We start from the raw sequence: 72,089 nt of genomic DNA on the forward strand, positions 1-72,089 counted from the left end.
GTGTGAGAGGGAATGTGTTACAGTAAGTGGGCTATGTGTGCCAGTGCGGTGTGAGTGGGTATGTGTGATAGTGAGGGGTGAATGGGTATGTGTGACTGTGTGAAGTGAGAAGGAATGTGTTATAGTAAGTGTGACAGTGCGGGGTGAGTGGGAATGTTACAATGATACTGACTGGGCAGGGGTCTTCCTGCCTGCTACAGTCAGGGGGGGGGGGGGGGGGGGGGTGAAGATGCTACCATCATTTTAAGAGTTCGCTAGGGCTGCACAAGGCTGATAACATAGGGCCTAATTCAGATCTGATCGCTGCTGTGCGTTTTTGCACATTGGGCGATCATATCCTAACTGCGCATGCATCTGAGCCGCAATGCGCACACGCGTCAGATGGCTACAACGGGCATTGGTGGTCAGCGACGGGATGGTGCGAAGGATCAATTCGCACCGGCGTACACAAGGTGATTGACAGGAAGAGGCCATTTGTGGGTGGCAACTGACCATTTACAGGGAGTGTCTGGAAAAACTCAGGCATTCCCAAGCATTTTGAGGGAGGGTGTCTGACATCAGCTCCGGCCCCGATCAGCAGGATTCAATTGCACTGTAAAAGTAAGTCCTGGGCTGCGCAGAGACTGCACAAACTAATTTTTAGCAGCTCTGCTACACATAGGAACGCACACTTGCACAGCGAAAATACACTCCACCTGTAGGCGGCGACTATTTGATCGCAGGCCAGCAAAAAATGCAGCCCAGCGATCAGATCTGAGGGGCTGATTCAGACCTGATCGCTGGGCTGCAAAGTTTGCTGTCCTGCATTCGGATAGTCGTCACCTCCAGGGGGAGTGTAAATTTGTCCTGCAAGTGTGCGATCCCATGTGCAGTCTTTCCGCAGCCCAGGACTTACTCCTACAGTGAGATGTGAAGAGGCTGATCAGGGCTGGAGCTGATGTCAGACACCCTCCCTGAAAACGCTTGGACACGCCTGCATTTTTTCAGACACTCCCAGTAAACGCTCAGTGACCGGCGATGCCCGTTGTTGTCCGACGCGTGTGTGTATTGTGCTGCATGCGCAGTTAGGACCTGATCCTTCGCTGTGCGAAAACGCACAGCAGCGAGCAGGTCTGAATCACCCCCTGAATTAGGCCCTTACAGTATGAAGCCTGTTCTAGTGAGATAACAGCCCAGCTCTGCAAGGTCCAGCACAGCAGACTCCCTTACAAAGGGGGTCATTCCGAGTTGTTCGCTCGCTGCTATTTTTAGCAGAATTGCTAATAGGCTAAAATCCGGCAGTTCTGCGCATACGTATGGGCCGCAGGGTGCACACGCTAAAAATTTCACACAAAACTATGCTATTTTACTCACGGCCGAACAAAGCTTTTCAGTCGCTCTGTTGATCGGAGAATGATTGACAGGAAGTGGGTGTTTCTGGGTGGTAACTGAGCGTTTTCCGGGAGTGTGCTAAAAAACGCAGGCGTGCCAGCAGAAAACGCAGGAGTGTCTGGAGAAACGGGGGAGTGGCTGGCTGGACGCTGGGCGTGTTTGTGACGTCAAACCAGGAACTAAACGGACTGAGGTGATCGCAATCTAGGAGTAGGTATGGAGCTACTCAGAAACTGCAAGGAAATACTTAATAGCAGAATTGCTAATGTTTCGTTAGCAATTCTGCTAAGCTAAGATACACTCCCAGAGGGCGGCGGCTTTGCATTTGCATTGCTGCTAAAAGTAGCCAGCGAGCGAACAACTCGGAATGACCACCAAAGTGCCAATAAATAATACAGGCAGCTCATTTGCAGTGTCCTGTATGTCCTGCTATTTTGTGATATTTTCAAATACCTCTCTGTTCTATTCAGCTGCCCCAGTGACACAGAAAGGGATAACTTCCCACTTTGCAGGCTAGTTTTTGCAGATGTGCACATGCGTAACACAGATTTATGCTTTCAGTTACACCAATGTGAAAAAGGTTAAAAAAAATAGAATCAGTTCTTTAAAAAAATTATCTTAAACTTTAATTGATTACAAAAAGTAATAAAACATTTTGAAACTGTACCCCATTCCCTATTAGCAAGTCCCACATCCCATTACTTATACAGCGCCAGCATATTCTATTTTGCATTACAATTGCCCTATTTTATTAAATACTGCAGTAATAGCTGTAGAGATCACACACAGACGCCTGAGAAATAATAACAAATAATGTAAGGGGCATAAATCTGGAAAGAAAATATAATGCTATGGTTGTTTGAGAAAGGGGGACCCAAATCGGTGTCTTGCTTAGGGCCTGTCGAGGTCTAAGGGGGTAATTCCGAGTTGATCGTAGCTGTGCTAAATTTAGCACAGCTACGATCATTCACACTGACATGCGGGGGGACGCCCAGCACAGGGCTAGTCCGCTCCGCATGTCAGTGCCGGCCCCCCTCCGCAGAAGTGCAAAGGCATCGCACAGCGACGATGCCTTTGCACTTCAAGAGTAGCTCCCGACCAGTGCAGCTTTAGCGTGCTGGTCGGGAGCTACTCGTCGCTCTCCGACCTGCAGCGGCTGCATGTGACGTCACGCAGCCGCTGCGCCCCCCACGGTCCGGCCACGCCTGCTTTGGCTGGACTGCTCCCCCTTCCCGCCCAGCTACCGCCTCTATCTCAGAGGCGATTGCTAGGCAACAACGGCTGCCATGCGCTGGCGCACTGCGGCGTCGGCGCATGCGCAGTTCTGACCCGATCGCTGCGCTGCGACAAACTGCAGCAAGCGATTGGGTCGGAATGACCCCCTAAATCTGCTTCTGGTTCATGTGCAAAAACCCAGGTCATTTATGTCACTGGAAAAACGGTATGAGGTTCAAATAGCAGTTTAGATGTGTTCATTATATTGCAATGTAATATGTGATGGGGTGGTCTTCTGTTTGCCGGCGGTCGGGCTCCCGGCGCTCAGTATACCGGCGCCGGGAGCCCGACAGCCGGAATACCGACAATTATTTTCCCTCGTGGGGGTCCACGACCCCCATAGAGGGAGAATAAAATAGTGTGGCGCGCGTAGCGCGCCACCGTGCCCGTAGCGTGGCGAGCGCAGCGAGCCCGCAAGGGGCTCATTTGCGCTCGCCAAGCTGTCGGTAAGCCGGCGGTCGGGCTCCCGGCGCCGGGATGCTGGTCGCCGGGAGCCCGACCGCCGGCCAGCCGTAGTGAACCCATGTGATTGGTACGTTTGGTGTCTGGTAATTATCGCAGGGAGTAGTGGGTGATGACGGCAGCATTGAACAATTACTGTATAATGGCATAATATATCATTATGTCATACTCTTCTACTGACCAAAATAGCCATTAAAAAGAGCAATAATTTAATTCCTCCCCCAGAAAATATAGAGTGACCACTTCCGGCAATGAGTAATGGATTACTTATCAGTTAATGTAGAATATATGACAAGAGGGTAATTAAATAAATGCAATTCATAGTTTCACTGTAATGTACTAGTGAACAATGTTGCTAATCCTCACCCCTGCTCAAAGGCATTTTAAGAGATGACTCAGTCAGGGACATAATGGTGGCAGTACTATATATTTCTAGCCTTGCCACCAGAGTGCAAAGAAAAGGGACTGTGCTATGCGGCCACACCCCTAGTGTAATGTAGCCACTCCCCCTAGTGTCATGTGGTCATGCCCCCTCATGACACGTGACCACGCCCATTTTTCAGTACACTCTGTACCACTGAGAAAATATTTCTACTTGCACCACTGGAAGTCACATCCAGTTCATACTTCCCCATTGTCCCACATTCAGCAGGACAGTTACATTTTCTAGGACTATCCTGCAAGCTGCAGTGTCCTGTGGTAGTGGGGGGAGCAGCGGGTGATAGATGCCATGCGCATGTACACATCTTGGAGTGGTGGGCATGCAAACGGGGTGCTGCTGTGGCCGTGTCAGATAAGCCCTCCAGTTATCTCCTCCCTCCTACTAACAGGATCGCCCAGCCATGACTACATCAAGGCAGTAGTCTTCCTGCATCCTGACCTCACAGGGCTCAGGACAGCCTGGCCACACTTCCCTCTGCTACACTGGCTTCTAACATGTGTGTCCACAGCCTGAGCTCCCTGCAGGACACAGGGGGCATGTGGTTGGAGGCAGGGCCGGGTTAAGCCTGGGGGTACCTGGGGCACTTAGGACAAGGGGGCACTGGTGGAGGGGCGTGGGGTGTATATTAGATTGTGTACACCTCTCAACATGACCCATTCCAGGAAGGACAAAATGCTCTCTACCTGGACTTCCCTTCTAATATATAATTGGCATCACATGTGTTGAACTACTTCATTGATAAAAAAAAAAGGTATTTCAACAAAAATGATTACAATTGTAAATTAAAAGGGAAGTCCAGGTAGAGAGCATGTTGTCCCTCCTGGAATGGGTCATGTTGGGATGTATGGATTGTGTATATTAAATATAAACCAATGGTGTATATTAGATTTAAACTAATAGTTTAATAAGGCCTGGGTACTGTTTATAGTTCCACCTAATAGAGAAACAACTATTTTATGTTTTCCTGTAGTGAAACAAAGACAACTTAAGCTTAAAATACACATAAAAAAATAAAATCCCTCTCACTTCCTCTTTCTGAAGACTGTCCTGTCTGCCCTTGAGGGCTGGCTGAGGCCTGGCATTACACACACCCTTGCTGGGTATGATGGCCATGTGTTTTTGTTGACTCTGACACTGTGCCACATTGTGATAGGCCATTAATGCCTTTTGCAGACAAATACCAGAGTCCACTGAACCCACAAATTCCCCATAAACGGCTGCAAATGGCCAGGCTCTCTTTTTCTCACCTGTTTCCTTACCTGGTCCTGGGAAGAAGCATTGATGTCAGCCACCTTTAGCTTGTTGCTGTGTAGGGTTAAACAGTGTTACCTGCAGGTCCACCAGCCCCTTACTGTATGCTGTGGACAGTGGTGCAAGTATACATTTTTTCTTAGTGGTACTGTGTTCGGGCAAAAAAATGGGCGTGGACATGTGTCATAAGGGGGTGTGGCCATGTGACACTAGGGGGAATGGTTAAATATTATGTGCATCCATGGCACAGACACTCCCTGTCCCTGCGGACTACAGAGACCAGGATAGCAGTAAGTGACACTGGTTTTACACACATATATATATATATATATATATACTGTATATATATATATATATATGTATATACTGTATATATATATATATGTATAGTATATATATATATATATATATATATATATATATATATATATAGGGTGAGGAGGGATGGATGGCACTCCAGCAATCGAATAAATACTCAGGAAACCAAGTCAATAGCCAACGTTTCGGAGCTGTCCTCCTTTATCAAGACTCTAAGTCTTGATAAAGGAGGACAGCTCCGAAACGTTGGCTATTGACTTGGTTTCCTGAGTATTTATTCGATTGCTGGAGTGCCATCCATCCCTCCTCACCCTGCATTACCTTAGGAAGGTCACCCAGACGTGTTGATTCCCAAGATTTTGGAGTGCCGGACATTTCTTTTGCATATATATATATATATATATATATATATATATATATATATACATACATGAAAATTATATATATTAGCTGTGTACGCGGCACTCATCCTGTTATGATGTGAATAATCATGATTGACTGGTGGTGCATTATCACCTTGCACTTATCATTGCTTTATCACTTCTTTATCCTTTCTCCAGGTTAATACATCTGCCCCAAATAAATCTTACTGCACCAGCAAGACTCGGGAGTACTGCCCTTAGAATTAGACACCGTCACTGTTTCTCTACCAATCTGCCTGCCCTGCAGCAAGGAGGGCTCTTCTGTATTGCTATCTGGTGACTGTGAAGGTTATAGCAGTACATTGAGCTCAATGTAATGTTTGGGGAACCTGCTAAATTTGATGAGTGATGTATTCTCCTCAGGACTGGTTCTAGACCTTGTGGCACCCAGAGCAAAAGTTTCCTTTGGCGCCCCCCTCCTGACAGGTAAAACAGGGTTAGTGCGCGCCAAAGGCGCCCGTGAAAAATAGGGCATGGCTTCATAGGGAAGAGGCGTGGCCACAATGATGCCCCCTGTAGTTATGCCCCCTGTAGTTGTGCCCCCAGTATTTGTTCTACCTGTAGTTGTGCCCCACTGTAGTTGTGCCCCCTTGTAGTTCTGTCCCCTAGTAGCACCACTTACAAACACAAAAAAAAACAATACTCACCAGCCCTGCTCCTACTTCCCAACCACTGCTGCCCGCTCCTCGGAACTATGGGAGAGACGTCGTGACGTCTCTCCCATAGTGCCGCACAGACACTACAGGTCAGCTCGCCCGGCTTGCCCTTGCCTAGATCCACTCCTGCTTCTCCTGGAAGTAGCTGTATAGAAGGGGATCCGGTCGTTAGGTCAACAGTAAGTAGGTCAACACTGTCTAGGTCGACCACTATTGTTCGACAGTAAGTAGGTCAACATGGTTTCTAGGTCGACATGTTCTAGGTCGACATGACAGTCGACATGATTTTTTCACATTTATTTTATTTTATTTTTTTCATTTTTTGAACTTTTTCATACTTTACGAACCACGTGGACTACAATTGGGAGCGGTAACTTGTGCCGAGCGCAGCAGTAGCGAAGCGAGGCAGCTTGCCCATGCGAGGGGACGCGGTGCACTAATTGGGGTTCCCGGTCACTGTACAGAAAAAACGACACAAAAAAGTCAAATACGTCATGTCGACCTTTTCTCATGTCGACCTAGTACATGTCGACCTATAGCTCCTGTCGACCTAGAAACCTTGTCGACCTACTTACTGTCGACCAATAGTTGCCGACCTAGACACTGTCAACCTAAATCTAATCTACCTAACATACCACACCCATATAGATGATGTGTTAACTGTGGTCATAAAAGGAAACACATGGTAAACAATTCTTGTGTATGCAGTGTCATTAAAATGATGTTCAATTGTTATTAAGAGGCCTAATATGTGCCAAGAAAACATTCTCCATACCACTGCACTTCCACTAGCCTGAATAGTTGACACAAGGCAAAATAGATCCGCAGATTTATGTTTTTTATGTATAATTCTGACCCTACTTTACAGATTGCAAAAGAAACTGAGATTATTCAAACAAGGCAATGTTTTTCAACTATTCAGCTGTTCTGTTTTGATGAGCCTGTGCCCTCTGTAGCCACACATTTATTTCTTACCTGACAGGATTGGAATGATGGGGTGATCCACTGTTTTAACCCATCCACTTATACCCCTTTCACACAGCCCAAAATTTCCTGGGTTAAAACACATGAACGCGCATCAAACCGGGAAATTTCTCAGTGTGAAAGGGTACAGGGACAAAATCCCGGGTTTTCTGTCCCCACATTTCAACCCTGCAATCGACCAGGGTTGGTCCCGGGATGTTCCCTGGAACCTGGACAGTGTGAATGGTGCAGGGACATGTCCCGCCTTCCCGGGTTGCCTCTGCTGATGCTGATTGGCTATTCAGGGCACTTCCTGGTCTTGTGTTTTTTCTGAGATGCCCATTCTCAGAAAATGCAGGGCCATACCGGGTTCAGTATGAAAGGTGAAGACCCGGGATGTCTCGGCTCCAAATGCTGGTATGAAAGGTGCCAACGCGGGAATGTCCCTGCATGAGCCCGTGGCAGTATTCCCGGGTTTTGCCCCTGCATTTCTGGTGTGAAAGGGGTATTAAGGTTAAATATGCTGTGCATCCAAGGATGCTATTCTGCTTATCACTGTTGTAATGCATGGTTATTTGAGGTCCCGTCACCTTTCTCTTATACCCCTTTGCCACTAGCTCAAAAAACAAAGGTAAATGCATGGGGGCACGCATTTACCCGTGTTTTTTGCTAGTGGAAAAGGGTCAACCCGGATCAAATGATCCGGGAGTCCTACCCGGGTAGTTTACCGGGTTGAACACAAGTGTGATCATGTGATCTCTCAGCGCCGCTCCTGCCGCGTCGCCAGCAGCGTCACCAACCCAGCAATATGCCGGGTTGGTGAGCGCAGTGGGAAAGGGGGCTGAGCACGTGCCGCTGCCAGGTAGCACACGTGTCAGGCTCCCGGCTGCGACCCGTGCTTAGAGCTGGAAAAGGGGTATTAGTTTGAACCAGTTTTGCTATTCTCCTCTTATCTCTCTCATTAACTGTGTACCCAGTACTTTCATACTGTTGCTGTATATGTATGCCACTGCAGACCACTGTACCTTATAAATAAAATGTAATAATAATTATTATTATTATTATTATTATTAAGCATTTTCTCTCCCAGAATTGATGCTTAGTGGATATTTTTTATGTGCCTGTAACTTCTAGTGTCTATTGTGCATGAAAACCCCTACAGACCATCAGTTCCTGAGTAGTTATCTGAAACGGGTGTGGTATGGAAGGTCGAACACACTTAGGTCGACAGTGTCTTGGTCGACCACTGTTGGTCGACAGTTACTAGGTCAACAGGGATTCTAGGTTGATAGGGTCTCTAGGTCGACAGGTCAAATGGTTGACATGAGTTTTTTAATGTTTTTTGGTGTCGTTTTCGCCGTACAGTGACTGGAAACCCCAATTAGTGCACCGTGTCCCCTAGCATTCGCTCGCCATGCTTCGGGTGAGGTGCCTCGCTCTGCTTACCGTTACTGATTACCGTTCCCAATCGTAGTCCACATGGATCATAGTATGAAAAAGTTCAAAATAAGAAAAATATGTGGAAAAAGTCATGTCGACATTCTGACCTGTCAACCTAGAACATGTCGACCTAGAGACCCTGTTGAGCTAGTTACTGTCGACCTAGAGACCGGATACCATCTGAAACTACCCTTTCTGACAGCAACAATGATTCAAATTCATGTGCATCACATATCTTCCCCATTCTGCTTGGTCTGTGCAACAGCTGGGCCTCTTTACCACATCTGCATTGTGCATTGATGTTTCTGCCACACGATTGTCTGATTAGATGTATGTATGCAGTAAAAAGCAGCTGTATAGGTGTATAGGTGTAAACATACCACTGAGTGTGTATGTTTAAACAAAAATGGTATGCAGTAATGATATATGTAATTTGTTGTCAGTAAAGCGGAGTTACTAAATTATGATGGGTTAATACAGCAGGTGAGTGTCTACATAGCCTGCAGCTTTGCAGCTTCGCTGCTGCTCTTGTTTTATGTTTTCCACATGGCTGAGAAACGCTGCAAACCAAAGACAGGATTGCATGGGTTAATTCTGCCCCTGGGAGAATTCCTTACTGATGTGAATTCCTCCTGTGCTCCTGTACTCCTCCCTGTCCAGTGACATAATCTTAGGGATTACTTAACTATTTCCTTGCTGTGTTCACATATAATGACAGCTAATTATAATGACAAAGACTTATGAAAAAAAAAGATGTTTTTGTTTTGCTATGGGGAGAGCTTACTTTAGCAGATACAGTATAACCACACTGTGTGTTTTGCTACATTTTGCATTTACCTATTAATTCCACTCCAATCTACAGTGGTAGTGGCCATGTATCTTTTAAATAGCAAAATACCTGCTGAATTTGTGTTCTGCTTTTAATTTGTTTAGATTGCCACTGGCTTTAGACCAAAGGGAAGGGTGCACTGAGCAACAGATGTTTAGAATAGTATACACATGACTTATGCATATGCAAACGGTTGAGTGTTATTTGTCAGTTTACGTCAATATTATCTATATATGTGTCTTTTGTACTTTCTGTTTTTACACTATTTTAAATGTATTCCCTTTCTGTATTTGATTTGATGTTTTCTTTTTGTTTTTGGAAAAGTTAATAGAAATGCATAAGCATGCATCCAATCCTATTTTACAGAATCGTGATATATGTGTTTCTATAGTTACAAAAATAAGTATACAATAGCATATGAAAAAATAAATGTTCTACATTACATTTAGTTCACCAAAAATTGTCTTGTTTTAGTTTTGATTCAGTAATATTGTGGTTTGCACTAAGCTAAAATGCCAGGGAATCATACAGAATGTATATGTATGTGATAGTACTAAGTTGCCATCAACAGCATTGAAAACTCAACAATGGAACAACAACAACAACAACAACAACAACAACAACAAAAAAGAGAAAATATATTAATTGATATTATATTTCTCTGGCATACCAAAAGGGATTTTCTGTTACAGAATGTCTATACACCTGTAATAAAGCTAAATAAATAAATAATTTATTGTGCAATTGTTCATGTGTTTAATTGCTTTGTGGAATTATTATGTTGCCATTATTATTTGTAGGCATTTATTTATAAATTCAAATATACTATTTATGGTAACCAGAGAAAAACCCCAGTGTCATAAATGTCATAAAGAAAGGTATCATTTCGAATAAACTTTGAACAGTTGTCATGCAATAGTGATCTCAGTCACCACGATGGGAGGACACACAGATTAATAGTGCACTATTTTTGTTATCAGGTATTATGTACATGCCATGTGAATAAAAACATACAAACTGCATAGGTAGGCATTATTCATAGTGTTTGTGACTTTGTTGTAGATTAATGCACAAATACATTCTTTTTACGTTAAACAAAACATTATATTAGTCTATTGCTACCACAAAATGAATATACAGTTGCATCCTAAAAGTATTCACAGCACTTCACTTTTTCCACATTTTGTTATGTTACAGACTTATTCCAAAATGGAAAAAAATCATTTTTTCCCTCCAAATTCTAAATACAATACCCCATAATGGCAACAAATTTATGTATTATTGCAAAGTTATTAAAAATACAAAACTAAGAAATCACATGTACATAAGTATTCACAGCCTTTGCTCAATACTTTGTTGATACACCTTTGGCAGCAATTACAGCCTCAAGTCTTTTTGAATATGATGCCACAAGCTTGGCACACCTATCTTTGGGCAGTTTCGCCAATTTCTCTTTGCAGCACCTCTCAAGCTCCATAAGGTTGGATGGGAAGCGTCGGTACCAAGCCATTTTCAAATCTCTCCAGAGATGTTCAATCAGATTCAAGTCTGGGCTCTGGCTGGGCCACTCAAGGACATTCACAGAGTTGTCCTGAAGCCACTCCTTTGATATCTTGGCTGTGTGCTTAGGGTCATTGTCCTGCTGAAAGATGAACCGTCACCCCAGTCTGAGGTCAAGAGCGCTCTGGAGCAGGTTTTCATCCAGGATGTCTCTGCACATTGCTGCATTCATTTTTCCCTCTATCCTGACTAGTCTCCCAGTTCCTGCCACTAAAAAACATCCCCACAGCATGATGCTGCCATCACCATGCTTCACTGTAGGGATGGTATTGGCCTGGTGATGAGCAGTGCCTTGTTATCCTCCAAACATGACGCCTGGCATTCATGCCAAAAAGTTCAATCTTTGTCTCATCAGACCAGAGAATTTTGTTTCTCATGGTCTGAGAGTCCTTCAGCTGCATTTTAGCAAACTCCAGGTGTGCTGCCTGCCATGCGCTTTTTACTAAGGAGCGGCTTCCGTCTATACTTATGTACATGTGATTTCTTAGTTTTTTTTATTTTTAATAAATTTGCAAAAATCTCAAAAACACTTTTTTCACGTTGCCATTATGGGGTATTGTGTGTAGAATTTTGAGGGGAAAAAAATAATTTATTCCGTTTTTAATAAGACTATAACATAATAAATTGTGGAAAAAGTGAAGCGCTGTGAATACTTTCCAGATGCACTGTATATGCAGCCAATCTTAGGATTGTATATTTATTATCTGTTACATAAATGGGCAAAAGTATTAACAAGTTAACAACTAAGGGGGTATCCACATACCCAGGTCAATGACATTAAATGTAGGAGTCCCCCAGGGTTGTGTCTTAAGTCCTTTTTTATATTCTATGTATACTTTCGATTGTACGTTTCATTCAGATTTAAATTTTATGGTAAAATTTGCGGATGACGCTACACTTGTGGGGTTGATTATTAAAGGAGAGAAGGACAGTTACAGGGAGGAAGTAAAGCAACTAGTTGAATGGGGAGAGCATAATAACCTGCTGCTGAACAATAAGAAAACAAAGGAAGTTGTGATCGACTTTAGAAAGTCTAGGAAAGCCCATTGTACATCCGCTTTTCATCAATGGTGAGGAAATGGAAAGGGTTTCAGGAATAAAGTTTTTAGGAATTCATTTCTACTGCTGCGTGATTGAGAGTCTGTTGACATATGCAAATACTAAATGTGCTGATCGTAGAACATTGGGTAGGGTACATAAATCTGCTGAGAGAATTATTGGTTTATCCCTGCCTGAATTGGAGGAGATATTTAATAAAAGGAGTGTGGCTAATAGGCCCTACACACTGGCCGACAATCCCCAAAGATATGAACGATCTTGTTCATTATTGAACGCGATACCGTTCATATCTAGGAGTGTGGAGTCACCAGCGATGAACGATGCGTGGCCCCTCGCTCGTTCATCGCTAGTCCCCCGTCGGCTGTGCATCTAGGCCAATATGGACGATCTCGTCCATATTTGCCTGCACTTCTATGGAGCCGGGTGACGGGGGGGAGTGAAGAAACTTCACTCCCCCCGTCACTGCCTCCCCGCCGCCGGGTCGCCAGTCGGCCGTATCCGCCGTCGGGCAGCTCGGCGGCGGATCTTTAAATGTGTAGGGCACTTAAGGTTAACAAGATAATTAGGGATTGTAGTCACCCTTGTTACTCAATTTTTTCTCTCTTGCCCTCTGGGAAGCATTATAGGTGTCTTGGTTGCCATACTAACAGGATGAGAAACAGTTTTTTCCCTTCCATAATTGTTGGTTTGAATTCTCATTTGTCTATCGAAGCATAAGTGTACTGTATTGTAATTTCACTTCTGCATTTTCTGTTTTTAGTGACAATAAACTATCTTATCTTATGACCACGGGCTCACAGAGGGCTATCCTATTAGCACAGATGCGGTGCACTCCTCCACCCGATGCCAGCACTTATCGCAGATTATGCTTTGGGTGCCTCAGCACAATCCGCGATAAGTGGGCTACCGGAGCCCCACTAACACATGGGATCGGGATTTATCCCCAATCCCATGTGTTATCGCGCGATCGCACATCCATTTTTGGCCGATGAAAATGGGCTATATAAGGATACCGTGATAATGACATATCGGTCATTAATCACAATATCAGGCATTTTTAGCAGCCAGAAACGGATTGGGGCTAATTGGATACCCATGTAAGACAAACAAAACAAATAACTTACTTTCCAGAGACTGCTTTTTTTCAATGCATCATGATTGTGGGGGAATTAGTACATATGCATGCCTGCTATCGTTACTTTGCAGCATACATGGTTATCAATTTCTGTGCAGCCTTAATGTACTATATACACAACATGCTCTGCTCTAGTGGTTTTCCATGGGACGCCAATCCTTAAATACCACCAACAGGTCATGTTTTCAGGATTTCACTACGTGGAAACAGATGGTTACAGTAATCCCGTTTAAAGCCACTACACAAAAAGTTCTATTCCTGATTTTCCCACTTCTAACAACAGTAATTTGGACTAATTTACTTAATGAGATTGCTCTTTTTAAAAATCGATCAATGAATTAATTTAGCCAAGGTTAATTGAGTAGAAAATAATTGGAATATCTAAAGTAGGATGTTTAGAACAAGGTTGAAATGGGTCATGTTAGAGGGTTAGCTGCAACATAAAATATTGCACATTTTCATACACACCTGACTCATTTTTATAGTATGATGTACTTTCTCCTTTTTCCACTTACAGTACTTGCCAACTGCAGTCACCTGTTGTGAATTTGTTAATGAGGCTTTTCACTAGAGAAATTAGAATACAGATGGTAAAAACAGACACCAACTAATTGCTTTGTGAAAAATATCAGATTGGCAGCTCTACACAGGGCAGAGGCGTTTCTAGAGAGGATGAGGCCTGTGTGCCGGCTCCATCTGGGCCCCCTCCTCTCTAGCTGGCAGCGATGCATTTCTGGGTACAGCACTGTCCCAGAATCTACAGCGCATGCGCAGATCGCCGGGGAAATGACGCCGCAACATTTTCCCAGTGATTTCCGCAGCACTGCTGCTGCGCCGCGGGACTCCGAAGGGTAAGTATTTCAAAATTATGGATGCAGGGTGTGCAGTGTGGGCCCCCCTGGATTCTGGGGGCCCGTGTGCAATGCATACACTGCACCCATTATAAATACACCAGTGACACAGTGGCATAACCAGCACATTGCGGGCCCCATAGCAACATACTGAAGGGGCCCATTTCCTAATACTTCTTGAGAGACATCTCTCCTCATCATTTATTAGTTTTACACCCCATAACAGTGACGAGTTCATTTTCTGAAACCCATACTAGTGCCCTAGTTTATTTTGAACATAGGCGTGCACAGGTGACGACATGGGGTGCCGCTCCGAGACTTCACCCCACCATCGGGTAACGGAATACCTCCTCCAAGTCCTTGCTCCTTACTCTTAGACATAGACTATTCACCTGGGCCGCCAGGAGACCAACACTGGAATCCCAACAGCTGGCATTCAACCAATGGACGGAATACCAACACCTGCCCGTAATTGCCACTCGGTTGGTGGGTCCACACCACCAATTGAGTGTGAATAGAAGTGGTGGAAAGCCCATTAGGGAACTCGCTGACATTGTTCCGGCAGACGGGATGCTGCTGTCAGTATATTGACAGCCGGCATCCTCTGCTGGTGTTAAATACCAGATCTTTAACACTGTAGGGCTGCCAGTACACATTATGCCACACAGTATCCCCAATTCACAATATGACATACAAGGTCTCCAGTCCATATTATGTCACATCACAGTGCCCTAGTTCATACTGTGCCACATCAGAGTGCCCTCCATTTCAAATTGTGTCATGGTATAGTGCCCCGGTCAGGGGCATTTTAAGAGAGGAGGGGACCCGCGTGCAGCCTCCATACTCTCCGGCAACTTGTAGACTATGGCATAATGTCAGAGTCTACTATGCATGCGCAGGTCTCTGGTAACATGGTGCCCCGGGGACATCTCCAGTGCACATGCACAAATCACTCTGAAATGGACCATTTTCCTAGTGATTTGTGCCGCCGCGGGACTCTGGAGGTGTAAGTATACTATACGGGTGCAGTGTGCATGGCGTGCCCCCCCGCCCCGGACTTAAGGACCCGTGTGCACCGCACACACTGCATCCCATTATAGAAACTCCCGTGGCCCCTGTTCATATTATGCCACACTATAGAGTCTCCATTTTATACGGTGCCTCATTAAAGTGCCCCAGTTCTTATTATGAGCAGTACAAATTATGACGCATAACAGTGCCCCTTACCATTATAACATACACTACATACACTACACACTCCTCTCACTGAAAGTGTAATGTCACACTCTTCAGACTGGGCAATCAATCAGATCCAATATGAACCAGAAAAAACAACGTGTAAATCAATCATAAATTTTAAATAGACAAATGTATCACATGGTGATCTAAAGAGCAAAATATTTATTGATAAAATATACTTTAGCTGGGTGACAACAAGTCATCTCAAGCAAAAAGTAAGTGTATATAAAACATGTATATAGTAATAGTGATACAGTGCATATAATCTGTTAAAACATCAACAGGTGCAGAATAAATGTTGCATAAAATTATTACATCCCCTTCAATGGTCATAACATGTGGGCTCACCAACTGAGGTCCTGTACATATTTGATGTCCGCTGTGAATGCGGTATTTGGACAGGGACCATAGGTAACAGTCCAACAGATGTATATAGTTACTGGTCCTGAGGTATTTTTCAAGGGAAGGCCCGTTTAGCGTCAATCCTGAGAGATGGCAACGGATGTAGGCGCATTTAATGAAGTCCCTTTAACCTTCGGTGCTTGGACAGTGAAGGTATTTAAAGTATATATGAGAGCATGATACATAGAGGCAGGTAAGGAAATAAAAGGGGGATAAGGAAAGAGAAAAGAGAGGGGGAGAGTGTCAGTATCCAGAGCCTTACCTCCTGTGCGGTCTCCCGGGGGTTGCCATCCTAGTGGTTGGCGTGGCTGCGATGGCGGGGAGCTGCTTGCAGCGGGTCCTTGGGCGCGTGTGCGGCTTCCAGAGGTCGGGGGCCGGGGTCTGGTTAGCCAGGAGCTGCAGTGGGTAGTCGCTGCATCGGAGCCCTCTGGCAGTGACTCTGTTTCAGGAAGTCGGGGCTGGAGCTGGGTTAGCTAAAGTTCTGCAGCTGAGAATGTCCCCAGTGCTTGGGGCGGCCATGTTGGAGACCAGAGATCTGCCAATTGAATTCACACTCTGCTTCCAGCCAATCCGGTGCAGTCTTCCCTTATAAAAAGGAGCTGGCTCAGGGAGAGAGTGCCAGTGCTTCAAGTTACTTTCCTGTGAAAGGTGCTCCAGCTCTGTGCTCCCAGGCTGCTCCAGGTTCCCCGGTTTCGGTTGCTATCATCAGTCCGTGACCTAGCCACAGTCTACCAGTCACAAGTCATTCTTTCAGATCTTCAAAACCCAGCCTCCTTCAGCCTTGTCTACTAATCATAAACCACAGTTTTTCAGTTCCTCAAATACCGGTTATCTTCAGCTCCATTACCCAAATCATTTAATCATTGACTCCAGTTATTTTCCTGTGTCTTTCAATTCCTCAAGTATCGGTGTACAGTTGTTAAAGATACAGATAATGATTAAAGATACAGTTAACCTCCTACAGAGTCCTCACTCTTTCTTCTGCTCACCAGCCAACTCTACACCTACTAGGCCTCCACCTCATGAGGAAGAATTACATTCAACCACCTCGTTTACTTCCGACACAGTCAGCTGTCCTCCCAGCCCAAGCTCGGTTGTTGGAACCTCAATCTTCGCTGAGCGTGGCAAAGAGGAAGCAACAGACTGTCAAAAGATATACGAGAAGAGTACAAGTATATGAGTATTCAAGAAAAGATTCTGACTGACGATCTTCCTGATGCTTCTGTAGGATGAGGCTCTGTTCCCTGCACCCTGCTGGCCACCGAACAATTAAACCACAATTAAATCTCTGTACCACTATTCCCGGGAACTATGGCACATACCCTGAATCGGGTATAATCCCGGTAAATTTGAGATATAGAGCATCCCTACCCTAACCCTCATACTAGAAGCCTAACCTAAACCTAAACCTCATCCTAAAAGTAATCCCGTTACCCTATCCCTAATATCCTAAACCTTGACCCTATCCCAATACTAACTCCATACCTCATCCTACACCTAATACCTTAAACCAGCCCTAATATCCTATCCCTAATACCCTATTCCCTACACAAAACTGTTAAAAATAACCCTAATACACTATCCTTAATACCCTGGCCCAATCCCCTAAACCAGTAGTTTGCATACTGTGGGTCCTGACCCCAAAGTGGGTCGCGGCCATCTCAGCATGGGGTCCCAACTCCATGTTGCTGACCATCAGGCTGATGACTTCTATGATCTCTCAGCCTTTGATCCAAGGAACACTGGTGTATTTATAATTGTTTTTTTTTAAATACTTACCGCTCCAGAGTCCTGCGTTGGCAGCAGTGGTGCTACAGAAATCACTGGGAAAATGGTGCAGCAACCATTTTTCCGGCATTTTGCACATGCACAGTAGGAAAATCACTGGAAAAATGTCCGCCACGCCATTATCCCAGAGACCTGCGCTTGCGCACTAGACTCTAGGACAGCGCTAGGGTCACCTAGTGACCCTAGTGCACAGAGTCCTCAGCACTGCCAGCTAGAGAGGAGGAGCCTCAGATGGAGTCTGCACATGAGCCTCCTACTCTCTTGAAACGCCTCTGCTAAGGGGTCTGAAAAATCAGTTGAATTGTCTGTTACTTCAGACTCCTTGGATCACTGGCTTAGAGATCCAAGGAGTCATCAGGCAGCTCTGCCACCACCCCAGTACTCTGCCTCTCCTGTCCCACCCAGAAGCCACTGCTGTCACCATCTGTCTGTACTCCTGGCTCCCTTAGCTACATGCAGATATCCATAGGGCGCACATGGCTGGCAGCAGGGACACACTTAGGTCCTGGGGATAACGAGTTGTAAGAAACTTGCAGATGAAACAGGTAGCCAGCAGCCGACCGCCGTCAGATTCGCAGGACTCTGAGTCTGTGAATAACTTCTTGTAAGTGCAGTATGGGGAAAGGGGTGGGGGGTTCATCCAGGAGCTCCACAGGGGGCTCCGGGAAGCAGCAGCAGGGGAGCATGAGGGGGATGAAGGGGAGCACTGAGCACATACTTTATGAGATGTGTCTGTTGGTGGGGAGAAATGGGAGCACACAGTCCAGGACGTGGCAGGGCAAACAGGGTAAAACTCATTAATTAAACACCTACTGCTTCTCCCTAGTCACCCTTTGTCACCCACTACCTCCCTCTGCCATCCCCCTATCACCCCCTGCCATCCTCCATTACCCACTGCCATCCCTTTATCAACTTATGCCTCCCCATATCACCTTCTGCCTCTCCATGGTCAACCTCTCCTATCCCCCTTTCACCCACTGCCTCTCCCTAGTCACTATCTGCCTCTTCCTAGTCGACATCAGCCTCTCCCTAGTCACCCTCTGTCTCTCTGCCATCACCCTCTCACCCACTGCCTCTCTTTAGTCACCCACTGCCTCTCCCTGCCACCCTCTGCATCTCCCTGCCAGGCACTGCCTCAACTTCTCTCCCACTGCCTCTCCCTGTCATTCACTGCCTCTCCCTGCCACCCTCTGTCTCCCCATAACACTCTGCTACCCACTGCCTCTAACTAGTCACCCACTGCCTTCTCCCATCACCCACTACCTCCGCATGTCACCCAGTGCCTCCCCCTGTCACCCACTACCTCCCCAAACGCAGCAAGCCAATGAGCCCAAGTGACTTTGTTGCGCTCGCCCCCCGCCAGCAATCTAAACCTCGGGATCACAAACGCCGGTCACCCATACCCACCCCATTTACAGTATAGTGTATACACAACATAGGGCCTAATTCAGACCTGATCGCTGCTGTGCATTTTCGCACAGCAGCCGATCAGGTCTGAACTGCGCATGCGCCACTGCCGCAGTGCACCGGAGCATGCCAGACAGCTGATGGCCATCTCAGCCCTGTGATCGCCTCTGCCTGATTGACAGGCAGAAGCGGTCACTGGGCGGGAGGGGCGGGCTGCGGTGGATGCGTGATGTCACACGCAGCCGCGGCAACCCGGACAGTGATGGGTAGCTCCCTGCCAGCGCACAGGAGCTGCGATGGTAGGGAACTACTCCTCAGGTACAAAAGCATCACCGCCATGTGATGCATTTGTTCCTGTGCAGCGGGGGTAGGGCCTGACATGCGGGACAGACTAGCCCTGTGCTGGGCATCCCCCCGCATGTCTGAGTAACTGATCGTAGTTGTGCAAAATTTTGCACGGCTACGATCAGGTCTGAATTAGGCCCATAGTGTTTTCAGTCCAGTCACTAAAAGCCTTGTAATTTAAGACTGATGGAAAAGTTGAGTTATTCCTCAAAGGGCTGGGAAGAGTGACGATAAAACCTATGCGAACAAAAATCCCAAACAGACAGTGAGAATTTAATAGTGGGGAATGATTTCGCACAAGTGGATCAACTTAAAGGTGAGGACCATAATAAACTACAGTATATGGGAGTATACTTGAAAGATATCTGCTGCAAGGGAGGTCCATACACTATGAGGCGGTAGGGAGTGCCACAATATGCATTGTACTAAATGTGTAGCATAATAGTATTTGGGCAAATCAAGTATTCCCACACACACCTCAGAATTCTCATTTTCACCTGGGGCTTCGTGTCAGCCCAAATAAAGCCAATAACAGTCCGTAGAAGATTCTTTAAGATTTTCAGTGGGATACAGAACAGGCAAAGTATGCCAGAGATAAAGCAGCCTTGGGACAATATTCATCATAATAGCTACAGTTCGACCAAACTAGGAAATAATCATCTTTTTAAAGAGTGTAAGATCAGTGTGAATTTCTGCTAATAAATGAGGGAAGTTGGCGGCATGTATAAAAAGGCCAGGCCACTCTATCAAAAGCTTTTTCAGCATCTAGGGCCACCACCAGGGGTGAGAAGGCACAAGAGTGGATTAAGCCTTGGGGGAGGGGGAGGGGGGGCCGGGCACTTAAGACAGGGGGACTCAGGGGAAGGGGGGATGTATGTTAGATTGCATACACCCCCTTTCAGGTAGAGAGCATTTTGTCCCTCCTGGATTGGTTCATATTGGGAGTTATGGATTGTGTATATTAAATGTAAACCAATGGTGTATATTAGATTTAAATTAATAGTTTAATAATGCCTGGGTACTGTGTGTAGCTCCATCTAATTGAGAGGCAACTATTTTATAAAGTTTGTTTGTAGTGAACAAACACAACGTAAACAACCTTAAAATACACATATAATAAAATAAAGTCTATAATTTATCTTGTCACATGCAAGAATAGGTGCAACCTCTATACTACTTACAGACTGGCACTGGACTCAGGAGGACTCTTTGTGTGTCTCAAAACCCAAATGTTCTCATTAGATAACCAGTTACACAGGACCCAGACCACCCAGTTGGGGAGCAGGTGACACTGGGATCACTGGGTGTCACTTACAGCTTGTTTCCCGCTCCTATCACTCCTCTGGTCAAGAAGCTCATGAAACCTGATACTCCTGTGTCTCTGCCTGCACTGCATATATTGTCCTTCTCGCATTCTGGCAACTTGGTTCGGCTACTGCACAAGAGGGAGAACTAGAGATGTCAGTGTGCTTCAACTAAGGGGGGCCCTGACAGAAGGGGGCCTGGTGTACAGTATCTCCTGCCCCGACCCTCTTATTCTGACTATGGAAGAGCACTATACATCAGGTCATTGAATATTGGGCCTAATTCAGACCTGATCGTAGCAGCAAATTTGTTAGCTGATGGGCAAAACCATGTACACTGCAGGTGTGGCAGATATAACATTTGCAGAGAGAGTTAGATTTGGGTGGGTTATATTGTTTCTGTGCAGGGTAAATACCAGTTGCTTTATTTTTACACTGCAATTTAGATTTCAGTTTGAACACACCCCACCCAAATCTAACTCTCTCTGCACATGTTATACCTGCCCCCCCCCCCCCCCTGCAGTGCACATGGTTGTGCCCATCTGCTAACAAATTTGCTGCTACGATCAGATCCGAATTAGGCCCACTGTCCGCAGCTTGTCTATTTGGTAAGGAATTGTTTTGGGGGGCTATTTATTAAAAAGCTCTCTTTGAGATGGCTTAATTAGGACTCTCTCAATGAAGAGGTTGGCAGGAAAACGATTGCCTACAATGTTTAAATAATGGGCAAATGGTTATTTCTGCATGATTTTATAGTGGAAATAAAAAGGTTGCACACAATTGTAAGTCATACTTGCTTTCTCTCCTGGAATTTCCGGGAGACTCGTGAATCTGGGGACAACACTCTAACATCCTGTCCACATCTCCAGTGAAGTTGGTGGGGGGCCACAGTAATACCATTGGCAGTGTCATGCTCCTGACTCTGCAAACTGGATCTCCAGATACAAAATATAGGTAATTATGAGGTAGGTAGTTATAAATACTTACTGTATCTGTCATCGCACATTTCAAATGTGTTCTGAGATTTCCTACTGAATTTATGGTGGTAGAATGAAGTCATTCATATAAGGGCTAATACACAAATTTACCAGGCTCTGGATCTGTAGGATCCTTTTGGAGTGATCTCAATTAGCCCCAATCATCCCACCCCCCCCAAAAAAAATGATGGTCATTATTGGGCTATTCAATTAAAGTCAAATTTTTGGGGGGAGCAAAATGTAACTTTTCATACAATTACACATGGAATCTGGGAAAAGTATCCGGACCCGTGTGTTATCGCCGTCTCTGGGGGCTGCTTATCGAGGATGCCTGAGGCACCCGAACCATAATCCCCAATAAATACCGGGTATCAGTGCTAATTGAATAGCCCCTGGCAAATCAATTAGCTGCAGTAAATTACTGCAGCTAATTAAATACCCCCATTTAGCTTTTCTTCTTCTGCTTATTCTTCTACTTGTTCTTCTTCATCATCTTAATATTATTATTATTATTATTATTATTATTATTATTATTCAGCTCAGTTGGATTTAATTGAATTTGTTTGGAAAAACATAATATTTATGGCCAAAGTAGGACATGTGCAAAGGTCAATCAAATCTTGTTGTCTGGTGTAAAGGTTTTGAGTGAAGTAGGATGCAGTAGGTTGGATAATAACACCTGTCTGCTGCTTCCAGTGTCTCCCCAGGCAGAAAATGCATGGGCTCTGTAGTCCTGCAAGTCCCTAATGCACACTCTCCATGGATGCATAGCGTTGGAGTGTGAAGGCTTGCAAAACAATTATGCAGATTATGTGTTTTCTACTCTACTCTATTTTCCTCCAGAATGCCCAAAACAAGTGTGTGCACACCTAACCTAACATTGCCAATAATAACACTTGTGAAAGGTTTGAGGTGCAAATTTGGTGCAAAGTAATCTTGTCTTATTTATAGTAAATGTCTTAATTATTCCAAATACTAGAGTCATGGTTCCTGTTTGCAGCTTTCTAATAAGTGAATGCTCTTGTCACAAACGCATTGTGCCTTCTTTTATCCAGAAGTGCCTGAGAACCTGACTGTCTTCCCAGTGTGATTATTCTCTGCTTGGTTTTGGAATTACCAGGCTGAATTAATTCAATTAAGTTAAAATAAATGAACAACTGATGTTAGTTGCAAATGATAGATAGATAGATAGATAGATAGATAGATAGATAGATAGATAGATAGATAGATAGATTGATAGATAGATAGATAGATAGATAGATAGATAGATAGATAGATAGATAGATAGATAGATAGATAGATAGATAGATAGAATAGTCCGGGACAGACACTCATTTCAGCAGTCAGGCTGCTAGTGGTGAGGTGGCAATGTCTGTTTTCTGCTTCTACATATAGAAAAAATGCATTCTTTTCTTAGCTGTCATGCTTCAAAAATTAAAGACACATCTCTACCCTGGACAGCTTCCAGCCACGAAGAAATCACAGGGAGGGCCAAGGAAATGCTCATGCAACGTGTCTGCGTGGATGTGTGGGGCTGGACTGAGCTTGACTTGGATGAGATTTCTGGGCAGTACTGTGGTTCTAATTACACTTTATACTATCACACAATAGTTATAGCAGGGAGCACCATCCCCCAAATTCAACGTGTCAGAGAGAGGGGGTGAAAGAGTTTTCATCTATCTGTCTATCTATCTACTCTATCTGTCTATCTATCTTTCTTTCTATCTATCTATCTATCTATCTATCTACCTATTCTTTATGTTCTAAATTCTAAGAAATGCAAATCTTTTTTTCTCTCCATCTCTTTCTCTCTCCCGCTCTCTCTATGTATGTGTGTGTGTGTGTGTGTGTGTGTGTGTGTGTGTGTGTGTATGTATGTATATATATATATATACAATCTTATCTACTATCTCCATATATTTGCCATAGTGCATCTGTATGACCCTGCACCAGCAGTCACCACCTCTGAGGTGGCAGTAAACATCACAGCAGTAGGCAGCAATATGTAATAATGCCTCACTACAGGTGATAGGTGATAACAAATGATGCATCTAAAAGCAATTAGCTGTTCCTACATTTCAGGGACATTCCAAAATAAAAAAAAACTTGTTTTTGCAAGTGTTTGTCCCTAACAATGTATCTTTGATTTATGTTTTATTTACTGACTGACTGCACAGTAGTATGAGGAGTAGTAGTAGTAGTAGTAGTAGTAGTAGTAGTAGTAGTAGTAGTAGTAGTAGTAGTAGTAGTAGTTGATGTTATTATTATTAATAAATTTTATTTATAAGGCGCCACAAGTGTTTTGCAGCACCGTACATACGACACATTAGCACAATACAGGGCACACAGAACTTAACATTACAGAAAAACTAAAACAGAGCACAGGTACAATTAGCACCACAGTTCTCGGTACACACTACAGATGAGATGTAAGGAAGCAAAGGAGTAATCAGGGGGCGGGCAGCCATTGGAAGAGATGAACAGTCACAAGCAAGAGGAAATGCAGGTATAGACAGTCATTGAGTGGGAGAGAGCTGTAATTAAAGTGCAAGAGAAGAGGGCTGTGAGAACAGGAGGTCTTACAATCTAGTAGTAGCAGTAGTAGTCAGGGCCAAACTGACCATCTTGCACTTTAAATGCCTGAAGGGCTGATAGCCTGTTGGCTCAACCTGGCCACAAAGGACTAGGTGATCTGCGCAGCCTCCCAACTTGCTGTTCACCCACCCGGCTGTCAGTAGCCAGTATACAGTTAGATGGAATACAGCATGCCCCCTTCCCATACATGCACGCCACACAAGGACATGCCAGGGCTGCTTCATGGTTCCATTCAATCCCTGGTAGTAGTAGTAGTAGTAGTAGTAGTAGATGTAGTATCAGTAGTAGTATCAGCAGTAGTAGTAGTAGTAGTAGTCGTAGCATTAGCAATAACAGTAGTAGTCATAGTAGCAGCACTAGCAGTAGTGGTAGTAGTAGTAGTAGTAGTAGTAGTAGTAGTAGTAGTACCAGTAGTAGAAGCAGCAGTATAGCAGTAGTAGAAGTAGTAGTAATATCTGTTGCTGTAGTAGTAGTAGTAGTAGTAGTAGTAGTAGTAGTAGTAGTAGTAGTGGTGGTGGTAGTAGTAGTAGTAGTAGTAGTAGTAGTAGTAGTAGTAGTAGTAGTAGTAGCAGTCATAGTAGTAGATGTAAGGGAGTAGTTAATATGCAATAAAATTAGGATCATGGTTGTGATCAGGTTACGTTTGGGGGAGCAGCTCCCCAATGTCTGTCTAGACATGCCTGATGAGCATGTTTCTGGGCAGATTGCCCTGCAATTTTATTTTTAAGCATCACTTAAATGATAAAATAAAATAGAAACTATGGAACTGTGAGGGAAACTGAGGGCCACAGAAAAGGGCCAGTTACATCAGACACCATTTATACATGTACTTTGCTGGACTGTTTCCCACAAATTTCTCAACGGAATGAACCTTGAGTAAATGGAATAAATGTTGTTAAAGGTATTACTCTAACTTATATTAAGTAATTCAATATAAATTATTTCAATGATGAAGTAGGTGGGAAAATGGTAGTAGATTTCTATATCCCAATTATTTCAATGATGAAGTAGGTGGGAAAATGGTAGTAGATTTCTATATCCCAAGTCCAATGTGTTATATTACCGAGTATGGATATGTGGCTTCCAGTACAGATTCATTACAAGACATTCACAAAATGCTAAATGTCTTTTGCTAAATATGCCACATGCCTGTAAATGTATGGTGGAGCTGCTTCCACTGGTATCCCCTTACACTATGCAAACAGGAACCCACATAGATGCACCTGATGTGTAGTGTTGATAGCCGTGGAATACAATGTTGGGTACACCACCACCACAGCCTTCCCTCCTGTAATGATATTTGTATATCTTGGTGTCCATCCTTACTGCTCATGGACTTTATTATGTCATTATGTTCCCAAATAACAAGGTGGTATAATGCAGCAGGAATTGCCCAATTGATCCTTCCACTGTGACCAGCTCTACCATTGGGTCCTATTTTGTAAAGATGTGAATTCAGCAGGCCTCCCACAGTTGTTGAGGAAAGATGAGAAACAGTTACTAAAGTGCTGTAAGATAAACAGTAACAACAACCAATGGGACAGCTGACTAGGAACAGTCCCACAATGCAATGCACCTTTATATTATCTTTAGTTGACCACAACATACAGTACAATTATGGTAACAACTTTTTCAGTATACTGTACAATCACATAAAGTGTATATCAATGAAAAAACGCATGTAGACAGTATAACGTGAATGCAAATAAATAAGATGCTGATAATTCTGCTCTTGGATTTTCCCATAAATATGAAAAAAAAAAGCTTACAATCTGTACTGGAATAATTCTGAAGTTGCTGTGGTAGCTGCACACATGCCAGGTGTTTAGTTTAAACCTGATGGAGTTTATAAGTGGCTCAGTGGTTGGGCAAAGGCACCTGGCCAATAGAAGGTAGAAATTCAAAAACGTATCTGTCTGTAGCGACTTCCAAGAGCCCATGATGTAGAGATCAAACGTCCATTTTATATCTAATTTTGCCTCACCAGGGGGGATCATGGAATGACTGCATAAACTACAAGGTGCCTTCTAGATGAGTGCAATGTGACAATAAGTCATTTACTAACAAAGTGCAAATGTGCAATAACCCAACAGTACCAACCCAGATATTGGGGTCGATCATATTATCCGAGAAGGGTGCGATGTGCCATTGCCGAGGTGTTTTAACAACGGCAACAGCATCTGACCTCACACCCTTCGCAGACTGGTTTATGCCCGAACTCGCACAAAAGTGCTCGGAGCCCTATAATATATTATTGACATGAAATAAAGAAAAATTATACTTAAATCAATGATGGGACAAAGAGCTTTGGCACCCAAGAAAAGTGGTCAACTTGCATCCATTCCTCTAGGCCTCCACATGGCATATTTGCATGGCAATACTGTGGCGCTTGACTTATGTGGACCTGTTATCTTTAAATGACTATAAAAAGCAATATGCCAATCCCTTGTACTGGTCATGGCTACATTTATAAGCGGAGGTAAAAATTTACTTAATTTTCTACAAATAGTTATTACTTTTCACATGAAACCAAATTATCAGCGTATTTATTAATACAAGTGGAATATGATATCTCTGAACACTGCAGAAAGCACTAATGGTGTTATATAGTAATAATTGTGGAACTTTGTCTTTCAGATATATGCAAACAATTCTATTATTCCATTATCATTCAACAAGTCATTTTGTCATGATATTGACCACTAAGGACCGCCTTTTAGATTAAAATATAAAGTTATTTGTGCATGAGTATACACATCAGCAAATGTAATGCTGCAAATAAAAGTTTAAACTTTTCATTTTTTTTTACAGATTTACAAAAATACCCTGTGCCAAAATATCTCCATTAATTCCATATCATTGTCCTGACTTAAAGATGGTTCATTCACCAGCCACTATACTCTTCTTTGCCTGCTAAACATATATTGTTAGGTATAATTACTGCCTGTAGAAATGAAATGACATATTTCATATATCATTGTGGAGCTTCCAACGTGGCTTCGCTTAAACAGAAACAAATGTGGATTTTTGCCAAAAAAAAAAAAAAAGACGTTCAAGGGAAAGAAAGAAAGAAAGAAAGAAAGAAAGAAAGAAAGAAAGAAAGAAAGAAAGAAAGAAAGAAAGAATGATTTCCTATAGTCTATAGAATAAAAAGGTTATTTTAGTTTTATTGCTAACATCTTGGGGAAACTTCAATATATTTAAATTTTGCAGTAAATTATTCATGTCTTATATGATGCACGTTACCTGATCATTTCTGTTTCATGTAGCCAATAAAGTACATCATTTTAGACTTTTGTAATAACCTTTTTATATATATATATATATATATATATATATATATATATATATATATATATAATGATGTGCCTACTGTCTAGTATACTATGGTGTGACTTTATACTACAGTGCACCTATGACTTTATGCTACAGTGCACCTTAACATCATATTTATACTGTATCATATATTATCACCTCCTGTTTAAGAAATTCCAGTTGATCCTATATTCCTGAAATGGAAATGCTACTTAACATAAATGAAATGGGTAAAAAGTAAACCTGTGCATAAAGCACTTTTGCTTATTATACAGTAGAAAAGAACGTTCAAATCTTCTTTTAAGTTGCAGAAGTTTTGCTCCGCCACTATTCCCTTCATAAAAGTAATGTCCCAGGTAACCAATTCTCAAATAAAACGTTTTTTTTTTGTGTGTAGATATTAAGTTTAATTTGAATGAAAATGACTCTCCTGCTTGCTGTCTACACACCACAGCTCTAAATGCTATAGTCCTATTCTGCACAGGGAGGGGCTGGCTTTGTTTGAAGTGTTTTTTTTTCCTTATGAGTCTGTGTATGAGATTTGGTATTGGTTAAAGGGCTGGACCAGTGTTCCAACCTTAAAAAAAAAAAAAAAAAAAGGATAGAGAGAGCAGAATCCTTGGACCCCACCTCTCTAAGTAGTGGATAGATATAAAAGGGGACCCTTTCCAGCAGGGACACAGTAGGAAGTTTCTGCTGGGGTCTGCACTGGAACTATACCACTAAATCTACCCCTGTATGACTAGGACCTAAGAATTCTTGACAGGACCACAGAGAGTCTACATGTCTAATATCTAGACATGTTCAGCTTTGTGGATACAAGATTACTGCTGGTAATAGCAGCAACGATCCTAGCAGCAAAATGTCAAGGAGAAGAAGACTGTGAGTACTTCTATTATTTTTCTATTGTCAGCCAGGTCTTATCATGTATTGGTCAGTAACCCATGCTAGTTGCACCAAGTGGCTACCTGCAGCTTACATGCATGCATCTCCAACCGCCTAATTGTTTTCTACCTCCCTTCAATTGTCTTCATCTTTTTTTCTGATATTAGAGCAAAGTTGGATCATTAAGTCCTAGTAGGCTTTGAAGTGTATGCTGGGACTTGTAGTTCCACAGGTGATGAAAAGTGACAGGCTACCTAAGTTTGCATTAGAACTGACTTCAGATATATAATTTTGGGAAATACTATTGCGTTATGGTGTTCTTTGGAATAATATATAGTAGGGAATATTTGATGTCAGTGTTAGGGGGTTTGGGAACTTAGCTGATTTACATTTTCATGCATATAAAAAATGGAATGAAAACTTTATAGTATAGTTTGTATTTTATTTAATATGGGTTAAATGTGCAAGCTTGTGGTCTGCGAAAGAGATGCGAAGAACGGGCCAAAAAGAGTTGGGGGTGGGATTAATCTAATCCCCCTTTCCTGTATGATTTCATGCAGTGTTTTTATTGAAAACATATTATCTCATGATTGCATTGTGTGAGTGCTTTTAAAAAGAGGGCTGCAATGCAAACTTGCATGTGGCTTTCATTACAATCTGTTAAACTCATCAGGTGGGGGTGAACTGGATAATAAAACATGCTACGAAATGATTCATCGGGGAATGTTAACAGATTCCAGTATAAAAAAAAGTCTAGACATAACTTCAGAACTTCAGCATCGGGATGCTAACTTACCATAATGGTACACAATGATATTATACTACTGCCTCCTGGTGGCAGCAAGTGAAGTTGCAAGAGTGATACAAAACCAATTGTTGTGGTTGCATTTCTAAATCATAGGAATTATAACATTCATTTAAAAAAAAATATGGTTATTAACTAAATGACCAGATCTAACTTTAAGATTTGAAATTATAATAAGCAAAGCTTTGTTTTTCACCAATTTTTATGATGTATTCTAATACCAATAATAAATCATGGCCATCTTGTGGCAACATTTGGTATTGCAACCAAGAACAACGGGTGTGGTGCTCAAAGCCTTTTTTATTTCTTTTTGCAACATTTGTTTAACACCTGCATGGTATATACAAATAATTATATCATATTTCTAAATAATTTAAAGCTATTTTGGAAATGTTTAAACCTTCAGTTGCTAAAAGCATTATATTTATATATTTAGACAGAACTTGTGGAAAAATGTTTGGGTTTTTTTTTACTTCTCAGGTAATGCATTGTAGCTTGCGGCAGTGACTATATACCTGTCATTTATGTTCTTTTAAGACAATCCTCTTTGTCCTCTTAACATTCCACTGGTACCTGAACATGTCTCATCCTGAACATCTCTAACTGCAGAGGCCCCAGGTTCTTCCTTCTCAAGCACAAGCTCACACTACCAGCCTCTACTCCCACCCAGAACATTTGCACCTTCTCAAATTCCCCTTCTTCCTCCTCCTTCTACAGCCCAACATATTATTTTCCCCTCTTTTGTCCCTCTTGGAGCAACAGCCCTAATGATGCACATTGGTTTGGAAGAGACCATAGGCTGGAAAACACTGGACTCTTCCAAAATATTTTGTTCTCCTTCCTCCTCCCACCCTCAGTATTTTTGGCAGTTTCCACCCCCTGTCACCGAGCCTGGCTGATGGGAACCAGATGATCTCCTTTTTTTCCTCTTTTTTTTTTTTTTCTTTCTTTTAAACCAGATGTTGCTGAAAAAGTTTAAAAAACACAGCTGTCTCTTGCAGTTTAACCCCTTGTTGTATTCTAGACAGGTTATTTATAAGGTGAACAATCTTTTATGGAGCAGGATATCGTTTTTAAACAGGTGTCATTCTGCTCTGGCAATGTCTAATTTTATATCACAGCTGTTTTGTACATCTGTTTTATTAAATCAAAATTAGATTAATGGATATTGATTGATTGATTGCTTATACTGCATGTAATGAATATAAATATTAAGGATTAAGCTTTTTAATGATCTACTCATTTTTATTTTTTATTTTTGTTTTATCTCCAGCATATGACTTTTCCCAATGCACCCATGAAGGCAAAAGGTATAATGACAGGGACGTATGGAAACCAGAAGCTTGTCAGATCTGTGTATGCGACAACGGAAATGTACTCTGCGATGAAATAATGTGTGAAGATGCAAACTGCCCCGACCCATCAATCCCAGAAGGAGAATGCTGCCCAGTTTGCCCTGGGGATGATGTTAATGGTAAATAGAGCAGCTAACCATTTGTAATTATTATTTAAGAGACTTTCATTAATTTATATCAAAATGAGGTATTTCCACCAAGCAGCCATTTCTCTACAAGTCATGTTCAGAGTGTTGTGTTGCTTGTATCTATTAAAGATGCTCCTTGAATTTTGACTATTTTGTCTATTCAACAGGTGAAAGTCAAGATGGCCCAGTTGTTGAGGTAAGTCATCACTATGAGCAGATATTTTATAAAAATGATGTATATATGTTATGCCCATTATTTAGTCTTTACCATAACTTTATCTCATTCTGCTCTCTGAAAGATGCATATATCTTATACCTGTTATTTAAAAGGGACTTAGAGAGTGATAAAGTGGGGAGAGGTAAAGTACCAGCCAAACAGCTCCTATTTGTCATGTTGCAGGCTGTGTTTGAAAAATGGCAGGAGCTGATTGGTTGGTAGTTTCTCTCCTTTTTTTAATCACTCTCCAATGCTTAGTACATCTGCCCCTTTATTTTTTACATAACTTTATCTCAATCTTATCTCTGATATATTTCTTCTTCCAGGGCCCCAGGGGTGATACCGGTCCAAAGGGAGATAGGGTAAGTGCCAGACATTAGGCCAACAACACATGAACCTTGCTGTGTGTTTTGTAGCAATGCCATCACATGCATAATTTTGTCAGATTAATATAATTATATAAATGACCTTCTACTACTGATTACTAGTCTTCAGCCTGTAGACAGGTTTTTTTCTGTGTAGAATGACATTTAACTTTGCCCTAGTGTAGATCAAATGCTGAGAATGTGTATCACCTATTTAGTCTGTCCAGACTTGTGTTTTAAGCATTTTGGAATGTATGGGTTAACAACTTGTAGTATTTATGTCATAGCCTCTTGTATACATAGTCCTTCTTGGTGATATTGCAATGACCTGTGAATAATTATGCAAATGTTGGGTTTTGTTTATGTGTAGGGACTACCTGGCCCACCTGGCAGAGATGGCATCCCTGGCCCACCTGGACCCCCAGGCCCACCTGGCCTTGGCGGAGTAAGTGCGCCACCTGTTCACTGTATTTTTCTCCTCCAGGATTATGGTCCACTGTTCATCTCTAATTGGGGTGTCCTCTTTCTATCCTGCAGAACTTTGCTCCTCAAATGTCTTACGGTTATGATGAGAAGTCTGCTGGTGTTTCCATGCCTGGCCCAATGGTAAGTAGTTGTAGTCTTTGAAAACCCTTCAGTTGGCATAATGCATACATATGATAATATTGGAAAAAATAGTGTTAAGTGAGAAACTCACTGTACTTATAGAGAAGTACTTAAAGCTCTAATGAAATGTGTAAGTACTATAACTACAGTATGTCTAAATGTCTTCTATAATACTGGCCATTATTGAGGAGAGAGTACCGGCTCTTCAATAGAGTTTAGGTGGTTTGGGAGGTTTATTCTCAACCTGACTTTTCTTTCTCTGATTTTAGGGTCCAATGGGTCCCCGTGGTCCCCCTGGCCCATCTGGCTCACCCGTAAGTATCTCTTGGGATTATACAGTGTTGGTGGCCACCATGTTCCCTGTGCTTCTGCACTGAGCAATATATTATAGAACTGGACTGATCTTACTCCTTTATCCCTTCCTCAGGGACCTCAAGGCTTCCAAGGACCCCCTGGTGAACCCGGTGAACCTGGCTCTGCTGTAAGTGTTATTTGATGTTTTAAAAACGGTAATTTTTGATTGCAAGTCATCACTAGGACTGAGATAGTGTTACCAGGCATCCTTGCTTTGCTTGGCCTACATCTTACTGCCTCAGCACACTGTAGGTCAGTGTATCAGCTCCATTATTAAAGGAAAAAGCATAGTACAAATATGATATTAGAAGCAAAGGCTCTCTGACTTGTTCAACATATTGTTCCTTATTTCCTGTACCATTTTCCTGCTTGTCTTTTGGCTCACTACAACCACACTGCTATGTCCCTTTCTGTGAGACATGAAGATCTTAGACCAGCAAACCTGACTTCTAGACTGAGTCTCTCACATTATTTTCACTGGGCCCAGGGGCTTAGCCAGAACTTTGTGGGCCCCATAGCACATTTTGAAGGGCCAACTTTCCCATTGCTTTTAAAGAGACATTTCTCCACAGCAGTTAATTGTATGCCCCATAATAGTGCCCTAGTTAATTTTCTGAACCACAGTAGTGACTAATGTTAATGTTATGCCCCATAGTAATGCCCTAATTCATAGCATGTTACATTTTAGGGCTACCAGCACACATTATGCAGCACAGTACTCCCAATTCACATTATGAAATACAGTGACCCCCGGTTTATATTATAACACATTACAGCGCCCATAGTTCATATTATGCCACACTATAGTGCCTGCACTTCATATTGTGCCTCATTACAGTTCATTTTATACTACAGTGCAATGAGCAGATCCAGGGGCTTAATTAGATATATTGTATGACCCAAAGCAACATTTTTAAAGGGCACCTATTTATCACCCAATGGTAAAATATATATATAACACATGTAACTATGGCAGGGAAGGTGGGTCCCTCTCTGCTCTGGGCCCCATAGCAGCTGCACTACCTGTACCTATGGTAGCTATGCCCTTGATTGGGCCTCATAAACCGATTACAGTCAAGAACTCAGTCATATATGCCAAGAAGCATACTTAATTTTAATGTTTTGCATCTATAAATGTATTTGATAGAAAACACAGGCTGTAAATGCAGAAGAAATATAAGATAACATACATACAGTATAGGTATCTATTGTAAAGCAACATATACTGTATCCTTCTTTTGAACTCTTTAAACTCTCATGCCTTTCCCACATTTAGCAGAAGATTGTTAGAAGAGCATTTGTTGTCAATGTTACTACAGTATTACTAGAAACATTTAACTAGTCTTCAGATTTAATAATTGATGACTGTATGGTTTTTTTGCAGGGTGCTATGGGACCCCGTGGCCCCTCAGGACCTCCAGGAAAGAATGGCGATGATGTAAGTATTTTGCTCACAGAAAACAGACACATTACCAAAATGTCACTATTAGTTACCAGGCCAAATCAGAAAGAATGCTTTGTTATCCATGGGCACCAAACTTAAATACAGCCTAACTTTTATACTCTTATACAAAGGTACTGGTACTGTATTCCCCAAGTAATTAATAGCTCTTATTTTATAATACTATTATTTTATAATATATGGTACTGTATTTTCCAAGTAATGAATAGCTCTTATTTTCTCTGTAACATTTCCTTGTGTAAGTTTCCTTGAGTCTTGTCTTACCAATACAAAAACTGTGGGTGGGGGATACAACAGTATAAGCTATACATTGTCTAATCTATCCCCTATGAAGTGGAAACTGTATGTATGTAATTGCCTAGTAAAGTAATGAGTAATCTCTTGGTCTTCATCTGCTTGGCATGCTAGAACTTGCAGTTCCACTGTAGCTGGAGAGTCACAAATTGCCTCCCACTGTCATACACAATTGTATTTTGTATAACTACATTGCATTCCAAACATACCTTGTCTACGACATCACTGTTGTAGTGATATACTAAAAATATAATTTATGTTGTACCATAGTTGATTTTTGGAATTGCACCACCTAATGAATTCTCCATCTACTCAGTGCTGAATGATTACCTTATCAATAGGGCTGTCTCTGCACCTTTTGTTTATAACATGTGGTCTTCTTTTCCTAAAAGGGTGAAGCTGGAAAACCTGGCCGCCCTGGTGAACGTGGACCCCCAGGCCCACAGGTAAGAAATGTGTAATATTGAAAAAAAAAGTTCCTTTATTATTATTATATTTAATGTATAAGGCGCCACAAGGTGTCCATAGTGCCATACAAAGAGATGTCTTATCATCTACAATATAAAAGCATCAGAAAATGACAACTCAAGGGATGTCTTTAGTGTCACTAGGCCTGTACTTGTACATTTTGTTTGAATGGTGGGATCCAGCTGAGATGGAATCAAAGCACTTGAAACTATTGATAGCTGTAGTAGAATGGTTAATGATTACACCTATAGATTGTAATTGGTTTACTTGATTTAATTAAGCATTACTTGTTACTGGAACGTCTTTAAATCATATAGGGCTTTGTGGTGTCTTTTGTTGCTGTTAGTGGTCCATGTACATCTTCTAATGGTCTCACTGTTTAATTTCAGGGTGCCCGTGGTCTCCCCGGAACTGCTGGTCTCCCAGGAATGAAGGGACATAGAGTGAGTTCTAAATGACAAGGTTATCCTCCGAGTGATCCAATAACATTAGTACAAGATCTCATGCAATACCTCTTGCCTCTTCTTCTACATAGGGTTTCTCTGGTCTTGATGGAGCTAAGGGTGATACTGGCCCTGCTGGTCCCAAGGTAGGTTTTGTGATCAGAACGATCATGGACAATTTCTCCCTGACCGAAACCTTGGACTTTGATCTCAATTTGTCATCCTCAATCTCTTTCAGGGTGAGCCTGGCAACCCTGGTGAGAACGGTGCCCCTGGACAAGTGGTAGGTCACATTTTTTTATTTTACATTGACATGGCTAGGATTCCATTTTGCTGCGCACCTGCAAGCATGTCAAATAAATAGTGAGCTTAGTGCTGTTGTGTATGGTAGGTGCATATACCAGGAGTCAGTGGGGAAATATTTCACTGTACAGCTGTGTGGGGAAATTAATTGACAGCCGTATTATTATCCTATCGAAAAGAGTGCCACAGAACAGAGAGAGAGAGAGGAGTTGATGTCTACCACTTATACTGATTTAATATTAGAGCAAAAAGAATAAACAAAAGACTGTAGAAAGCCAAGCAATCATGGTGAATAAAACACATACACTGCTCAGTCTTTTTATATTTCTAAATCCATAGTATGTATCTGTGATGGCACATGAGCCAATAGTGGTCCACTAGGCCTGAAGCCACAATCAATCTCACTAGCTTGGCTCCTCAGTTGTCCAAGACTATATGGAGCAAAGCAAACCATAGTAATCTTGTAGCATTACATTACACAATCATATTTTATAGAAGCTAAGGTCATGCATTTAGGTGTAGGTTTCTCTGCCATGTTAATGCAAGATAACACCTAACTGCAAAATTCAATAAATGTATTGTGAAAATAGCCTTCTAGTCTTCCTTAAAATGAAGCATCACTATTTAATATCATATGCCAAATGGAAAAGTATTGCTATAGTCAACCAAAGTTTTAAAGGCAGTGTTAGCATTCAGCACATATATTATTGTTGGAGAGTTTTTAATCCTATATATTCTGCTTCTTCAGGGTCCTCGCGGTCTTTCTGGTGAGAGAGGTCGCCCTGGTCCCCCTGGCCCTGCTGTAAGTATATTGGAACATTTATCTCCAACCATCTGAGCCCTACTAGGTGACGTATATAAGATTAAAACGAGAATATTTTTTCTTCTTTTTAATAGGGTGCTCGTGGTAACGATGGTTCTCCTGGTGCTGCTGGTCCTCCTGTAAGTAGTCTCAATAACTTATCAAATGGGGTCATTGAGATAGGGGAATTATATTTCTGTGTAAGCACTTGTCCTCCTACAGTAAATCAGTTTCAGAACTAGTCCTTATAATTTATTATTATTATTATTAGTAGTAGTAGTAGTAGTAGTAGTAGTAGCAGCAGTATTAGTAGTAGTAGTAGTAGTAGTAGTAGTAGTATTTGTCCTGTTCTACATTGGTGTTCTTGTTGTGGAAATAAATGCCTGTTATTGGTGCAAGAGCTTATTTTACATTACTTTTTCTTATCTTTTAGGGTTCTACCGGTCCCAGCGGACCACCCGGATTTCCCGGCGGTGTTGGCCCCAAGGTAAGACTTTAGAAGATGTTAGATTCTGTGTTCAAACCACTGCACATTGACATAAGGAAGAATGACAGCTAAAATATTTTAAGGCTTATTCTATAAACTGACTACTTAGTAGCTTTCTAATTGAGCTGAAGCATAGTAGTGAGCAAAGCCCATATCTTGCAATATCACTCTTATCCTTTTTTGGGAATTGTTTGTTGTACATGGCAATCTGAGCCAGTATAAAGTAGCTTCAGAAATTAGAAGATAGGTACTATGGACTAGATGACTTCAGTGACCAATCTATTTCAACACACAGGGTGATGCTGGTCCCCAAGGATCTCGTGGTCCCGATGGTCCCCAGGGTGCTCGTGGTGAACCTGGTGCTCCCGGACAAGCTGGCGCTTCTGGCCCTGCTGTAAGTATCCTGTTACTCATGTTTTATTAGTTATTTTATCTTATCAAACTCTGGATAAAATCTCTGACTCGTATGTTTTTCTGTATTTCAGGGAAATCCTGGTACTGATGGTCAAGCTGGTGCCAAGGGTGCCACTGTAAGTACCCATAAAACTAACTGCTACCCTAGCACATGCACTTTTAAATTTTTTCCTGTTGACTTATTGCTATGTGCATCCCAACAGATTACACTTTCCATTCTATTATCTCTATATCTCACACTAGATGTCCTCATCCTTTGTTTTCTACCTAAATCTCTCAAATATATCTTCTTGATTTGACTAATATACAATCGGTGTAATTGCTTGCATTCTGTAGGGTGCTCCTGGCATTGCTGGTGCTCCCGGATTCCCTGGTGCCCGTGGCGCTCCTGGAAATCAAGGCCCTGGTGGTACTCCTGGTCCCAAAGGAAACAATGTAAGTATGATGCTTAAAATATATGGACATTATTAGGCCTTTAGACATGCTTTGAATTACCAAACTATACATTAGCATGACATTCATAAATGTTTACTAGTACTAATGCATGCCCAACGATAATATGTAACTAAACAATGATTGCCTTTTCTTAGAGCAGTTTGTAATTTGATATGATTAAGGGACTCTGATGCTAATGTATGAAACTCCACTAATGGGTTTTGCAGGCTTTGGTACCTGGATCAGTTGCTTATTACAATGAAATTTAATTTTACATTGTGTCTTCTCTAGGGTGAACCTGGTGCTCAAGGAAACAAGGGTGAACCTGGTGCTAAAGGAGAACCCGTAAGTACCTTCTGCAATTTTACTTTTTGATTGAATTAATTTAATCATGTCAGGTCTCGCTGCTCAACTTCCTATTGCCTTTTAGGGCCCAGGTGGTGTTCAAGGACCCCCAGGTCCCCCTGGTGAAGAAGGAAAGAGAGGATCTCGTGGTGAGCCTGGACCTGCTGGACTTGCCGGACCTGCTGGTGAACGTGTAAGTAGCCATAAAACGTTTTTATGCCAACCTAACCATCCTCACAGTGCCAAGGTCTTTATGTTGGCCCTGTAAAGAGAGAACCATAGGAAAAACACATACATGTAATGTGGACACCAACCATATTTTCACAGGTTATTCACAACTTTTCTGCTGCCATATCGAGGGACTACTACATAAACTATATGTTATGATTAGTACAATTAGGTTCATTTCAATCACTATGCTAAAGAATATTTGTCAAGTCTACATCATAATGAGGGCTGAACAGAGAAAACCCACTTTTAAAGACCTATTTACAAATATCTTTTGGAAATATATGTTTTACTTAGTCTCTGGCATCATCTATCTTTTGAAAGTAAAATTTTATAAAATATCGGGGGGAAAAAACTAGGGTCCCTTATGGTATTATACCACAAGGTTTGGTATCACAGAGAACTATTTTGTTCTCTTTAAAACAGTGGAAAAGTAAAGAAATGTAAAAATCAAATCAAATTTGGAGTAATTTCTAAAAGCTGGTGCATCAGTAACTATGAGGAAAATTGACTGTAGCCCATTGCAGCCAATCAGAAGTTTGCTATCATTTTGTAAATACTACTAGAAAAAAAATAATACATGATAGGCTATAACATCTTTTTCCAAATACCAATGCACCAGGTTTCAGAAATCACCTCCAGGTTTTTGATAATTACCCTAACCATTAAAACAGGCTAATGCAATTCACATTACAGAAAACCAAAACTAATTTTGCATATTACTGTAGTTTACCCAAATTTATAATATATCACTCCTGACCATTGTTTTTGTTTAAAATGACTGAATTATTTGTATATCTGCCCATGTTAATATACTTAAGACCTATCCTAATGGTAAGTTTGAGGAATGCAGGTAACAAATGGTCTATAGAGGAATCAGCCATTCTTTGGGCAGATCTGGCCTATCAGTTAATGAAATACAAGTGATATCACACTGAAGCATGTGCTCTAGTGATGTAATCACGTACTAGTGAATTCATTACCCTCATTTCCATGGATTTTGTTTTGCACACAAAACAGATGTACTTTATAAAGCAAAGGGAAAACACTTTGTGTGCACTTTATTTTTAATCCCATAAAATACACCACTGTGCTAAATAAAATACTTGAAATAATTATTGGTTGGACTAAAGTTGTCCAACATACCTTCTGGTCTTTAATTGAGAAAAACAAACAAACATGAATTAGCACTCTATCATACATCACTCTAGGGCAGTCCAGGTTTCTACATACACCAGCTATATACCCCTACTGGTTACTAACTATAGTTTCAAGCACAGCCTGTACAGATGATTATCTGATTGTACCACATATATAAAGTATTTACTTGTCCATTAATTAACTAGCTATCAATGCTCTTAACATAACATATTAATTAAAATGATAACATGATTTTTTTGATAATACATTCTTATCAAGAGGGCTCATTACTTTAGTACTGCGAGAGAAGAATATAAGATCTCCTACAATATATTGATATTACATTTCAAAAATCCTTAGCATAGATTGAAAACATGTGGAAAGCACAGATTCTGGTCTTTTTTATTGGTTATAAACTGTTTGATACATAGGCCCCTGAGTAGTTGATGAACAAATCAGAAGTAATAGGCATATGATAGATTTGGATTATTGGTGGGTCTGGTTTTGAACTAGCTCACCTAGCAGGTGTCATAGACATTACATACTCATAACATAGTCTAACATGGATTCTTAGTTTCTTTCATTAATAACTCCTAAAGTTTTCAACATCCCATCATTTCTATATTGCTTTTCTTTCTGTTTAATCTGAATATTTTCTCATTCTTTTTTGTATGTACTACTCAATATTAGATTTGGTTGACCATGTCTGTTCTCTTGACAGGGTGCCCCTGGAAGCCGTGGTTTCCCTGGTGCTGATGGTGCATCTGGCCCCAAGGTAAGACCTAGCAGCAATGGATGAATTATTTGGAGCATTCTTTGATGATACAATGTAACTGTAAGATGTTCAATATTCATGTCAAATGACTTGATATTAAATATTAGAATTAAAAGTGACATTATCCCTTATTTTATACCATGATGAAGAAGTGTTGATGCTCTTTGTAGACATGACATTTTATACCTGTATTTTAGTGACAAGTTTGTGTGTCTGTTCTAAAGCTTCACTCAAAGTATTTATGTTTCTTGCTGTAAACAGGGTCCCCCTGGTGAACGTGGTCCCGTTGGCGCTGCTGGTCCCAAAGGATCTCCTGGTGAATCTGGTCGCCCTGGTGAGCCTGGTCTTCCCGGTGCTAAGGTGAGAGTTCACCTTAGACTTCAATAAGGCACTAAATAGCTAACACAGAGGTATTGGTAGCCTGCTGCCAAATAACTGAAATGTAATTAGCAGGCTATATAGACTGTCTAAAATATGTATTCTACTTAAATGTACCATATTTATTTTGTTTATTAGCTTACCTAACAGAAGTACATGTTCAAGAATATAGTAATGTTTATATGATAGTAGCTAGTTGTACTTTATAGGCCTCTTATAGAGAACAGTATGACCATGTTTTTCTTTCCACCTTTCTAGGGTCTGACTGGTAGCCCTGGTAGCCCTGGTCCTGATGGCAAAACTGGCCCTGCTGTAAGTTGTCTTCCTCATCTTCCATGAACTTGTTTTTCTTAAATTTGACATATTTTTCTAACCTATATAATTGTTTTAATACAGGGTGCTCCTGGTCAAGATGGCCGCAGTGGACCTCCTGGCCCACCTGGTACTAGAGGCCAATCTGGTGTAATGGGTTTCCCTGGTCCTAAAGGAGCAGCTGTAAGTATTTACTGGCTGTAAGGCTATAACCAGCCATATATGTTACAAACTGTAACATATTGTTAACCAACTGTCCTATTGGTTTCTTATTTGTTGTGACATCTCTTTGTGTTTCCTTAGGGTGAGCCTGGAAAGCCTGGCGAAAGAGGAGTTGCTGGTCCCCCTGGTGCTATTGTGAGTATTAATTTTGTCCTTAACTGGGCCCTCTTGGTTGTCATATAGGGTGGTTCTTTCAACACATAGGTATAAGGCCCTGTGGATAATCACTGTCCATTTTTTGTGGCCAATGGGAAGAGACTTGTTAAGAGGAGTAAAGACTATAGATGGGAAGCGTTTATTCCAAAATAAAGGCAGTTTTATTACTTTGAAGAAATCATTGTTAACACACCGCCTCCCACATAAACCACAGAAGTCTTAGGGCAAACTGACCTTTAAGTTGGTTGCCTAAATTTACATTCATTACTTAAACAATGCTACACCTTAAAGAGGTCTTATTCATTACACAATCTTCAGTAATATAGAGGTAGCACGTGAACGGTAGTTTACAGTTGAGACGTTCACTGTGAAATACAGCGTGGTAGCCTCAGTTATGGAGTACTTCCTTTCTATGCCTGTTGTTGTTTTTGCTGTCTTCAGTAGTATAAATGATCTCTCATTTTCTATAGGGTGCCCCTGGCAAAGATGGTGAAGCTGGTGCTCATGGTCCCCCTGGTCCTGCTGTAAGTATAAATATTTCTTATTTACACCATTGATTACACATTGATTATTGATTTCCCAGCAAATATAATTCATCCTTCCTTTGTTCTGCAGGGTCCCGCTGGTGAGAGAGGTGAACAAGGTCCCGGTGGATCTCCTGGATTCCAAGTAAGTACTTGTACATGATGCATGGTGCCATTTCCAGTCTTTTCCATTTAAATGTTTGTACTTGACAATATCCCTATGATAAACCTCTATGCTGCACATCATCACATTACCTGTTCACTGTGCTACATGTTATTCTATAATATTTAAAATATTATTTTGTCATGATCTTTTTTAAAGGATATGACATTATCTTATGCACACATGGAGTGTGTCATGCATGACCTGTATGCACATGCTCAGCAGAAAATATTAGCAAATTATTAGCATCTTAGTATCCCAGGTAGACTCACATATAGTACTATTCCACTAGATACAATATATCTATGTAACATTATCTTTCATTTGACAGGGTCTTCCCGGATCTCCAGGTGCTTCCGGTGAGAGTGGCAAACCCGGTGAACAGGTGAGGAAATAAAATCTGCCTTCTTACTTTGCAGATGTGTATTTTGCAATCAATATTGAAATTATTTCCCAGTTACACTGTGTGAAAGAGCACTTTGCACCTTAAAGTTAAACTAAACCATCTTATAAAAAATATTTTAGAATTGTTTGTGGGATGGAGAGATATATTTTGGCACTTCCTAGTAGCTGCTGGGTGCCATGTTACCATTGCTTTACATAATAGAGGCTATATGATTTTGTAACAAACATGGCAGCTTCCCACAGCCAATGTATACTGTTTTATGCATATATTGAAAATACTTATTGTCTTGCCTATCACATTTACTACTCTTACCAATATACAATATTTTTAATAGTTAGACTTACGATACTTAAGCCCTTTTTATGTTGATTATGTTTTTAACATTGGTCTCCTTTTTCATAGGGTCCCCCTGGTGATGTTGGTCCTTCTGGTCCAGCTGGTCCAAGAGTGAGTATCATGTCTTCTTTTATGAAGTGCTACAGTTGCTGTACACTTGAAAGTTCATACACCTTTACTTATACTGTTCTTCAAACATTCATCTCTTTACCTAGACTATACACATTATATTAGTCTAGCAATCTAGGGTTATATCTTTGAATAAAGGTAAATAAATAGAATTTTTCAGGCCTTCATTTCATCCATCTACTTCTGTGAGGGAGCTATTATTATGCTTAACACAAACCTCTACACATGCGATAATGATGAATATATGAGTTTAGAACTTGCCTTTATACAAATAATAGCAGGGATGCTGAAGTGAATTAGCCTGCTGCCTCACAATGCTGAGGTCTTGGGTTTGATTCCCAGAAGGCCCTACTTGTGTGTAGTTTGTATGTTCTCCCCAAGTGTGCATGCTTTTCCTCCGACAATCCAAAAACATACTGATAGGTTAAATGGATTCTGTCCAAAAGATTGAGCCCAGTGTATATGTATTTGTTTAGATGTGATAGGGAATCTAGATTGTAAGTTCCCATGGAGGCAAGGACTGATGTGACTTAATAAATATTCTCTGTAAAGCACTGCAGAATATCTGTGCGCTATATAAATAACTGTTAATAAATAATAGTGACAAAGACCAATACTTAGCCATTTTCAAGCCTTTCTCTTTCCTTGCATACTTCTGCTCTCTTAGAAAAATATGATTTTCAATATACCATGGTAATTGGTAATCAATATTTTTTATATTTTATCTAGGGTGAAAGAGGTTTCCCTGGCGAACGTGGTGCTCAAGGTCCTCCTGGTGCTCAGGGACCCCGTGGTTCTAATGGCTCTCCTGGTAACGATGGTGCTAAGGTGAGTTATCAGAAAAATTGAGGATCTAATGTACCTTATATTTCAGAAAGTTTGGTGTCTACTATAAAAGATATGTAGGGTAATTAAATGGAAGCATGTCAGAAATATTGTGTGGTAAAGCATTATTCTAAATACAATCAACTATTTAGCCTGAAAGATGTAGTTTTTTGTAGTGACAGATTGTGGTGTACTTTGTTAAAATTTCTATATCATGTTATTTTCCTGTGATAACAGGGTGAAGCTGGTGCTCCAGGTAGCCCTGGTGGCCAAGGACCCTCTGGTCTTCAGGGAATGCCCGGTGAACGTGGTGCTGCTGGTCTGCCTGGTTCTAAGGGTGACAGAGTAAGTACTAATTCATCACCATGACCCTATGACCTTACCTGATCTTCAATTATAAACTAATCTTTAAGTATCAAATAATACATCTGAATTTTATGGAATTATATCTCCCTCACTTGCCATTTGCACTCACCCTTTGTGCATCAAGAACATCTTTTTTTACCTCTGTTAGATTATATACTTATAGTCCACTTCTGAAACTTACACTAAACTCTTCTTCCATCCAGGGTGACCAAGGTCCTAAGGGAAGCGATGGTGCTCCTGGCAAAGATGGCGCTAGAGGTTTAACTGGTCCTATTGGTCCTCCTGGTCCATCTGGTGCTCCTGGTGACAAGGTATGTGAATTATCACAACTATACACACTTACAAATTTCAACACCACTATCTAAACTCTAAAAGAGTATGAGTTCCTAAAAGGACACTCTAGATACCAATATTTAATTCCAATGTACAGTTTTGAGGGATTGTATTATTTCAAAATATAATATAATAGACTGGTCAATGCCTCAATAGGAGTATCCACTATATTCAAAAAGTTTTTATATGGCCTTCTACTATCATACAATCGCTAAAATATTTCCATTGCTAAGCAGAATATGTATACTAAAAATATATATTATTATCAATCTATAGAAGGTAATTGGATTTATTTGAAGGACTTGATTACTCCAGTCAGAGGCGGATTGGCCATAGGGTTCACAGGGAGGATCCCCAGTGGGCCGACGCACCCGTGGGGCCTGTTTAGTTTGAGAACATGTGGTCCTTTTTATAGACATAATGAATAAGATGCAAAATAATTTGCATATATGAAAATGACTTTGCCACTTAGCCTGTGATTGCAGATGATCTAGTGTATGCTCTGTCTGCCTGCTTGGCTGACATATAAGATTGAGTGAATAGTGATTGGGATACGGTTGGTGTAATAAGCAAGAAAATATATCTTTCTAAAGAATTATATCGTTTCCTAAATTCTGAAGGTGTATCATATAATGTGCTCATAATATGTAATTTTATTTCTTTTTAACTTCCCCCTTGATGCTGGACATGCCCACTATCTGGAAAGTCTTGGGGGGAGGGTGCTGCTGCCATGGCCTATGGCTAGACCTTACACCTCTGGTGCTGCCCACGTGGGGCCACTATTACAAATTTTTCCAGGGCCGCTGTTTGTTCCCAATCCGCCCCTGACTCCAGTCCAACACTGATCTGCTATAAAATAAATTGTTTTTCTCTACAGGGTGAAGCTGGTCCTGCTGGTCCTAATGGCCCCAGTGGCGCCCGTGGTGCTCCCGTAAGTACCTCTTTTACATTAATTCAACATCCTTTTCTGGATCTAACATATGATGGTTTATTACAAAAAACTCCATATTTCTCCTATAGGGTGAACGTGGTGAGCCTGGTCCTTCTGGTCCCGCTGGATTTGCTGGTCCCCCTGTGAGTACTCTTCCTAAATTTGAATTTTGCTGACACAGTCCACCAAACATGAACACCATACAGGTCTAATAAATACTCTAACACTGGTTGCAGCTAAAAAAAAATATTATTGCAGTAAGTTTAATTATTCTTAGCTATATTTACTGCAAAACTAAGGACCACATTGTCCAGGAATGAAAAATGTCTAAAGGTCTACTACAGTAGTTCAATTATCTCAGTAAATTGATTATCTACAATAGACACTTATGGTGATTAGATAATCACAACTAGTATCCAACAAACAACTTCGATAAAAGAAATCAAGCCCAAATTTGCTATGTCCACATACATTATTTGGTACGCTTCTTCCTTTTTTCTCTTTCTTTGCAAGTAAGAATTATTTTCCCACAAATTAAAAATGTGGGCTGTAATTGTGTGTACTGCACAATTAACTGAGATCCCTTCCATACTGGCAGGTGCATCCATTCACCATCAGTAAGTAATAGAAAAGAGTATTTTGTAGACATTGTTGCTTAGGGTCTAATAACACAGTTTCTTGATCAAGTTGACTTAGCTAGACATAATTATAAGTTGAGACTTGTGTTGACAACCAGATAATAGAACACAAACAATTTAAATAAGTTGAAGCTTAAGCAGTGAAGTCATTTTTCTTCATGCTTTCTTATTACTTAACCATTATATAATCAACACTTAATACTGTTAGTAAAAGAAAACCAAATGATTAGGTTAACATGTCTTATGTTTATACTTTCATACATCTCTTGACATACATAGAGACATACACATTTGGGCAGTTCATTCTTGCAAAACACACTGTGGGGCTGATTCTGAGTTGCGCGCAATGCCGATATTTGCGCGATTGGTCAGTGGTTACCAATTGCGTATAAGTCACAAAAAAGTTGCATAGCACATGCGTGCCTGGGTGTGTATGCAGAGAGGCCCAGTAATAATTGTGATGCATGGTATCCAAAGTGGATTGGAACTATATTGGGCATTTCTAGGCAGTGACAGGGAGGTGGCCACAATTATGGTCCACCTTATGGGCATGTTACAGAAGTGTTACAGGCTTGTCACATAACTGGTTGCGAAATCAGACACTTAATGAATCATAATGGAGGCCATACTCTGATGGAGGATCTGCACCTAGAAAGTTTTCAAGGTTCAACCTATAGTTGCATCTAAAGATTCTCCAAGCTGGAATTCATCATCTAAAGATGCTCAAAGTGGGCATCTTAGTCCTTGAACATTCAGATGCATGGCTGTATACCAGGGAAGGGCATGTAGCGATAATAGCAGAAGTTGCATGCGCAAGACCAGCCAATGATGCACTCACGGACGCTGCAGCATCCAACTCAGAATCAGTCCTTAAAGGATTATTTTCTAAGCTAGACAGTACTCTTACTAACCTCTCTCTTCTCTCCATGTAGGGTACTGATGGTCAACCTGGTGCCAAGGGAGAACAAGGAGATGCTGGTCTTAAAGGAGATGCTGGTCCCCCTGGCCCTGCTGGTCCCACTGGTTCTGCCGGCCCTGCTGTAAGTATCTTTGAAGACTCTTCAAAATATATTCATTCATGGACAATCAAGTACAACAATACCAATGTAACACTTTCTTTTTTAGGGTGCAATTGGTGCTCCTGGTCCCAAAGGTTCTCGTGGCCCCGCTGGTCCCCCTGTAAGTATGAGTAGTCCACTAAATTCACTAGCATACTGATGAGGTAGACTTTTGAGCACTTTTTACAATGCTTCACAATTCACCACAATACAAATCATATTTGTTTTACTAAAGACTCCTTCATCTGTACTTAAATGCCTGGATAGCAAATGAAGTGTAAGTTTTTGTGCTACTTACCATGAATCTTTGACAACAATGCTTTCTAGGTTTAGAAACAGCGACACATATTACTTACCAAGAAGACTCCATTAAAACTTAATAAATCTTGTGCTCAAACTTCTAAAGAGTGCACTAAAAATACCAGATATTTGGCTGCCTGCTAGATAGATTATCATAACATGGCCCTTCTGTACTGGCTCCTTATATTTTCAGTGCCATGTATATATATACATCACTGAAGTCTTACAAGAATTTACAGTAGTTCTGTTCCAGTTGTTTCATCATGGTTGATCATATTGAACATGTGCCCTGACCTGTTTCTCCTATCAACAGGGTGCTACTGGTTTCCCTGGTGCTGCTGGACGAGTTGGACCCCCTGGCCCATCTGTAAGTACCTCTCAATTCACTCACTAACTTGCTTTTAATAACTTCATATCAGAGTGTAGGTTCCATTGTTTTTATACTTAATTTACATCCAATACTAATGTTCCAACCAAGATTTGTAGTACATAGTATAAAGAATAGTTTATGCCACATTTTAGACTTTATTTTGCAATCTTATTAATCTTTAGGGCAATGCTGGACCACCTGGACCTTCTGGACCATCTGGAAAAGAAGGACAAAAAGGACCTCGTGGTGAGACTGGCCCAGCTGGACGTGCTGGTGAACCTGGAACTGCTGGTCCTCCCGGACCTCCTGGCGAGAAAGGATCTCCTGGTAGTGATGGCCCTAATGTAAGTTCTTCCTTAAATCTACATATTCTCCCTCATTTTGCTATAACAAAAACCTTAAGTGTCTTTATAGAATCCTAAATTCTTGATTTACCTCTTGTCCCAAAGCTTACTGATTTTGCAATGTTTTTATAGCTCTATATGCAGCAATCAGTTTGGTGTAACCATTTTGCACAGCCTGTTGATTTATATCCTAAGATACTGTGTGGCCTATATAATTAATAAATAAAAAAAGTCTGAAGAAATATGAAAGTTTTTTATAGTGTGTTTATTAGCATTTGGACCCATAAAATGACTTTAACTCTTCTGTAGGGTGCACCTGGTACTCCCGGACCTCAAGGTATTGCTGGTACTCGTGGTACCGTTGGTCTTCCCGGACAAAGAGGAGAAAGAGGCTTCCCAGGTCTTCCTGGACCTAGTGTGAGTACTGACTTCAAATTAATACATGGACAGTTGAACATTTCAAAAAGCCAGTAGGCTTCAGTGTATATCAATATAGATATTATAATATACTTAATTTCACTGTGACCCTAGGAAATGTGTTATATTATAAAATTGGAGACATCTTTAAATTAGATTGTCATCCTAATCAAACAGACATAAGGATACCAGTATACTTGTAACCTATTCACTATGCTAAATATGCTCAATTGTGATAAATATCATACTTATACACATCATTATTGACACATATACATAGTAACATTGCTTTACTATCTTGTTATTTAGGGATGGCAGTGTTATAGTATTATTATTATTATTATTATTATTATTATTATTATTATTATTATCATGGCTTATAAATTATTCTGACTTGTAACTTTTTAGGGTGAACCCGGCAAACAAGGTCCATCTGGCCCCAGTGGTGAACGTGGTCCCCCTGGCCCTGCTGGCCCACCTGGCTTAGCTGGACCTCCCGGTGAATCTGGTCGTGAGGTAAGTGTTCCTAAATAGATCAGTAATTTAAAGAAATTACTATCAGCATTGTTAGAATCAATACAATATCTGGGGATTTCAGGTTCCCATGTCATCCTCTGTATTATAATTTTAATTGAGTATATGCCTCTACACAAGAATGTAATGGAAAATAATGACACTTATTTAAACCCAAATTCAGAATAGATGGGTGCCATTATTGCCACCAAAATTTACACCTGTTTCTTATTTTGTATATCAGCCACAAAAGAAAAAGAAAAGACATTTGTATTGGTTCCTCCTAATCTATGATAAGAATAATGGATAGGTTTAGAAATAAAATAATGTTAATGTAACATAAATAGAATACCTCTGGACAGTTGCTTAGGACTACAAAAGGATGTAAGAATTTCACAACTGCTTAGTAGATATACAGGTTGGGTCTCCCTTATCCAAAATGCTTTGGACCAGAGGTATTTTGGATATGGGATTTTTCCGTATTTTGGAATAATTGCATACCATAATGAGATATCATGGTGATGGGACCTAAATCTAAGCACAGAATGCAGTTATGTTACATATACACCTTATACACACAGCCTGAAGGTAATTTTAGCCAATATTTTTTATAACTTTGTGCATTAAACAAAATGTGTCTACATTCACACAATTCATTTATGTTTCATATACACCTTATACACACAGCCTGAAGGTCATTTAATACAATATTTTTAATAACTTTGTGTATTAAACAAACTTTGTGTACATTGAGCCATCAAAAAACAAAGGTTTCACTATCTCACTCTTACTCAAAAAAGTCCGTATTTCGGAATATTCCGTATTTCGGAATATTTGGATATGGGATTCTCAACCTGTAATAAGAATAAGAAGAATCAGTGTTGAACATCTTCTGAAGTACATATCATGTTAAAGTTCTGTGAACAGTTGTAGTGTGTGTGTTTGTGTTATTCTGTATAAATAGTTGATAGAATCAGAAAGAAGTGGATAAATTACTTATGACCTTCTCTAAAACAGATATGATGGAACTCTCATGTATCTTGTGTTATGTGTTTAGGGTTCTCCTGGATCTGAAGGTTCTCCTGGTCGTGATGGTGCTGCTGGACCCAAGGTTAGTTGCTACAACCGTATTTTTTGTTTGATAAAATCCTACTTGTGGGTGCTATAGATGGAACCTAAACCTAACTATGTAATCCTCATTAATTTAGGGTGATCGTGGTGAGTCCGGACCTGCTGGTCCTCCTGGTGCTCCTGGTGCCCCTGGCGCTCCTGGCCCAGCTGGTCCTGCTGGAAAGAATGGCGATCGTGGTGAGACTGTAAGTATAGCAGTTACTGGTCTATGAAAATGTTATCATGCCTTTAGTCCACATTTTGGGCAATGAGATTTCCTAATCTTTCACTGGGTTTTCTAATTCTTAGATATAACTACCATTACTTATGCAAAGGCCTAGCTGTGTCACCTTTATAAGTGGTTCACCAAGCTACTGTATATGCTCAGATTCTAAGGACTGCATTACTAAACACCCAAATTACTCTCATTTGTATAATGTATCTTCTGTTAAACTTCTTTGTGTAACTGTATGCACAGAAAAACAAATGCTCAAATAGTTATGAAGAGTAATATGCGATTTGTGCACATCAGTTCCTACAATTGAAGAAGTGGAATTTGGGTAGCAATAGGGGTTCTTACATGGGCAAAGCTCGGTGCAGACTTGCAAATATTTGCCTATATGAGTGCCAGGAGGCCTATATTTAGGCTTTTTTAGAAGACGAAAGTTGCTCCTGTTTTACTTATTTTTCACAAATATTTAGCTATTACTGTACTATAGTTTAAAATTAAACTGCAGTTGACTCATTGCCTATTGATACTCACTGCTAAATCTAGAGTTGGCCTACTAATCAAGATAGATTGCTGTGCATCTTTTTCATTTTCCAAAGCCCATCTGGCCATTGTTGCTTAGGTAACTTCCTCACTATTAAATCTGGAGTTGGCCTACTAATCAAGACAGTTTACTCGGCGTCTTTATAATTTTCTGATTCCCATCTTCTTCATTCTCTAATATCATATAGAATATTTCCAGTGTTCAATACGCCTTTAATTCAATTGAAGTTGCATTTACAAGTAACATAGAACATAACATAACATTGTGAAGACATAAATACTTTTTCTGACTTCACTAATTATTGATGACTGCAGTTTGTGAACAAGACACAGATTGGTTAGATATATCTGTAAAGTGTTTCTATCTGTATTGCTAGGGTCCTGCTGGCCCTGCTGGCCCCGCTGGTCCTGCTGGTGTTCGTGGCCCCGCTGTAAGTAATCATAATATTTTTCATTTTTTTATACCAATTTCATTTCAATGTTCTGTTTTTAAATATTTTTATCATCTATTTTTTTTAATAGGGTGCTCAAGGCGCACGTGGTGACAAGGGTGAGGCTGGAGAACAAGGAGAGAGAGGCATGAAGGGACACAGAGGATTCAATGGTCTTCCCGGACCACCTGGCCCCCCTGTAAGTACCATAGGCCATAATGCTACCACTATTGCCCTTCTTATTTTTCCTCAAATTTGATGTTAATATATTTACACTTTCCATTGATACTGTTTATCTTTATATGCAATATTCTTTATAATAATCCTAACTTTTCAGCCATATTTAGGAAGCTTAATGACTTTTGCTCTCTCTAGAAGTTATCCTGCACAAGCCCAACCGCTCCCTTAGAAACCAGAATATATATATATATATATATATATATATATATATATATAAAATCTCCTCACCTGAACTTTTCTTTTTCTTGACTCTCCAGTTACAAAAAGCAATAACCCATATATATTTCAGGGTCATTCTGGAGAACAAGGTCCATCTGGTGCTTCTGGTCCCGCTGGTCCAAGAGTAAGTACAATTTTCTATAACTTTTCAGCAACATGTAGAACTTCTGCTTCTAAAATGAAACATGTTATGGTCTCCAAACATGGTCTCAAATTTATATGAATAACTCTGAGGCTTTCCCACCATAGGGTCCCCCTGGATCTTCTGGCAATGCTGGCAAAGATGGTGCTAATGGTCTGCCTGGTCCAATTGGTCCCCCTGGTCCACGTGGTCGTACTGGTGATGTTGGTCCTGCTGTGAGTATATAGATATATTCTTGGCTCATTGGCTTATCATTTAATAGCAAGTCTAAAAAAATTTCCAGAGCATACTGTGGCTTTTATTTTGTATTTGTTTTTTAAAGTGGCCACTAGATTTTCATTTTTGTTTTCACTTTCAATACAATGTTTTCTGACTTATTGTCTAACACTTTTTAGGGTCCCCCTGGACCTCCCGGTCCCCCAGGTCCTCCTGGCCCCCCAAGTGGTGGATTTGACTTCAGCTTCATGCCCCAACCTCCTCAGGAGAAATCTGAAAGATTATACCGTGCTGATGATGCCAATGTGATGCGTGATCGTGATCTAGAAGTAGACACTACTCTAAAGAGCTTGAGCAAACAGATTGAGAACATCCGCAGTCCCGAGGGTACCAAAAAGAACCCAGCCCGCACCTGCCGTGACCTGAAGATGTGCCACTCTGACTGGAAGAGCGGTAATACTATCAGCTGAAGACTTATGAATGCTGTATATTGATACAATTTTTTTATTCTTCTATTCTAAAACAAAATGCATCTCTTTTACAAAGAACTTTCAAAAAGCAGTTTTGTTTCTTTTGCTGCATTTCCTTATTGTCTTCCTCTTCTTTTTTCCCAGGTGAGTACTGGATTGACCCCAACCAGGGATGCACTCTTGATGCCATCAAGGTCTATTGTAACATGGAAACTGGGGAGACCTGTGTAAATCCTACACAATCAAGCATTCCACAGAAGAACTGGTATACTAGCAAGAACCCACGTGAGAAGAAGCATGTCTGGTTCGGAGAGACAATGAGCGATGGATTCCAGGTAAGGATGATGATATAAATAATATGGTTGACCAATCCATACAAAAATTCACCTTTTCCACTAGTTTGTTTAACAGTATCTGGTAGAACATCACCAAGTGCCACTTATATTATTATAAAATTAAATCAGTTCCATAAATATGACAGTCATCCTAAATGTGATAAATTGTAAAGTAATTTTATTTTCTTCATCACAGTTTGAATATGGCAGTGAGGGATCCGACCCAGCTGATGTTGCCATCCAACTTACTTTCCTCCGCCTCATGGCCACCGAAGCTTCTCAGAACATCACCTACCACTGTAAGAACAGCGTTGCATACATGGACCAACAAACTGGCAATCTGAAGAAGGCCCTGCTCCTGCAAGGCTCCAATGATATTGAAATCAGGGCCGAGGGCAACAGCCGTTTTACATTCAGTGTCACAGAGGATGGTTGCACGGTAAGTGGACATTGATTTGCTGCTTGGTTTCTAAAAGCACCAAACTTCAGAATCTATAACTGAATTGTTAAATGAGTCTTGATAAAAAAAAAAAAGGAAAGAAGAAATGTATCCATTTTAAAATATTAGGTTGAATAAAATCTAGTTATTGTGCTGCTATAACAAAGATGTTGACCTTCTCATGTCTTACAGTACGAAATAATACAAATAGTTTCTAAACCACTTACTTATTTTGATATCTATGAAAAAGAAAGGGTAGCAATCTTTCAATTTTAGGAGCAGGATTTTTTTATAGCTTAAGTTACTTTTTTACATATAGTATTGCTGCCATTAAAACCTACTACATTTGACAGCTGCCTTATTTTTTCTTGATTTTTATATGTTACAGTCAAACTGTGTCCTAATGAGCTTTGTTCCTTTCACAGCAACACACAGGACAATGGGGCAAGACAGTCATTGAATACAAGACATCAAAGACATCACGCCTGCCCATTACCGATGTTGCACCCATGGATATTGGAGCTGCAGACCAGGAATTCGGAATTGACATCGGACCAGTCTGCTTCGTGTAAAAACAAAACACAAATACCAGGACAGGAGAATATCTTGTGCGGACTTGAAATTGTTGTTCCTCTCATCTCTAAAACTGTTCTTGTTTCCGAAAGCATTACACGAAAAAACAAACAGATAGTCATGCTTTGAAAAACATCTCTCAAAGGACAGACCAAACCCGTGTGAATTTGTGTTCACGGGATGGAGATTTTACACCTCTCCCAATATCTGTGCTCCCTGCTTACATGAATTGGCCTTTCTACAACCCAGAAGAAGTCCTCTCCACTTCGGAAAAAATTGGAATGTCCTTCCTATGACTGTCCCTGGATATGAGATGAGGAGAATGTAGGATCAATGATCCTAAAGTTACCAGAGTAGAAGAGGAGTAAACCAAATCATTTCATGTAATGCACCTTTTAAAAAAGAAAAAATGTTTTTTTTTATTTTCATTTGTTCAGGTGGCAAAAAAAATAAATATGAAAAAAATTAAATTGAAGGTGTGTGGAGAGTGTTTTGGAATCATGAAAAAGTAGTTTTTTCCTCTGGGTGTGAGTGTCTCCTTCTGCTTCTTGCTTCATCATTCTTGAAGTTTCTCCTCAATGCTGAGCTTCATCCTTGTCATACTGAAAGCCCCACAGATCATTACGTTGAAGGTTCTTCCAGTGTTAGAAGGGTGAGCAGTGTAGAGTATTAATGCTTTTATATTCTGAGACTACCTCAATGTCATGTCCCACTCCATTGGTGCTATGGTCTCACTGCTTCTTTGATGGTCTTCTCCACAGTAGCTTCAGTTTTTGGTGCTAAGCAATAGAAGGATCTATTGTCCATATTTATTCCCCCAAATACCCTGCAACTTGAGGAATTTAAGGTGCTATCCTGTTCCACTCTTACCACTTCATTTAAACCCCTTTCCCGTGAACACAAGGTCATAAGGTCCTGTCTGTGTTGGTGTAATTTCCACATTCTTGTTTTGCTTGGTCCTCTTTTCCATTCCTCCTCCTAAATCTTCTTTTCTCTTCTTCTCCTTCCTGTCGCTGTTCTCCATCTTTGTCCAACCCAAACCTAGACAGCGATGCCATGGGGTTTTAACTGAAACCAAAGGATCTGTACCTGTTTGTAATTGTATAATAATTTGAGATGTTTTTAATTATTTTGATTGCTGAATAAAGCATGTGATATGGTCCAAAACAGTCAATGTGATCAGTGTTCCTTCTCTGTCCAAAGCTGACACCCTAACTAACTTCAAATCTATTAAAGAAAGGCAGGGCTTAGCCCAATTATAAAGCATTTAAAATCAGTTTGATATAGAAATACTATATACTCTGGGTTGGCAACACAAGGCTATGTTATTACTATAACGTAAGATTGTATATTGATAGCTGTTTACTTTTATGATCAGTGTACAGGAAAAAGTTATTGAGTTTCCTTACAGAGATTGGGGGGCAGGATATATCAAGATACTGTACGTATTTTAAATGTGATACATCCTGCCACTTACCGCATGCAGAGCGAGGTTTAGTAAGGCCATATGGATGTACATTTGCGATTAAAAATACAAATATTGATGGCATTGCCTATTAGGAACAAGGTCCAGAAAGTTTTGCTTCCCGGACATTGATGCATGCCACATTTTGCAGCCCCATATAATTCTATAGAGACTGCAGTGCTGGCAGGCCACAGTGGATATCTCAGATATCCAATGCGAACCACTTTTCATTGCATATAGAGTATGCAGAAAACTTCTGAAAATAACAGTTGTTGAAATTGAGACATCCTGCCCTAATTCTTTAACATGAGTTTATTTTACAGTAGATTAGGGAAGGAAATCAAATCTACATTTAGAGAGTCATCTATTCAGCTGACCTAACAATTTGATATATTTATGTGGTGTTATGTATGGAATACAGGAGCATTTGTGTCTGCACAGTTCCAAAGATAAGTATCTTGATAGTCTGCCTAGGAATATGCTGTACCAAACATAAGTAAAATGTACTTATCTTTGGTACTGTGTAATCTTAAGCAGACTAACTCAAACTGCTCCTGTATTAAAACCACATTAATATATCTATTCATTAATACCCCTTTCACATCGCACAAATAACCCGGTATATTGCTGAGTTGACACGGGTCTGGGTATGGTGTGAAAGGGGTATGTTCCGATTTCCCGGGTCTCCTGACCTGGTATTTCAACCAGGTAATAAAGCAGGGTTATTACTGAGTTATTACCAGGTCAGGTGCAGTATGAATGGGTTGTTGGGTCAATGCGACCCGGGACCCGTTCACACTATAGGGAGAGGCGGTACTAGATGGACAGGCGGCGCTTGGAGATGATCTGATCTCCTGGCACCACTTCCGCACACGTCACCACGCACATCACCAATCCAGCAATTTGCCAGGTTGGTGCTGCCAGTCTGAAAGGGGTCTCAAGCGGGTCGCACCCGGGAAGGTGACCGGCTTTTTGTATATGTTATTCCCTTCCTTAATCTACTGTAACTGCAACAATTGTATCGCCATACTACTACTAATTCAAACTGTCTTTATTATTTACATATTAATATACAAATTGAATGAGAATGTAGCCGGTCCATAGGAACCTGGAGGATATGTTAGACCTTATTAATATGAGGCCGATAGTGTTTTATTGGCATATGGTGGGTGTATGCTGTTTCAGCTCGCAAAATAAGTTCTTCCCCTGTGAGTATGTGATAGATCCACTTAATTAAAACAGATCTTTTTTTTTAACCAAAAGGCAAACCTGATATATGGGTGATTGTTCAAGTACTGTATCATCAAAATAGGACAATTCCCTGTAACATGTCTCCTTTTAATACTTTTCATAGGAACTGGAACCTAATTGTGTACAGAGCTCCATGTTCTGTTCTACTATTCCAGAATTCTTGATAGGATATCAGTTTAATTAATTTATTTGAAGGTTCAACTCATGTAACCAATATAGTAGTAATTATTTGATGATGCCAAGCCCCAACCAAAGACAACATTGTAAGTGTCACTGTGGTAGGTGTATGGGCAACTGGCTGCCCTGTGCCCACATGCAGCTCTCATGACAAGGTTATTTTCCTCCATTGGTCTTTTTTCTTGTAATTCTGATATCACAGCGTGAATACAGCACATTTACACAGTCTATGTAGCAGTGTTGTCTGTGAATGGAAGCAGGGGTGTAACAGTGCATTGCAAATCCCATACCAAGTTACCAACATTTATGTAGGGGGCCAGCTTTCAGTGAACCTGCTCTAGTACATACTTGCCTACTCTCCCGGAATGGCCGGGAGGCTCCCGAAAATCGTGTGGCACTCCCGGCCACCCAGAAAAGTAAGCAATCCTCCCGCATCCAGCTTGCGCCACCTGCATCCCCTCGTTGTCCCCTGCAGCCGGCCGCTACTACTGAAAGAGTGGGAAGAGCAATGACGCGATTCATGCTAAATTGCGTCATTGTGGCCCCGCCCCCCACTGTATAATGCCGGTACTGCTGGCAGAGCCATGATGAGGCAATCGCGTCTCCGCACCCCCAGTGCTTTTCAGTAGCACCACCCACTGTTGAGCTGACCTAACTGCTCCATCCTGGAGGGAAAGCCAGAAAGTCTGCATGTATGCTCTAGTCTTCAAGAGGTATATTAACTAAAGTGCGGGTTTATAGAAGTGGAGATGTTGCCCATAGCAACCAATCAGATTCTATCTATCATCTCTGAGAACACAGGTTCTCAAACTTGTCCTCAGAACACTCACAGTTCATGTTTTCCAGGTCTCCTGTGGATTTTTTAAAAATGGGACATTTGGTGATACACGGGGCTCCTGCGGGGTGACCTGGAAAACGTGAACCGTATTGAAGTCCTGAGGACCGTGAAGTAGAATCTGATTGGTTGTGATGGGTAACATCTCCACTGCCAATAGAGCAGGGAAGGGGTTCTTCTGAGCATGTGCAGTCTGGCGCATTTGTCGACTGCACGTGCAACGTCGTGGAAGTAGCTGATGTAAGGCCTGATTCAGAAATGTATACAATTGCCTTAGCTGCAAATTTGTACACAGTGGCTGTGCTAAAAAATATGCCAATGTCACACATGGAAGGATTTGTGTTGAGATATCCACTGGCAGCATCTCTGAGACGCCGCTTGCTTACAAACCATCAGATGCACATCAGTCTGTGTAACCCTATGCCACACAGTCTGACCGACAGGACTGGGACACTGGAGCCATTTTGACTGTACTCGCAAGCAGTTACATGCTCCCAAGACATTTTCCCACCTTTACTGTCAACAATCACTTTGCAAATAAATCCTTACTGCGACCGTCGCTGCAAGACCACCGCGGCACATGCAAAGTGGGACTCTGACACATGCACAGTGGCAAAAAATTGCTGCACTGCATACATTTTTTTATATTGCGTCCATCTCTGAATCAGGCCCATAGGGGCTTATGGCGGGGAGGCCATTTTTTCTGCATTTTGCGCATGCACAGTCGGAAAATCGCAGGGAAAATGGCTGTCACGCCATTTCCCCATAGACTTGCACGTGCGCACTGGACAGCGCTAGGGTCTCCTAGTGATCCTAGTGCACAGAGTCCCACTGTCAGCTAGAGCGCAATGGGCCCAGACGGAGACTGCACATGGGCCCCCCACTTCTCTTAATATGCCCCTGGGTAGTGGGGCCCTCTGGGCTTTTCCCCGGGCTGTGAAACACAAATGCTGTTTTGTGATACATATAATATATAATAAGTTCTCATGAGCAGGGCCCTCTTTCCTTATGTGCTTTTCCCTCTCTAACTTAGATTATCTTCTACTTCATACGCCCTACAACAGCACCTAACCCTCGGTTTCTGCCACCCTGATGCAGAATTTTTTTTTAACCATGTACTACATTGTCTTGTATTGTAAGTCGTTGTTTTTTTGTTTTGCTAATTTGTTTATGTACTTTGGGGGTCATTCCGAGTTGATCATAGCTGTGCTAAATTTAGCACAGCTACGATCATCTTTCCTGACATGCGGGGGGACGCCCAGCACAGGGCTAGTCCGCCCCGCATGTCAGTACCAGCGCCCCTCCCCGCACAAATACAAAAGTATCGCACAGCGGCGATGCTCTTGTATTTGTGGAGTAACTCCCGGCCAGCGTAGCTCCTGCGGCTGGCCGGGAGTTGTGTGTCGCTGTTGCTGGCCGCAGTGGCTGCGTGACAGATCACGGAGCTGCCACGGCACGCCCCCCCCCAACGGTCCGGCCATGCCTGCGTTGGCCGGACAGCGCCTACTAAACCGCAGCTTAATGCCGCCGTTCAGCCCCCTCCCGCCCAGCAACTGCCTCTGTCTCAGAGGCCATCGCTAGGCAGCGACGACTGCCATGCGCCGGTGCAGTTCCAACCCAATCGCTGCGCTGCGACAAACTGCAGCGAGCGATCGGGTCGGAATGACCCCCTTTGTTAGACGCTGCAGAACCCTTATGGCGCAATATGAATAAACGATCATAATAATAATAATAATAATAATACATCACTTTTTTGTGCCACTGCAGTGTTCCTTGCTTAATGGAGGCTGGAGTACACATGCTCCTCAAATTGCATCCTCCTAAAGAAAAAAATAAACAGAATAAGATATTTAAAAGTGTAGACAGCATGGCACGCAGGTACGAATGCGTTTGCATGCTGGGACCTTTTGAAGTGTGCACACGCGCAGAAGCCGACGGCATCTCACATATGCGAACACCTCTGCCTGGTTCACAGGCAGAGGTGTTCACTGGGAGGGAGAGGGCATTGCGTCAACGTTTCAGGGGCGGCGTTTGCAGCATTGCGGGGGCGCGGTTTGGATAATGCAGGCGTGTCTGGGTGTGGTGTGCCGAGGCGGCTGTGTGACGTCACAAGCAGCCGCTGCGATCCGGAACATTGCGGGTTGCCGTCTGTCTTAGCAGCTAAGCTGCGTCAGCAGAGGGCCCTAAACATGCAAGAGCATCGTTGTTGTATGATGCGCTCGCATGTTTGCGGCGGGGGAGGGGGGACAGGGCCTGACATGTCGGGCATTCCCCTGCATGTCAGTGTAATGGGTTGTAGATGTGCGATTTTTCACACATCTATGACCCATGCTGAATAAGGCCCAGAGAGTTTATATAGAGGGTTGTTTCCTATTTAGCAGTTAGTATTTACTTCCCAGAAAAGGAATTCCCATGAAGTCAGAGAAGCAGGGATCATGCCAATATTAAACATTTACACCTCCCTGGCTCATTGTATGATAGCTCATTCACAACAAAGTAATAAAAACATAAAACTACACAATAATTATATTTTATGAACACCGATGTCCCTTTACATTTATGCTTCATTTTACATACATTTAGCTCCATCCAGCATACCTAGGGGTAAATTTGGGAGTTCTCTTTAAAATGGGATGTTGCCCATAGCAACCAATCAGATTTTACTTCTCATTTATTTAGCACCTTATAGAAGATAATACCTGGAATCTGATTGGTTGCTATGGGCAACATCCCATCTTAAATAGAACTCCCATTTTAGTAAATATACCCCCTAGTTTTTGCATGTACTCTCCAGGCAGGGCCGGTTCTAGACCTTGTGGCGCCCAGGGCGGAAGTTTCCTGTGGGGCCCCCGCCCCCAACAGTTGGTGCACGCCGATGACGTGTGCCCCAAAACAGGGGCGTGGCTTCTTCATAGGGAAGGGGCGTGGCTTCTTCATGGTGAAGGGGCATGCCCACAGTTATCCCCCTGTACTTGTGCTGTTCCCCCTGTAGCAGTGCTCCCTTTAGTAGTGTCCCCTGTAGCTGTGCCCCTTGTTGTTGTGCCCCCAGTAGCTGTGCCCACAGTTGATTTGGACCCTGTAGCAGTGCCCCCTGTAGTAGTGCCCCCAGTATGTGCCCCCTGTAGATTTGCTATGCTAAAATACACTCCCCCATAGGCGGCGTCAAGTTGATCGCACGAGCAGCAAAAAGTTGTTACGTATGATCAATTTGGAATGAGGGCCCATGTGCACTGCAGGTGGGGCAGATATAACATGTGCAGAGAGAGTTATATTTGGGTGGGTTATTTTGTTTCTGTGCAGGGTAAATACTGGCTGCTTTATTATTACACTGCAATTTAGATTTCAGTTTGAACACACCCCACCCAAATCTAACTTGGCCGTACTTGTACGTTTTTTAAAGGAGCAATCATGTACAAAGCATGGTTTAGCCTTGTACATGATTGCCCCTTTAAAAAAACGTCCGAGTTCGGCCAGCATCCTGCACAGCCACCGAACTCTGACTTCTTTACATACCAGCCAAGATATCCATCCCTAGCAGTTGCCCACTCAGCCAGGAATCCAAGAGAGCTCACTTAAATGTATGAGTCTCCCGTAATAGTCAAGTAACAGATTTCATACAGAAGTATAAAAAGTTATTTAACTTGTCACACCCGAACAGTTTCAGTCATTTGTCTTTTTTTAACAAAGGCAGCTTGTACTGCACACATACGAGCACACATACGCACTAACACACATATGCACATGCACACACATAAAAACCCATTCCTTTTCTCCAGTTTATCCCTTCTCCCCTTCCAATCCCACACATATCTGCTGAGTGATAATAAGTTCACGTAATAGTTCAACTGGGCTGTTTGCAGATGCAGAGTGAAGAATTAAAACTGCTCTCCTTATTTGCTTCTACACACACAGCTGCATGTTGCTTAAGAATAAACAATCTCTTCAGATAAGTGCCCTGTGAAATGGAATAGGGCCACTTACCAGGAAGGACAACATAAGGATATTGGTAGGGTCATCCAGGTTAGTTATAGAGAACTTCTATGCTTAGGCTACCAGTGGACCGACTTTCTGTGTCTATTTGGGATATTCAATTTGGCCCGAAGAGACATCGGGAATAAAAAACCCCAATGTTTCTTCGGGTGATGCTGTCAGGCTATTTAATTAGCTCGGCCAATAAAATGTACTGTTTCACCCGTAAACACACAGGTTCAGTGAAACCTGTGTGTTTTCGGGTGAAATGTTATCGGGGATTTTGCTTCGCCTGCCGGAGGCAGGTGAAACAAAATCCCTGATAAACCGCGTCACACCGGCTTATCGAGGCTAATTAGATAGCCCCCGGCAGCGAGACTTATCACCCGACTTGCTGTTGGGGTAATTGAATATAGGTGTATATCTGAGTCATATTCATAAAGGAAAACAATCCTTTTCTTTACTGTAGAATTTGGAGGGAGACAGCTACTATACAAGCTCTTCCTTTTAAGTCCGCATCTATTATCTCCTATATATTTGCCTACATCTGTGACTCTGTGCCCGTAACGCTGGGCGGAGTCACAGGCACAGATCTGGGCGGCTGGATGCAGGGCAGGAACAGTCCCCTCCCTCTGTCCACCCATCCCCGCCCAGTCCCCTCCCCATCTCCGCCCCTTCCCCTCTCTCCCCCTTCCCCGTACACTCCCTGCTGCACCTGGTGGTGACACTGCAGCCGAGGACTGTAAGCGGCGCTCTCACCGCTGCCTGCCGCACAGTGTGGAGGAGAACCAACGCTGACAGCCGCACCCGCGGCACACACACCACCCAACACCTCCACCCGCCGCACACGGCCCGCGCCAACCACAGAATCCACCACACCCAACCACGGCACACGGCCCACGGCATCCCGCACCCTCCCACCCGCGGCACTCCCGCCCCCTCCCCCACCCGCGGCATGCACCCCTCCCCCACCCGCGACACGCACCCCTCCCCCACCCGCGGCACCCCTCCCCACCCGCGGCACCCCTCCCCCACCCGCGGCACGCACCCCTCCCCAACCCGCAACACGCACCCCTCCCCCACCCGCGCCACGCACCCCTCCCCCACCCGCGTCACGCACCCCTCCCCCACCCGCGGCACCCCTCCCCCACCCGCGGCATGCACCCCTCCCCCACCCGCGGCACGCACCCCTCCCCCACCCGCGGAACGCACCCCTCCCCCACCTGCGGAACGCACCCCTCCCCCACCCGCGACACACACCCCACCCCCACCCGCAGCACACACCCCTCCCTCACCCACGTCACGCACCCCTCCCCCACCCGCGGCACCCCTCCCCCACCCGCGGCACGCACCCATCCCCAACCCGCAACACGCACCCCTCCCCCACCCGCGCCACGCACCCCTCCCCCACCCGTGGCACCCCTCCCCCACCCGCGCCATTCCCGCCCCCACCCCCCGCACACACCCCTCCCCCACCCGCGGCACTACCACCCCCTCCCCCACCCGCGGCATTCCCGCCCCCTCCCCCACCCGCAGCACCCCTCCCACACCCGCAGCACACACCCCTCCCCCACCCGCTGCACTCCCGCCCCCTCCCCCACCCGTAACACCCACACCCCGCAAAACCCCATGCCCCTCCCCCACCCGCACCACCCCCACCCCTATACCAACCTCTCCCCCCGCTACACCCTCCACCCCACCCACCCCTCCCCCACCCGCAGCACCCCCCCACCACCCCCACCTACCTCTACCTACCCCCCCCTGCACCCTCCACCCCACCACAGCATCCACCACATCCGCACCCCCCGCCCCTAACCCAACCACAGCACCCACCTCATTCGCCCCCCACCCGCGGCACACACCCCTCCCCCACCCACGGCACTCCCGCGCCTCCCGTAACACCCACAACCAGCAAAAGCCACCGGCCCACCCCCATACCCACCTCTCCCCCCTGCAACCCACCACCCTCCCCGCGGCATCCACCACATACGCCCCCCACCTGTGCCACACGCCCCTCCCCCACCTAAACACCCACGGCACCCACAGCATCCTTCACATCCGCCCCCCTCCCGCGGCACACGTCCCTCCCCCACCCTGGGCACTCCTGCCCCTTCCCCCACCCATAGCACCCACACCCTCACCTCCACCACCCGCTGCACTCCCTCCCCCAACCGCAACACCCCTTCCCCACAAGTGGCACCCACAGCACCCACCGGTATTTTGTTTTGTAACACCTTGCCTCTCTTTATCCTCTCCCTACCACCCTGCCTCTCCCTATCCTTTACCCATCGCACAGCGTTTCTGTACATTCCCTCCCCCCCCCCCCCCCTACGCCTCTCTCTTTTCTGTATGCCCTCTATATTGCCCTGCATTTCTGCATCTGTTCTCTACCGGCCTGCGTATGTTCAAAGGAGTGCAGGGGTTAATGGGGCGTAGCCACAAACGACGGTGTGAAGAGCGCCCGTAGGGCGCGATGAATCGCCTAGTGTATAGTAAGAGAGAACTTTCTTTGTACAATACAAAAATAATCACCACCCTTCAGGGTTTGGACTGTCCCACAGGCATATAGCGGTAGGCCCCACTGCCTGGGGTCCACCTCTTCCTCTATGGATCAGGTTCCAGACTGTGCACTTGAATTATACATTATACTGTACATATAGGGGGTAATTCCAAGTTGATCGCAGCAGGAAATTTTTTAGCAGTTGGGCAAAACCATGTGCACTGCAGGTGTGGCAGATATAACATTTGCAGAGAGAGTTAGATTTGGGTGGGTTATATTGTTTCTGTGCAGGGTAAATACTGGCTGCTTTATTTTTACACTGCAAATTAGATTGCAGATTGAACACACCACACCCAAATCTAACTCTCTCTGCACATGTTATATCTGCCTCCCCTGCAGTGCACATGGTTTTGCCCAATTGCTAACAGAATTCCTGCTGCGATCAACTTGGAATTACCCCCATATTACCTTATACTGCACAGGAATATGGAGTATTGTCTATTGTGCATTGCTGTTATTAATCTGGTACATTATTATACATGCACTACAGTATTCACTATACAGGTTGAGTATCCCTTATCCAAAATGCTTGGGACCAGAGGTATTTTGGATATCGGATTTTTCCGTATTTTGGAATAATTGCATACCATAATGAGATATCATGGTGATGGGACCTAAATATAAGCACAGAATGCATTTATGTTTCATATACACCTTATATACACAGCCTGAAGGTCATTTTAGCCAATATTTTTATAACTTTGTGCATTAAACAAAGTGTGTCTACATTTACACAATTCATTTCTGTTTCATATACACCTTATACACGCAGCCTAAAGGTCATTTAATACAATATTTTTAATAACTTTGTGTATTAAACAAAGTTTGTGTACATTGAGCCATCAGAAAACAAAGGTTTCACTATCTCACTCTCACTCAAAAAAGTCCGTATTTTGGAATATTCCGTATTTCGGAATATTTGGATATGGGATACTCAACCTGTATATATTTATCAAGGGGCCCAGTACTTTTTAATGGTTAGTTAAACCTCTGTGGTGGCTGTCCACAGCAACTCCGGAAACTGACCACACCCCTAAACGTAGGACCCTACCACTGCATTCTCCCGATGGGTCTTTCATGCGCCAGTCTAACACTGCCATCCATGTACTTAACAAAGGTCAGCGCTCCTCTGGTGTACTGTACAAAAGTGTTTAGCTAAGCAGTGTGCTGTACAAAGATGTTTTCACATGTAATATATGAAGGTAAGTGTGCAAAGATAAGTACTCATCCATGTACTGCACAGATGTAGGGGTTCCCTGTGCACTGAAGAAATTACATGTGTTTACATGTGTATGGAACAAATGTACTGTAAGTGCTCATGGTCATCCATGTACTTACCTCAGTGCTTACCTCTGATTACCTAAGTACTTAACCAGGGCCGGTGCAAGGTTTCTCGGCACCCTAGGCAAATTGTCAGCTGCGCCCCCCCCCCCCCCCCCCCATATATGTGTGTGCATGTAGTCTCATATTATATAATTATATATACATATACATATATATATATATATATATGTATATATATATATATATTACACACACACACACACACACACACACATGGTCGAAGTGGAAATTTGGAAGTGGGGGTATGCAAAAGTCAAGGATGTAAATATGCACGTGCCTTCGGCGCGCACGCTCCAGAAAAGGGGGCGTGGTCACCCAAAAGGGGGCATGTCCCGTGTAGTAAAACCCCTTATACTATCTAGTACTGGTGCCCCTTTCACATTATAGCACACGGTACGAGCTGAAATTCACATTGTAGCACACTGAATAAGCCGACATTCCCCTTGTAGCACACTGAATGAGCCGAAATTCACATTATAGCACACTGTATGAGCCGAAATTTACCTTGTAGCACACTGAATGAGCCGACATTCACATTGTAGCACACTGAATGAGCCGACATTCACATTGTAGCACACTGAGTGAGCCGACATTCACATTGAAGCACACTGAATGAGCCGACATTCACATTGTAGCACACTGAATGAGCCGAAACTCACATTGTAGCACACTGAATGAGCCGACATTCACATTGTAGCACACTGAATGAGCCGACATTCACATTGTAGCACACTAAATGAGCCGAAACTCACATTGTAGCACACTGAATGAGCCGAAACTCACATTGTAGCACACTGAATGAGCCGAAACTCACATTGTAGCACACTGAACGAGCCGACATTCACATTGTAGCACACTGAATGAGCCGACATTCACATTGTAGCACACTGAATGAGCCGAAATTCACATTGTAGCACACTGAATGAGCCGACATTCACATTGTAGCACACTGAATGAGCCGGAACTCACATTGTAGCACACTGAATGAGCCGACATTCACATTGTAGCACACTGAATGAGCCGAAATTCACATTGTAGCACACTGAATGCTACAATGCAACATGTGGGAGCCCAATTGTGGGGGAGGGGGGGAAAGGAGAGATGAACCTAGGTACAAGATGCAGGGGGGGGGGGGGGGGAGAAGTGGGAGCCTAATAGCTGTGGGGGAGCTGGTAATGAGAGGCAGCAGCAGAGGGGGGGGGGAGCAGAGGGGGGGGGGGTTTGAAGAAATTAACCTAGGTACAGGAATACTAGATGCAGGAGGGGGGGGGGGGGAGTTTAAGCAGGAGCCCAATAGCTGTGGAGGCAGCAGAAGGTTCTGATGAGATGCGGCCGGGAGCCAGTCGCGGGATTGCTGAGGGGGGGGGGGGGGGGAGAGGCGCAGATAAAAATTTGCTCGATTCTAGGGAGAGGCGGCGCCCGATGTGGCAGCAGAGCGGACCAGCGACCAGGCCAGCAGACCCCTTCATGATGATGTGCATGTGCCCTGTAGTCCGTGGAAGACCATCGCGTGGGGGAGCGGCGGATCGTCTGCTCACATAACGTGGGACTCAGGAGCGCAGGCGGCAGCAGCAGCAGGCTGTGCATTATAACTCATTCCTCAGGAATGAGTATAATGCGCAGCCTGCTGCTGCTGCCGCCTGCGCTCCTGAGTCCCACGTTATGATTCCTCTGTGGGCGGCTCAGCTGTGGGCTATGATCGCAGAGGTGGGGGCCCGGGGGGGGGGGCGGCTGCACGGCACTGACGGCAGGCCGGGTTGAAGAAGAACTTAAGTAGGGCACTGGCAGGCACACACAGACACAGTCAACTCACGTTTGAAGGCACGGCACTGGCAGACAGTCAGACGTGGTGGGCCAGGCGCCAACGAGCTGCTCCTCTTAAAGAATAGGAGGAGTGTGTGTGTGTGTGTTCTCTTTCACTTTCGTTCCGCCCTCCAGTGGTCGCCGCCCCTAGGCAGCTGCCTAAAGCTGCCTAGTGGTAGCGCCGGCCCTGTACTTAACTCACAACCAATGTATTTTACACAAGTAAAGTTCATTGCCAACCCCTGTACTGCACAGATTCAAGTGTTTACCCATGTAATTCACAGAAGTCCTCATTTGAGAATTACACAAAGGTAAGTGCTCATTTGTGTACTGTACAGAATGCTTACCATTACACTATGTAAGTGCTCACCTGTGAACGACATGAAAATAATTGCTCAAAGGTAAATTTTCACCAGTGTACTGTATGAAGGTACATGTGAATCCATTGGTGAATAAACAAAAATCAACTATGTTTTGTACAAAGCTGTTTCTACAAAGGTAAGTACCCCCTAAGTGTTGTTAAAATGTAAGCAATTTAAACAAAAGTACTCACCCATGTACAGCATATAGCAGTGACGTGCGGTGAGGTCAGGGGCTGGGGAGGCACTGCAGCTAAACCCAACCCGGGGAAAAAAAAAGTGCAGACCCCCCACACCGCTAAAACCAGCACCAGGCAGAACCAGCCAGGGGGGGGGGGGGGGGGTAATGCCATAGCAGGGGAGACACTAACACCCCCCCAAACCAGTCAGCCCAGGGCTGGTGTTCCTCGGAAAGTGGGGCCCCCAAAAAATTAAAATGGGGTTCCCCCTCCCGAGCAATAACCAGCACTGGGCTGATACCCCAGTGCTATGCCCCGCACCCCTGGTGGCGGTGGGTGCGGGGTTCATTGTATGCTAATACTATTCTTTACAGGTGGCCTACAGGTCCCAGCAAGCCTGCCCCAGCCATGCTGGCACTTGGAGAACCACAAGTGCCAGCATGCCCGGACATAAATGGCCCACTGGCACCTGTAGTTCACCTGTAAAGAATAGTAATATTGTTCTTTACAGGTGGCCTACAGGTCCCAGCAAGCCTGCCCCAGCATGCTGGCACTTGGAAAACCACAAGTGCCAGCATGCCCGAACATAAAGGGCCCGCTGGCACCTGTAGTCCACCTGTAAAGAAAATATTTAAAAAAACACACTACACGTACTTTAAAAAAACCTTTATTAAACAGGGTCTTCACCTGGGGGCGGCGGCCTTTAAGCTCTTTTGCGTGGCTTTTGGCGTCTTCACCTGGGGGGGGCGCCACCTCCCCAGGGCTTCTGGCGTCTTCCTCCGGCGTCTTCACCTGGGAGGCGGCGGCCTTTAAGCTCTTTTGCATGGCCGCCGCCTTCCCAGGACTTCCAGCGTCTTCACCTGGTTGGCGGCGGCTGCCAAGCTCTTTTACATAGCCGCCGCCCATCCAGGACTTCCACAGCGTCTTCGGTCTTCAGGAGCTCTTCTCAGCTCCTCCTCTGCCGTCGTACTGACAGCCGCTGCCTCGCGCTGACTTATATAAGTCAGCGGAGGGGGCGGGGCGATGACGCGGCGAGCCATGATTGGCTCGCGGCGGCCATCTTGAATTTCAAAAATGACGCTGAGGCGCCATTTTTTAAATGGGTACCGCTTCCGCAGCCAAACTCTGCTGAACTGTCCGTACTGCCACGTCCCGCCACCGCTTCCGCCGCCCGCATCTCGACCGCCAGCACCTCCGCTGCCCGGCCCGCCGCATCCCGCTCCTCCGCCGCCCGCACTTCTGCCGCTACCGACGCCCACACAGTGATTGACAGTGGATCCAGTGACGGATCCGCTGGCCAATCACTGTGGCCTCACTCACAGGGGCGTGCTTTCATAGGTTGAAAGCACGTCCCTGTAGAAAAGCGGCACCTCTAATGGTGCCGCTTTCCCATGCTATTTCAATGGGCTTTTCCTGCCCATTGCTAGGCCCCGCCCGCGCCTGCCCCCGCTCCCATATCTTTTCTCAATCACTACGGGAGGCACCACGATCGGTGCCTCCCAAACTAATTATGCACACTTTAATGATGAGTAAAATAATAAAGAAGATACTTATGTGTCATAAGTATCTTCTTTGTATTATTTTACTCATTAATGACAGGGGAGGCACTGCCTCCCCTGCCTCCCCTGACTGCACATCCCTGGCATATATGTGATCACTTAGCAGTGTGAACTGAAAGAATGAGCACTTACTTTGGAATAGTACTGAAGTAAGTACATATCTTTGCCCAGTTCATTTATGTTTATACAATACTTGAGATATCACCAGAGGCATAACGCTGCTCTGTAGGGGGGACACGTCCTCCCGTGACACCATTCAGTCAATTAAGTTATTTGTCAGCCGCTGCTATCTCTTCTGTGGCTGACTCCTCCCCCTCATTAGTCCATGCACCTAGCAAATTACGTCCTCTTTATTTTAGATGCACATTTTAAAAGTGTCATACTCAGGATTAGAGCCCACAACCTATTACACTGGAAGCAGGCGCCTTACAGATGGAGCTATTTGTTCCTGTATAGGAAGCATGAGAATTCTAACTATGGGGGTCATTCCGAGTTGTTCGCTCGCTAGCAGATTTTAGCAGCATTGCACACGCTAGGCCGCCGCCCTCTGGGAGTGTATTAGCAGAATTGCGAATAGAAAATTCTTAGTAGTTTCTGAGTAGCTCGAGACTTACTCCTACACTGCGATCAGCTCAGCCTGTTTCGTTCCTGGTTTGACGTCACAAACACGCCCTGCGTTCAGCCAGCCACTCCCCCGTTTCTCCAGACACTCCCGTGCGTTTTTCTGCACACTCCCTGAAAACGGTCAGTTTCCGCCCAGAAACACCCACTTCCTGTCAATCACACTCCGATCACTTCAACGATGAAAATTCTTTGTTCGGACGTAAGTAAATCTACTAAGTTTTGTGCTAAAATACTTAGCGCATGCGCACTGCGTACCATGCGCATGCGCATTTTTGCCTTAATCGCCCCGTTGCGAAAATTGGCAACGAGCGAACAACTCGGAATGACCCCTTATATGAAGATACTTCTCTGACAATTACACGTAACTTTATATAGTTAGCATTCTCATGCGTCCTAAACAGGAGAATTTGCTCCATCAGTAAGGAGCCTGCTTCCAGTGTAATAGGTCATGGGTTCTAATCTTGGGTATGACACTTGTGATTGACTGAGCAGGTCTATGTAGTGTATGGCTGCACACTGCATAGATCTTCCTAGTTACAATAGTTTTCAATTGACAATTCTAAGTAGCTTCATATAATTGGAGGCTTGCTATGCAGGAGCAAATAGCTTGATAAGTAAGGTGTTTGTCTTCAGCGTTCACTGGTCATGGGTTCTAATCCTGTGTCTGACTGGTAAGAAAGGTGTGGTTTAAAGTAAATGACAATGAAATGTAAATATATATACATCTGATGTATATATATATATATATCTCCTATATAATAGCCCAGATCTGTGACTTTGTGATTCATTTGCTAATGCTGGGCGGAGTCACAACAGTGGGCGGAGTTAGTAAAATGAGTCACAGATCTGGCCAAATCTACAGGAGACTAGGAGCAGAAGCAGATAGTATGGGCATGGCACAGGCAGGGGTGCATACCTCCCAGCTTTCTGCAGGAGCTTTCTTCAGACAGAAGGAGGGACACACACTCGGCGAAAAGGGGGCGTGGCTTCACGGGAGGGCCCCGTTTTCGTCAATGAGGGGGCATGCCCAGCGCTCTGTGAGCTGCTGGCATGCCCCCAAGGGCTGATTATGAGTCCGGGGGACCAGGGCACTTGAGACAGGGGAGCCCTATCTCATTGCTGTGCCTGCTGTGGGTTGGGGGCGTGGCCTAATAGCGGCCCGCGAGGCCACGCCCCCTTACGCAAATTCCGTTTCCTTTTTTTGTTTTGTTTTTTTTTATGGAATTTTGGCCCCTCAGCTAGGGGTAAATCCAGAGGAGGTGGTCGCTCCCACCTACACACCCGCACAGGCAGAAGAAAGCAGGGAGACTGCTGCCTCCCTGCAACACCACAGACCTGCCAACACGCAGCAGCGTGTGCTGACAGTAGCACAATGCTGCCGTTGTTGCTGGCAGGACGAGGGGGGGGGGGGGCTTCTGAGCTGGGACAGAGCTACCCTAAAACTGTGGGGCCAACGGTACGTTCCCCCTGTCCCCCCCCCCCTTAATCCGGCTCTGCTGCTGGAACCCCCCCTTAATCCATACCCCCTGATGCCCCCTCTCCCTCTGTCTCCACTATTCACCGCTGCTCTGCTAAGCAGAACAGCGAGTACAGGAGCTTTCCAACTGACCCCCCCGTTACCGCGGGACACTGCGACCCGCGGGTGGGACAGACCCAAAAAAATAGGACTGTCCCGCGAAAATCGGGACATTTGGGAGGTATGGGGGTGTGTGAGGAGGTATGCCGTACAGACAGACGGGCACCGGCTCACTGTGTGCTTGACCGCCCCCCCCTCTCTGGCGCAGAGGAGCGTCACTTTCTGGCACACTCCACGCTTCTTAGCTGCAGTTTTGTGGGGCACCTGCCGCTGTGCAGGTTCCGTACTGCCTCTGTTATCTCCAGCCCCGGCGACCCCACCGCTAGCTGCAGCGCTGCCACCCACAGTGAGGTGCGCCCAGCTCCTTCACACACTTTAGCCGGCGTGTAATGCTGCAGAAGTCCGAGCTGCTTGCAGGCTCCGACCCCCTCCTCCCTCCAGCCGCAGCATCTCCTGGGGGCTAACCAGTCACTCCCAGTCTCCCCTTACCACAGTGCCCGGCAGCTGCGCGAGGTCTGCGGTGTGTGACTGAGGAGGGGGGGAGGGATGCGGACGGGCAGAGGAAGCAGGACTCCAGCCTAAGAGAGTCAGCCATGCCAAGTCTCCACCAGCAGCAGATCCCAACAGGTTGGAGTGGAACAGCAGCAGCCAGCAGCAGTGACTCCGGTAAGACACATCTGTCTGTCACCACTGTTTTGTCCCTAATACCAATCTCTCCCGTGCCCTGTGTTCTGTCATGTCCCTGTCACCCCTGGCCTTGCCCTGCCACCCTTATCCTGGCCCTTTCACCCTTATCCTGGCCCTGTCACCCTTATCCTGGCCCTGTCACCCTTATCCTGGCCCTTTCACCCTTATCCTGGCCCTTTCACCCTTATGCTGGCCATGTTACCCCTATGCTGGCCCTGTTACCCCTATCCTGGCCCTGTTACCCCTGTGCTTGCCCTGTCAACCCTATACTGGCCCTGTCACCCCTGTCCTGTTCCTGCCACCCCTACCCTGGCCT

At 43.4% G+C, this 72,089-nt stretch overlaps 1 protein-coding gene across 1 annotated transcript; it reads left to right on the top strand.

The window, feature by feature from the left end:
* Positions 1-28,068: 28,068 nt before the first annotated feature.
* On the top strand, positions 28,069-54,554 carry COL1A1 (collagen type I alpha 1 chain). The gene is made up of 51 exons (XM_063959900.1): positions 28,069-28,288; positions 30,370-30,570; positions 30,747-30,775; positions 31,123-31,158; positions 31,532-31,606; positions 31,699-31,767; positions 32,037-32,081; positions 32,195-32,248; positions 33,506-33,559; positions 34,270-34,323; positions 34,735-34,788; positions 34,881-34,934; positions 35,027-35,071; positions 35,840-35,893; positions 35,989-36,033; positions 36,327-36,380; positions 36,676-36,774; positions 36,866-36,910; positions 37,131-37,229; positions 37,521-37,574; positions 37,660-37,767; positions 39,664-39,717; positions 39,979-40,077; positions 40,354-40,407; positions 40,492-40,590; positions 40,711-40,764; positions 41,256-41,309; positions 41,401-41,454; positions 41,804-41,857; positions 42,281-42,325; positions 43,073-43,171; positions 43,406-43,513; positions 43,738-43,845; positions 44,745-44,798; positions 44,888-44,941; positions 46,369-46,476; positions 46,562-46,615; positions 47,108-47,161; positions 47,347-47,508; positions 47,818-47,925; positions 48,334-48,441; positions 49,496-49,549; positions 49,647-49,754; positions 50,698-50,751; positions 50,843-50,950; positions 51,281-51,334; positions 51,460-51,567; positions 51,748-52,021; positions 52,183-52,373; positions 52,570-52,812; positions 53,238-54,554. Exons 1-51 carry the CDS (start codon positions 28,207-28,209, stop codon positions 53,382-53,384), a joined length of 4,335 nt encoding a protein of 1,444 aa, XP_063815970.1. The 5' UTR covers positions 28,069-28,206; the 3' UTR covers positions 53,385-54,554.
* The last annotated feature ends 17,535 nt before the right edge of the window (positions 54,555-72,089 follow it).

The sequence above is a fragment of the Pseudophryne corroboree genome, chromosome 3 (genome assembly GCF_028390025.1).
Source record: "Pseudophryne corroboree isolate aPseCor3 chromosome 3, aPseCor3.hap2, whole genome shotgun sequence".
In the NCBI taxonomy this organism is placed as follows: Eukaryota; Metazoa; Chordata; class Amphibia; order Anura; family Myobatrachidae; genus Pseudophryne; species Pseudophryne corroboree.

Bases quoted from the DNA above. Each gene is read 5' to 3' on its own strand.
- COL1A1 (XM_063959900.1), top strand. From the start codon at position 28,207: ATGTTCAGCTTTGTGGATACAAGATTACTGCTGGTAATAGCAGCAACG. The intron at 35,894-35,988 runs GTAAGTATATTG...TCTTTTTAATAG, and splicing joins CTGGTCCCCCTGGCCCTGCT to GGTGCTCGTGGTAACGATGG. The intron at 49,550-49,646 runs GTTAGTTGCTAC...TCATTAATTTAG, and splicing joins ATGGTGCTGCTGGACCCAAG to GGTGATCGTGGTGAGTCCGG.